General features: G+C 38.8%; 1 protein-coding gene across 1 annotated transcript; it reads right to left on the bottom strand.

The window, feature by feature from the left end:
- Positions 1-10096: 10096 nt before the first annotated feature.
- Pdc (phosducin) lies at positions 10097-16221 on the bottom strand. Its single transcript, XM_051148244.1, has 3 exons — positions 16142-16221; positions 13200-13351; positions 10097-11013 (listed from the first exon to the last, which is right to left on the bottom strand). The coding sequence occupies exons 1-3, from the start codon at positions 16200-16202 to the stop codon at positions 10486-10488; spliced, it is 741 nt and encodes a 246-aa protein (XP_051004201.1). The 5' UTR covers positions 16203-16221; the 3' UTR covers positions 10097-10485.
- Between the last annotated feature and the right edge of the window lie 53591 nt (positions 16222-69812).

Genomic DNA, 69812 nt, shown 5'->3' with positions numbered 1-69812 from the left:
TTATCTCAGTCTATAATATTCCAAAACTTCTTCCACAGTAGCCCATTTGTGCACTGGTTTCTATTGCCTAGTCCACACACCTAGCATCACCTGGAAAAAGAAACATTAACTGAAAAAAAATCACATCCTTCAGATTTTCCTGAATTGTCTTGATTGTGGGAGGGCCCAGCCTGGTGTGGCATCATGCCCAGGCAGGTGGGTGTGAGATGCATAAGAAAGCTTGAAGGGACTCTCTAGCCAGGTCACAAACAGATTACCTTCCTAAAGCAAGCCCCCAAGGTCTATTCCCTTATTGGCCACTTCCTCCTCCTGAAGCTGACTGCCAAAGTCCAGCTATCAAAGTATTGAAGTCCAGCATCAAAAGCCTACTTTGGCTCACCTAATTAACATGCCCAGTTAAATTGAAACAAATCACCGAACGTGTGGTTTCCCATTTTACCTTTATAAACTGTCATTTGCGTATCTCATGGTCCATCTCCTCTCTATCCGGAGGCAGTCACTGTCCTACTCCAGGACAAATAGCCCTTCCCTCTCTCCCTTCCCCCTTTTCTCCCCTCCCTCTCTTCCCAGTCCTTTCTCCCCCTTTCTCTATCTCCTGTCTTTGTCCCTCATCCCTCTCCTCTGTTCTCCTGGGGCAAATAAATCTCCTTTGTGCTGAGAACTTGCTCTTAGGATGTCTTGAGCGGACTTTGAGGTTCCCTACAAAGCTGGCTGAGTGAGAGGCAGAAGGACCAAGCCAGCATAGAATTCCTCTGAGTTCTACTTAGTTCCTACTTGTGCTCCTGCCATGACTTCCCTCAATGGCTTGCCATCTGGAAGTGTCAGCCAAGCGAACCCTTTCCTTCCAACATGCTTTCCATCCTGGTATTTATCACAGCAGCCAGCAAAATGAGACACTCTGCACTGAAGGCCTTTGCTAACCCAAAGTTCCAAACTCTTTTTTAAAGATTTATTTATTTGTTTATTTATTTATTTATTTATTTATTTATTTATTTATTTATTTATTTATTATGTGTACAAATCTCATTATAGATGCTTGTGAGCCAACATGTGGTTGCTGGGAATTGAACTCATGACCTTTGAAAGAGCAGTCAGTGCTCTTAACCTCTGAGCCATCTCTCCAGCCCCCAAACTCTTTCACATTGCTCTTGCTGAAGCAGTTGCAAAGGCCTAAGTGCCAGGAAGTTGAATTTATCACAGCAACAGCACTAACTTATGTCTTATTTCCTTTTCCTATTGCTATGATAAGAGAGCTAACAACAAACACTTTAAGGAAGGAAGCGCTTGCTATGGCTTTTAGTTTGAGGGAAGGCAACGTGGCTGGAACGGGAACCCAGCTGTTCACATTGCATTAGCAGTCAAAAATTAAAGCTCAGTTAACTTTTACTGTGCAAATTTTATAACATTTCATTAAATTCATGCATGAATGAAATTGTAGTCTTAGGTTTCATGTACCATGTAATCATTATCTCTAATAACAATCATATTAATAATCCATTTCATACTTAAGAACACTTTTTCTCTTTAAGCTTGTTTATCTTGGCTTAGTGATAATTGCTTTTAAAATTATTATTTGCTTTATATATATTTTGTCTTATCTTATGTTCTATTTTTCTGTAATTAAGCTTTAAGTTAATTTCTTTTGAATAAAAGCACCTGGGATTTTCTTTTTCCTCAAGGCCAATTAGACATTATGAGCCTTTTAAGTAGTAAATTAAAATTTAAAATCATTTATGTCTATGTCACTGTTAGTAGGATTAGAATTATTTCTACTTAAAGCTTTTACTTTCAAAGTGATAACAACAGTAAAATAACATGTTTCAAATAGATACAAATGTACTGCCCTTCCTTGGGAAGAGCCAAATAGACTTTAAACACTCCCCAGATGTTGTACTACTGCCATCCACCACCACCACAGCAACAGCTAATTAAAACTTTATGAAGCCCCTGTATCTTGAAATACTTGGAGGAAGAAATAAGTTAAAGAAAAACACATGGATAAAAAACGGTATCTGCAATGTGTATGTCTGTATGTGAGTATGAGCCTGTGAGTGAGTACAGGTGCCCAAAGAGACCAGGGGTCCAGTGGATGTGGATGCCTTAGAGCTAGAGTTATAGGTATGGGTCTGGGAACCAGCACTCCTGACATGGGTGCTCAGAACTGAATTCCGCTCCTATGCAAGAGCAGTTAAGTCACATAGCTACTGAGCTGTGCCTCTCCAGCCCTTGTTAAGGGAAGCTAGAGAAACAGTGCTTGAGGATGTGTGTAGTCAAGGAAATGAAACTATGTCCTGTAGAAGAAAAGTTGAGCCTTTAATGGCTGAAATATCTCTGGAGACCAATATTTGCAATTACAAATTATAAAAACATTTAATTAAAAACTTTTATATGTATAAGTGTTTGGCAGCACTCATGTGTATATACATGAATGTATGTTTATGCCTGCAGAGACCAGATAAGGGTACCATTTTAATGGAAATAGAATTAAGAATGGCTATGAGCCATCAGGTGGATGCTGAGAACCAAACCCAAGGCCTTTGCAAGAGCAACAAGTACTCTTAGTTGGTGAACCATCTCTCCAAAACCTGAAGTTGCTGTTTAGTAAAAGTGAAATATAGTGTGGAGCCATAGCTTTGTTCTCTGCAAATTCTGTGGTGACTTGCACAGAAAACTCTGGAATCCAAGTTCCTCAGTGTGCTTAATTTCACTTGTGATTATCATTAGCTACTAATAATGAGGCCAGTTTGCTATGGCAGGAGCCCCATAGGACTGCTAATTATGTGCTGTCAGTGGTAAATAAATAACATTCCAGTGAATTATCACTTTTGAAAAAACTTAAGCTTCTATGTATTCAAGAATTGAGACCAAGAAATAGATGCTGTGTGAAATAATATAGCCTGAATAAATATACCTGATTTTATGACAACTCACTTTTGGAGCATTTTATCACATAGTATAGCAAAACAAACAAATGAACAAACAAAGCCTGAAAGGTAAACAGACTTTTACAATGTGTGCAGCCAAGTCTTAAATATTCATAAAAATTTGTTTCCTTGATACTGTTGCTAGAATAATAAAAATATCTAATTGGAAGCTTGAGTTACCATTTTCTTTTCTGCTTCCTATTTCAGAACTGTACACACTAGTTAGAGTTCTGGCCTGATGCTTTCTCTTAATTCCAGGTAATTTTGCTTCCTCCTATTCACCCACTCCTCATCTTCTATACAGAACTGACACAAAGTACTTTAGGTACTAAGGTACACAAACTGTACCCTAAAACAGATCTCAGAGAAACCTGAATTTTGTTGGTAAGCTATTGTTTGTGTTGCTAATTTTCAGGTAAATTGTATACCTAATGAGAAAAGCATGGGAGCTAAGATTGATAGGCCCAGGGTTAGGATAACGTTTTACGTCTTATTAGCTATATGAATGTGAGGAAGCCAGCTAAGACCTAACTCTTCCATGTCTTCCTGAGCAGGTATAGTATAAAGAACATTCTACCCCATATGTTTTTTCAAGTCGTTAAATACAATGCTGAATGTGAAGCTCTGTAGAATATTTCCGCATACTGATGGTTTGGCATTTATTTTCTATCTTGGGTTGCAATGGTACAGAAATGGCATATATTCACCAGAAATCATGCTTAGAATGCTTAGATTTGATTTTTTTTTCCAACCTTGGCTAACAGTACACAGCATCACACTCTCTTGGAATGTCACAAAACCATTCTACACTATTTTGTGCTCCTATACTGTGGATTTGATTAGGTTAGATGGACTAAGTGCATTTTCAACTTAGGCTATCTGGTGATTTGTATGAGGGTATCCTCCATAGGTGCACATATTTGAGCACTGGGTCTCTCTCTGATTGGTGGTGCTGTTTAGGTAGGTTTGGGAGGTGGGACCTTGGTGGACCTTTGGAGTACTCACTGGGGTTAGGCCTTGATGTTTCAAAGCCTCCTCCACCCCCAGTTTAATCTCCCCACTTCCTGCTTGCAGATGACGATGTAAAGACTTATGGGGAGCCAACACCACAGCCGGCAAGCATCTTGGACTTTGGCATAATACATCGAGTGGACCTGGGGCAGGCTGCCTTGTGACCTCTTTCCCTCTTTGCCTCAGGGTACATTCCAGAAGGCTGCCTTGGAACCTCTTGCCCTCCCTCAGGGTACTCTCCAGCTGTTCTCAGTATTCCCGGAATTACAGAGGCCTTCAGAGGAGGAGCGAAACAAAGCCTACAGGTAACACCTGTGGTTCCAGATGCCTAACAATTCCACCCAGGCCCAGAACCACAGGGGCCCTCGTCCTGCCAAATTTCCTGACTTCCTGATATCTTTCGAAAACTGCCCACCTGGATCACCCCACTCAGCCTCCTGCTTCAACGGTATATAATTGCCTGTGAGACAATAAAATTTGGTCAGCTTGATCAGACTCCTTGACTTGCTGTCCGTTCTTGGCGTCTCTTGTCCCCCATTCTCTCCGTAGGGGTCCGAGGGTCCCAGTTGATTGTCCGGCGGGTCTGGACAAAGACTCAGTTCTTGCCCCAGATGCCATGCCTCTGCTTGGCCACCATGGACTCCTAAACCTCTGGAACTGTACGCTCAAATAAAATCTTTCTTCTATAAGTTGCCTTGGTCTTCGTGTTTTATCACAACAACGGAAAAGTAAGTTGTGATGTGTTTATGTGGAATTATTACGTGGCATGTTCAGGAGCATCTTTCTGACTATGCTGTCTTTGGCCTCCAAAGCTACCACAGGTGCCTTTATACGACTTCCTTATAAATCACGAATTTCATGACAATCATGAATTCATATAGTAGTCAGCTATTATGTTTCAGAAATTTAATATCTTACTTTTCACAAAATGTTTCAGATTCATAACAGAGCAGATGATTGCTTGTGGCAAATGTAACTATTCTTAAGTTCTGATTTTTCTTCTTTAAAGACTCAAGAGTCATTGAAATAGCAGAGGTCTTGAAAACTAAAATGATGGTTGCATTTGAGGGTCTATATAACTGTTTTATATACATTAAAATTTGATTATATAAAGTTTTTTTTTCAAGTCTAGTGCTATAAAAATAACAAATTTTGGGTTTGTTTTGATTTTTAAAACACACTATCGCTACGTAGCTCAGGTTACATGGTGACCTCATGATCCTCCTGCCTCAGCTACCCACTCTGTTATCTGTTACAGTTATTATTTGGGTACCCCTCCACCTCGGCTACCCACTCTGTTAACTGTTACAGTTATTATTTGGGTAACCCCCCACCTCAGCTATCCACTCTGTTAACTGTTACAGTTATTATTTGGGTACCCCCCTACCCCGGCTACCCAAGTTCTGTGCTTATACACACAATCCATCATACCCTTTTGTCATAAAACCTGCATGTCTTTATGTTAATATTATTTCATTTAAAATTTGTTTATTTATTTATTTATGTTTTGGGGTTTTTTTTGTTTTTTGTTTTTGTTTTGTTTTGTTTTGTTTTTGGAGACAGGGTTTCTTTGTGTAGGCCTGGCTGCCATGGACTCACTTTGTAGACCAGGCTGGCCTCAAACTCACAATGATCCACCTGCCTCTGCTTCTTGAGTGCTGGGGCTAAAGGTGTGCACCACCATGCCTAGCATAAATTTTACTCTTTTATTTAATTACTTAGCATGTGTGGTGTGTATGTGTGTGTGTCTCTCTTTCTGTGTGGGGGGTGTGTTTGTATGTGGTATGTAGTGTGTGTGTGTGTGTGTCTCTCTCTCTCTCTGGGGTGTGTGTGTGTGCATGTAGTATGTAGTGTGTGTGTGTGTGTGTGTGTGTGTGTGTGTGTGTGTGTGATGGCATGTAAATGCATGTGAATCAACTTTTAGTACTTAATACTTCGGTACTTGGTTCTCTACTTGAACCTTGTTGAGGCAGATTCTCTCCTGACAACGCTGCAGTAACGTTGCATATCTCAAGCTAGCTGGCCTGCAAGGGACCAGCCCTACTCTTCCACTAATTCTCTTCCCACATGTGTTCTGGGATCACACATGTGCACCACTGTGTTAGGCTTTTTAATGTGGATCTGAGAATCACAATCAGATCACTAGGTGTCAGGCTTTCACGTCAAGAGAGTAAAAGTGCACTGATGTATCTTGATGCTTCTCCAGGCCAAGGGTGCCTCGAATCCTCTTTTCAGCTTTAAAATGTTTAGTTAAAGACCACAGTCATAAAAATTGTCTACAGAAATGTTGCTATTGAATTTACATTAAAAAAAAAAAACTACTTGTTTCATTAATGGAAGGTACACTATTTATACATAGCTTCTTCACTTCCAGAAGTTATAGATGACCAAGAAAGTGTTTATATTCTAATATGTTTCAGAATATAATTTAAGGCACCCCACCAATCTAGCTTTGTTTCCTTTGCGTAATAGATATCCTGTGAAAACTCTCGGCAGCATGGCTTTGGGATTTGCCCTGCCACGTAATCTTTTGTGTAACAGTCAGGTGTAAATTAATAGTTGTAAAGTCCACTTAGGAAACAGTTGCAGTGGTTCTGGTGACAAATTATGGTGAGTTAAATTTCCACCAGTGTGGAAGGCAGGAGGCAGAACTTACGTGTTCTATGTCCTGGTAAGTGATTCTCAATTGGGCCTGTTTTTTTGTCTTCCAGAGAGCACTTGACAATGTCCAAAGACAGCTCTTTCTTGTTGCAATTAAAGGAGGAATGCTGCCAGCACCTAACTGGGAAAGGTTGAGGATGCCGCTGGCCACCGTTTAGTGCACAGGACAAATCTTCACAGAAATGAGTGCCAATCATAGCGTATTTCAGAAATCTTGACATAGGATGCATAGTAGAATCCAAAGAGACAATGGAGGAGTTATCAAGGAAGAAAGGCCACAAGATAAGACTGAGAAACTATAGTCATGAACACCAGGTAAAGAAAAAATTTCAACTTGAGTGTGTTCCAAAGCATGGAAGATTGAGCTACAGAATCTAAGGTTTACAGTGCTTGGGCCATTTTGTTAGAGTCATTTATCTGCCATTCACAACTCTGAGATTTTAAAGGACTTTCCTCTTTTGATTTAAATATCGTATAAACACGTTCAGTAAGTTCATTTATAAAAGGATGTGAGTGCTGTGTTTGCTATTGGTGCGTTGTATCTGATGTCTTCACGAATTAGCTTCTATGTATATATGCATGATTTTATGCTTTTAAATCTGTGTAGTTTACGAGTCATTTTATTTCCTGTATGCCTATTAAAAACAACAAGTAACATTTTCGTAGTATTTGTATGTTAGGCACTCTTCTAACTAATTTACATAGTTTACTCATTTTTATCTCATGGCAACTTTGTGAAGAAATGCAGTCATTATCTGCATTTGATAGATTTTAAAAAGGTGCAGAGAGATTACTTAGTATGTCCAAGTTCACAAAATGAGTGAGTGGATTCGTATCAAGAAGTTTGCTACTGGTGCCCAATAGAGTCACCACTATCACATTATTTGAGTGGGTATGTGACATATTATAATATAATATCATAAGTATTATAATATTATATCTTAGACCTTTTAACTTAAAACTCTTCCTTCGCTGAGACAAAAAAAAAAAAAATGATTTCTGGGGATGAATCTGGGAGAGTTAAGGAGGGAGTTGGGGGTGAATGTGATCAAAACACATTGTTGAAATTCTCAAGGAATTAATAAGTATATTTTTAAAATGATCTCTTCCCCATGGAATTAAAAAGCAGATTAAGTGTTTACATGAAGGTATTTGTGACACAGCATTTTTGCAGCAGCAGACTTCAAGGATTCTAGTCAAATCCTGTCTTTTGTGTGACTCTCCTGATGAGTACTATAGGATCAAAGCTTTGCCCTGGTACCCATTAGTCACCTAGTGCTTATTTTGAGAATGGTTGCTATCATCACTCACTCTCTAAGTTGGGTACCACCTAGTTACTTTTGTTTTGACAATGATGGGTTAAATACATTCCTGGGCTTAGTCCTGCTTAAGCTTGCTACTTGTTTATTCTAAATTGAAACAAGGTGGTTTATTTCTTATAGGAGAGGAATTTTCTTTGGACAGGAATGTTTCAAAGCAGTTATTTTTATTGTTTCTGTTTGTTTGGGGCTTTTTTTTTTGTTTGTTTGTTATTTTTTCTTTTTTAAATATAGGTAGGTGCTTCCCTTCAAGGGTTAACCTTTCTTTCCTGCCTCTGACCTGCAACCCTGCTTCATTCAGCCACTAAATATGAATAGCTAAATAGCTAATAACTGAATAGGAATAGGGGAATAACCGAATCACTAATAACTGAATGTACATCTTGTTTTTAAACTATTGTTGTCTTTTGGGGTATTTGACTGCCCTTTACCATCTTGCCACCATCTTTTAAGTGTTTTTTTTTTAGTCCATGGATTTTATCCCAAACTATAGTTATTCTGTTGAGTTTTTAGATTTATAAATAACTCATGTGAAGACCCTTGTCTTTTTTCCACTTTTTTGTTTTTGCTTTTGTTTACATTGTTTCATAGCTAACACTGTCCTTGAACTGCCAACTCCCTTGCCTCAGCCTTCTGAGTGCTGAGCATGGCACCACATCTGACTTTTTTTCTATATGTGTAAGCTCAGTACCTTCTTAGTCGAGAATTCTATAAGAGATGTATACGTTTTCAGCCGCCACTTGGGAGAAAATATGTTGAACTCCTTCTAAAAGCTCCTTGGTTAAATGTAATCACCACATCTTAGCATTTTTCCTCCACATGAGATCCCTATTGTCTCGAAACCTAAAGGTAGGCCATACGGTGTTTTAAATGCTTTCCCTAATTTATAATGAGGAATCAATATTCAGGATTTAGACTCATGAACAAAACTACTCATTTAAGGACAAAACTATGTTAGAGACTAGTCAGCATAATGTACTTAAATCTCTTGTTGTAGAGTCCCACTGGAATTATGTAAAAATGGAAGTGAAGAACTGGGATTATAGGTAGTTTATATACCTGTTAAGATTTTAAAAACCATTAGATACGAGTGGTAAGTTAAAACTTTAAATTGTAGATGGATATACTTTTAACAATTGTTAGTTTAAAAATATTTCAAAGCCAATAATAATGTACATAGAGAAAAGGAGCAGACAGTGCAGAGGAAATAGGCATAACCACAGAAGAGAATTTCTGGTGCCTGTGGGAAAGAGTGAAGGTACAGCAGCCTGATTGGTTGGCTTGAGACACCTCTGTGGATTCTTTCCCCATTCTGTCCATAGACCCAGTTTGTGTGTAGTTGTCATTTTAGTTCTGGTGGTAGAAAGAAAAGGGATAAAGACCAGATAATGTCTGTTTTCTTAATGAGAAATGAACAAGATGGAATGTCTAGAGTCCCTGACAGATGTGGCAAAAGTTTAAGGGAAAAAGAAAAGCCATGCACTAGTTATTTAAAAGGCTAGAGATCAAAACTTCCAGCATTCTCTGTTAACCCGTGGGCTGCCAGGTGATAACCTGCTCTGGACACACATCTCACAAGGACTCTGTATCTGGATGGATCTGCATCTGCACCATTTCTCCCACTGTTCACCATGTTGCTTCAACCCCTACTCACTCTGATTTAGTTACCTTTCCTTACTCTCCAGCTAACTTACACACTTAGACTTTTAATGTTGTATTTAACTTTTGTACTTTCATGTCTATGTGAGGGAGGACAAACTTCCACAATTTTTTTTTTTGTTTGTTTGTTTTGTTTCGATTTTTTGAGACAGGGTTTCTCAGTGTAGCCCTGGCTATCCTAAAACTTACTCAGTAGACCAGGCTGGCCTCAATCTCACAGAGATCCACCTGCCTCTGGGTGTAGAGTGCAAGGATTAAAGATATGCTCCACCACTGCCAGGTGTTTTGTTTTGTTGTTGTTGTTGTTTTGATAAACTTCCAAATCTTGTCAAGAAAAGTGAAAGTTAAAACTTTACTTTTTGTTGCATTGTTTTCTAAATGAAAAAAATACTTTTTACATGGGGATTTGTGGTTATTAGAGACTAGTAAATTAGACCATTCTTGCATTTGAGCTTTATGAAGGTTTTAGGGACTCAATAAAATAATACTCAACTTACAGTAGACTTTACACAGAGTATTTGCTTCTTCATAGGCTTTTATTCTTATTATACAAGCCAATTCATAAGAATAGTCAGTTTCAAAAGCCCAAATAAAAATGCCAAGGGAAAAATGAGGAGTAAAAAAGCTAACACATAACTTGAAAGGGATTTTTAAAATGATGTAATGTTGACGTTATCCATCTCCTTTGTTCACTAATTATTTGCTAAGAACCCTAATGTTTCTGCAGTAAAATATTATCTCAGTTTATACAGCTAGTACTAAAAATGCTATTTACATGATTTTAGTGTATTTCCACCGCAAATTTGAATAGCCATGGCCACATTTAGTGTTTGCTAAAGGAATATAGATACTACCAAAAGTTAGCATTCACTGTGTAAAGGCTAGCCCTGAGATGCCGACATAGTGTACAATTACTCCATGTCTTCGTCTTCCATGTTGGTCTGCTCTGGGTCAAGCACCTCTCTTTCTGGTAGTAATCCATATTCATTTAGGAAAGACTCCACATCCCCAGCAAAAAATTCTTCAGCAAACTGTTCGGCAACACTAATGAAATTGCTTATGAGTTCCCCACCTTTGTATACAAGCAGGGTAGGGAGTACCTCTGATGAAAAGCGGTCCCCAGCTCCCGTATTAGAAGCTTTTATTTTACAGAATTTAACCATTGGGTACTCTGATGCAAGGCACTCTAAGCTGCTGTTGAGTGCATCGCAGCCCTTGACACCGTCTTCATAAATGTTGACGACGATTGTGGTGACCTTCTGCTCCTTTTCAATGGCCTCCAGGAACTGCTCCCCTGTTTCCAGCTCATACACAAAGCCATATCTAGGCCCGAAGCTCAGCTTCTGATGCATATCCTGCATGCACTGTCTACGGTATTTGCGAAGGCAGTCTTCATCTTCTTTGTCTTGATGAATTAGTTCATATTCCTGAATGCTCATCTGAGAATGCACGAGAAGAAATAACGGAGACAATTCGATCAGAAATGGCTCATCCTTAGATGCACCAAACTCATTCTCAAGTCTAGGAGTTTTTAATCTGTTGTCCTCTCTGTCTGGACTCCATCTTCCCTGCTTCTGACACAGCCTCCTCAAAGGTCGCTTTCAGGACCCCTTGCTCTACACTCCTCTTTTTAAAAATTCTGTTTTTATTTTCATGGCAATAAGTACTGTTGGGGCTTGTATTATATATTTGATGAACTAGCATTAGTTTTCAGGATAATGCTCAGTGTCAGCGATTATTTTTTTTCTGATTATGGGCACTCCTCAGATCTGCTGACTCAGAACCTGTAAGGGTGAGGCTGCGCCATCTGTGTTTTAACAAGCCTTCCAGGTTATTCTTAACTATTGGCTTAGTCAAAAGGGAGCGAACAATGTATCTTCCAAAATAGCCACATTCTGTTGTGGTTAGAACATCAAATTATCTTAATACTCTTTCGTAATATTGACTCCATTATTAATATATTTGATAGGCAATTAATCACCTCTGCCCCCAACTAATTAAAAAAATAATAGTCATAAAGGAGTGATGCAGCCTAGAGTCATACGGCTCACTGAAAGGTGTGGAACGGCTTCGCGCCTTGGAAGCTGGCGGCTGAGGAGGCACCAGGGCATCCTCACCTGTAGCATCATCTTCATTGTGTAAGCCTTGAACTGCAGCTGCTGTCACTTTCTTATTACTTGCTTCTGCCTCTTGTGTGTTTTCCTAACAGTCCCAATTCTTTTCCCCTGCTAATCTACCCTCCCTCCTTCTGTCTTCCTTCGTCTCTCCCCTCTCTTCTGATATAGTCTTGCATTGTAGTTCAGACTAGCCTGGAACTCAAGGTCCCCCTACCTCAACCTCCCAAGTGCTGGTATTACAGACGTGCCACCATGTCCAGGTCCCTTTTCTATTCTAATAGTTTTCCATGTTAACATTATTATCACAATTTAATTTGTTCTAGTCCTAAATTATAAAATGTTTGTGTAGTTCTTAAGTTGTCACCATAGTTCAATAGCAATAGTTGACATCAGAGCTCAATCAACCAAACCTCATGAATGTTGACTTGAAGATTCGTTTGTGCATTCATATCAGAAATTGTTCTGTTCATAGATCGAGACACATATTTAGGCATACAGACACATTTCTGAAGCTGAACCAGCACAAAATGTTTAATAACAACACCTCAGATTTGATTAAAGTATTTTAAAACAGCTTAAAAATTTATTTTTCCCTTCCTAATTTACTTAAAACAAATGAAGACTTTTTTTTTTTTTTTTACTTCCTCAGTTTGGAAAAGGTGATTGCCTCATCCATGTTGCTACTTCTGTCTTCTGGCCCTCCCAATGTTAGTCTAAAGATCACGGCCATGGCCTGAAGCCATGGGCCAAGGCATATTTCTGCTCATAGCCTCTTCACTTAGTGTACCATCAGTGTAAACCGATTTGATGGTAAATAATCCTCCAGAGTGAGTTTCCACAAATGAAAGATATAATTATTTCTTTCATTAGCATCATTATTCTTGTTATATAAACAGTATATGATATTTTTGAAGATTTAAAAATGTCTTGAAAGTATTAAAAAGGAAGTAAAAATACTGATATTCTTCCAAGTTAATATTCGGCTAATGTCCGCTGACGTTTTAGAAGGGGCACCTTTGCCTCTCCCTCTCTGTGACACAGACATGTACGTGTTTAACTAAGGTCCTTGCAACGCTGTCCTTTCACAGGTTGAGCTTCTGCTTATCCCATTCCTTCTCTTCCCCAGCAATCTCACTCTTCTGACCTATGGATATCCTCAACCTAGTGAACACCTCTGCACGTCTCTGCACACAGATGCTTCCTGTGCATATAAACATACAAGGGTGAAGGCACACAGCGGTGTCTGTTGTGGCCCTAGAAAATGGAAGAGCTCGCAGAATTTAAAGGTCCATATTTTGTTTTCTCGTTTTTGCAAATCTTTCTCCACAGCAGTTCATATATTCATAACCCACCCCTTCGGTTGCCACATGTGTTTCCTAGTACAGGAAACCTTTGTCACAGACTCACTCTATACTGCAATGGAGCAGCGCCTAACACTCTGCAGTGAGTGCCTTGAGTGAGTGAGACTAGGACATGCAGAACTCGTGACTGATCTTCGCTTCTCTTACCTTCCTGCTGACTCTGTCTCTGGAGTCTTTGTCATCTCGGCTCTGAGGAGAAGACATTTGTCTGAGGACCTCCTTCTTGCTGGGTGGAATTGAATCACTATCTTCACTTTCTAATTTAAACTTTCTCCAATCATGTATTACTCCTTTGGGTCCTGAAATACAAATTTTAAATGTGTTGTTTACACAATTGAAATTTCTATAAGTGTGGCCATGAGAGAATTTGTCATCTCCGGCATCAGGAACAAACACACTTATTAGGCTAAAAATTTTTTTTCTGACTTGTTGATGAAAATAATCTCTAAGATTAACTTTATTAACTGGCAAAAACTGTGCTACATCTGTAATAGTGAGAATATAAATTATGTGCTTTGAGCTATTTACAAAAGTTTAGAAGCAAAATATTTAAAAATTGGAATGTATAAAAGCAACCAGAATTTTAGAAAAACAGCACTCACTACACGAGAAAGAAGCTTTTGTAGTAACTGAGCATTGGCAGTACACTGTTAAAGGAAATTGGAGTAATTGGAAGAGCAGCAATAACAATGGCACATAAACACAACATGTGGAAAACAGTATCTGACATCAGTTAATGAAACTAAAGTGACGACTACTGGTACCTAACCAGCCAATTTCTTCTAAGAGCCTAATGCTCTCATTGCTGGAATGCAGAAAATAGGGTTTTTAGGTTTAAGAAAATCCAAGTAGAGGACCAGGGATCTCACTCATTTGTAGAGTGCTTTCCTTATATGCATGAGGCATGGCCACACTGCACAGAAAATTCAGTGAAATCACCTATTTGGAACTACAATATTTGGTTCTTGAGAAACAATGGTTTGACAAGGGTCTAAACTTCTTGCAAGCATACAACATTAATAGAGTTATCCATTCTAAGGCAGACTCTTTAAGCTTTAGCATATTCTATATTAGGGTGTATTCTTTCTCCATCACATTGTATCTCATATTGTATACTAATTTATAATCTAGATTATACACATTAATATAAAGTTATTACATCTGCTTTCATTAATTATATTCAGGCAACCACTTTGTTATTTTTCTATGTTCCTTTAGAAGAACAGCAAGTGCTTTTAACCACGGAACCATCTCTCCACCCCACGAGTCGCTACCCCTTCCACCTCCTTTTCTTTTAAATATAGAGCACAGTATATTGTTATGAATACATATACAATTCAGTTGTTACTGATAGGTGGTATTGCTTCCTCACTTTTTCTATTACATGTTATGTTGAATTAAGCATCTTATAATCAATTTTTCCCTATTTGTCAAGTATAAGTGAAATTACTTGGTGGAAGGACATGCCTCTCCGGTCCTGGTTGTGAATGTGCTAACCGCTCTTGCAGAGATTAAACCAGTTTGATTTGTGCTCTTCCCGGTGCTTCATTCAGAAAATGTTTTAAATTTATAGTTTTTCTACTACTGCAGAAAGAAAAATGCATCTCACCAAAGTTATGTTTATGTCATTTTAAGCTTATGCTTCTCTGTGAATCTTTTGCCCATGGTGATGGTTAATATTGGTCATCAGTTTGATACGATCTATAATCACTTGCGAAATAAGCCTCTAAGCATGTCTGTGAGGGTTTATTTAGCTAGGATAATTGAGGTGGGAAGACCAACCTTAACTGTGGGAATCGCTTCTCCATGGTCTGAGGTCCTGGAGAAAGTTAACTAAGCACTAGCACTCATCTGCCTCTGCTTCCTGGCTGTGTATGGATACAATGGTCCAGCTGCCTCAGGCACCCAATGCCTTCCCCACCTGGTCGCACTGTGTCTGGAACAGTGCACAAACACGAAGCCTTCCTTCCTTAAGTTGCTTTTGTCTGCATATTTTATCACAGCAACATAGAAACACACCAACTAATACATCCATTACTCTGTTTGGTTGCTGTTTTATTCCTTATTATTTGTAGAAACTCTTAATATATATTAAAACATTAATTTGTTGTCTATTGGATGCGAATGTTTCTCCCAAGTATGCAAAATTTTTCTCTTAATATTTTCTTCTGATAACTTTTACTAGACAATGAGCATTTTCTTTGTTTCTTCCCTTTTACCTTTCTATGTAACTTATTTTTCTTTCCCTCATCTTTCTTTCTTTACTGCCTTCCCTCCTTTCCTCCTCCCATAGTTTCCTGCTTCTTTCCAGCAAATGTATCTATAATTTCATTGTATAGTGCATACTTACAAAGATACTCTTACCATAGCTATTATTAAGTGGATTTACATATATTTATCCTGGTACTAGTGTGAATTCATTCAAACCTGTGGCTAAATTTAAAGGTTCCAGTCTATGTGTACGGACATGGAAAGTAAAAGTCACAACGATTCTGTAGACTCAAAAGGATTCAGAACTTAAAACCTAAGTCATTGTACTTAACATTAAAGCTTTTGGTTAGTGACATGTAAATAGGCACATACAATTCAAGAAGTTAAGAATAGCCCCTTAATGAAACGATGTTTTGGTTTTTCTGGAGGTGGATTGAAATCCACTTGATTCAACCATCCGTTTTCATCCTTTTTCATTCAAAAAGCTGTAATTGTTACTTACTTTTGATCACACACACACACACACACACACACACACACACACACACACACACACGGAAAATCTGTACCGGGTACAGACAGGAGGATGGAGAAAATAGAAAAGGCCTTGCTTCAATTGTACATAGAGGAGTCTTAGGATAACTGGGTAGCAGGAAATTATCAAGAATTTATGTTTTTTTCTAACTCTTTGATACTGAAATAGCAAATAACTAATCTTAAGTCCTTTCATTTAAGCTCATTTATTTAGTTAAATATTTTAAAATTTACTCTTCCTGATTAGATGAAGATATTGCTTAAATTCAATAATTCTATAAGAACAGCAAATATTCTAGACTTAATCTTACTTTAAGAATTACGTTTCTCTGCACTTTAGTTACCTGTGTGTGTGGCCTGTCCTTCGAAGTCTTCTTCTATGCTTTGGCTTTGGGCTTCTTCCATTTTGAGGGCTTGGACTTGGTGTAATCTGTATGATGAACATAGAAGCAATGAGGCAGATAAGCTCCGGAACACACGTGCAAGCACATACACATCCTTAAGCACGTGCTCATGCATTTATAACCCCATGATGTCACCCTGTGGGTTAAGGGTTATCACTGTGGGAAAGGGCATTTTAAATCGTTCTGTCTGCATTGTTAGACGACATAAATTTAGCAGGCGCTACTAACGATGTTTGTGTAGTTTTGGTTTGTCGTACAGAGGTTCGTGTTACCATTTGGGGTTTATACACTTGGTGTTCACTATTGATGAATAAATTCTTATTTTTATTACTATTCGTTAAAAGATTTTTTTTTATCAAACTCTACAGCAATATCTCATATAACGGAAAATTCTAATTAATTGCATGTTTACTACTGTCTTAGTTGGTGTTCTATTGGTGAGGAGACACCATGACCAAGGCAACACTTATAATGCAAAATCACTTAATTGGGTGGTAGCTTACAGTGCCAGATGTTTAGTCCATTATCATCCAGGCTGAGAGCATGGCAGCATGCAGGCTGAGAACTACATCCTGATCCACAGGCAGAGAGATAAAGAACCTGGGCCTGGCATGGGCTTTTGAAACCTTAAAGCCCACTCATACTGACACATTCCTTCCAACAAAGCCACAGGTACTTCAGCAAAGCCACATCTCCTAATTGCTCTGATCTTTCTTAAATAGTGCCCTTCACTCCCTGCGGACTAAGCCTTCAAATATACGAATGAGCATTGGGGGTCATTCTTATTCAAACCACCACACTTACTATTAGCATTTGGTACAGGGCATTCATTTGTCAAGTACCTCATGTGACAAATTCATTTAATGCTCTCATAACCACATGTGGTATGTCAATTACTAATTACAACTGTGGAAGCTGAGAGATGGAGAACTTCAATTATTTGTCATACAATGTTTGTTTGGCCTTGGAATCTACTGTTATCCATCACACTATTTATTAAAGTAACTAACTTGGGCTTCCCCCCCACCCATGATTTGGAAAATACACTGTATGAATTACTATTGAAAAAAAGATGGCCCAAGGAACATTGGTAATCAGTATTTAACACTGAAACATCTTTCCGTGCTAAAGAGCAAGTTTTGATGAAATGATTGCCCACCAAACAAATGAAAGCAGATAGAAAGTATGAATATATTTTTTCTCCTCTTGTAATTTTGAGAAGGTAAAATTCTATGGGGACCTCATGGTCATTTACTTCTTTACACTTAGTTCACAGTAAAATTCAATTTGCTTATTAAATTATCTTTCAATTATCTGGAAAATTTGGCTACTGTACACACTGGTTTGTCCCTAAGGAATCCATGTAGTTGTGATTTCCCTGAAACTTCCCTTGGGGAGGCGATATACCACTGGATAGACCAAATGTCTTTACCTTTTTTCTTTGCCCCTTTCAAAGTCAGTTTTAAACACTGATATTATCCAGTCTGTACTTTAATTCCTTCCTATTTTTTTGTTGATTCATACTTCGATTTTAGAGTTGGTTTCTTTAGTGCTTGTCTAGACTCCTTTTGTGCCTTGACTTGTGGTGACAATATTTGGGCTGATCCTAGAATTCTGTTTCTTTTATTATAATCCCTTACAGAATCATCTGAGATCAAAATCATTGCCTCCCAGCTTTCTCATTTGAACAGGAAAAGGCTTTTAAGTAAGCTGTTAAGGGAAAACCAACCCATTCTATAATACGTACACAATTATAAGTATAATTAAGAATAGTGAATTTGTAATAATGTACGGAGAAGCTGTTGGTGTACAAGACTCTATAGGCTGTGCAATTTCTGTACATTACAAATACTAAAGATTTATTTAGCTATTTAAAAAATGAACTGTGAAGGTGAATGTATTTATTAAACAAAAAGAGTAACAGGAAAAGAATAAAAATGAAATGGAAATAAGTCAATACTGCTTTCTTAAGAAAAGTAATTTAATGACTCCAATTATTTAAGACCATTTTTATTTCTAAAGGAACATGAATGGTTTTTGCTTCAAAGTAAAAGCAAAGAACAAAGAACTTGAAACATAGTTGATTATTTCAATAGCCGCTTAATCTCTAGAAAAATGGTAACTTAATTAGCCTTTACTTCTGTAAGAGTAGATTATTACTTTGGCTAGCTACAATTCTAAATAAATAGAAATAAAGCTAAGAACATTTAAAATAATTGTGTTTCAAGTGGTGAAGAGACAAAACCATAGCTCCTTTCTCAGTTTATTTTTTTAATAGCTTAGTTGTCAATCTCATAGAGAAAAAATTCTATTCATTTTTAGGCAAGCACATAGGCTGATTTTATCAAATATCTTTGTTAAAAAGATAATCCAATTAATTAGGTCATACTTGCCTCTTGATTGCATCAATGTGTGCCTAGAATAGAATGTGTCAGACACTTCTCCCGGCTCTGGAGTTCATTTTAAAAATATGTCAGTAAGGTTCTCATTAATGCGAATTTGACGGCCTCCCTTTGAGTTAAGGTATAAAAATTAACAAAATTTGGTACGGTTTACTGCCAGGAAAAGGAGTAAACAAATTAAAAGAAAAATATTGAAGGGGCTGGAGAGATGGCTCAGAGGTTAAGAGCACTGAATGCTCTTCCAAAGGTCCTGAGTTCAATTCCCAGCAACCACATGGTGGCTCACAACCATCTATAATGTGATCTGATGCCTGCTTCTGGTGTGCGGGTGTACATGCAAGCAAACAACTGTATAATTAATAAATACATAAATATTTAAAAATAAAAGAAAAATATTGAAATATGAAAATGTTTGTTTCTAATTCATGGTATCTATAGTAGACAGTGTAAACAGAATATTATTTAATATTGATAGGTTTTTATCTACTACAATTTTAGTAATTCCCCCTCTAACCACATTTCTCTGAAACTTGCTGGTTATCCCAAATAATTTATCTTAATACATTTACATTAGTACCATATAAGCAATTGCATTAGTATTAAAAAATAATACAGATCTGGACACACAGAAAATAAATATTTTCTAAACAAGACCTGTGCAGTGGGAAATATCACAAAGCTTTCCCCCTAGATAAGGAGCTACTGGCAATTAATGCCTGCCAAGACAGGGAACAATTAGTCTTCTATAGGGACAAGTCCCTTGATATAGATCACTAAATTGACTCAGTAGGTTCTGTGTATCTATCTCTCTATCAGGTATCTCTATCTATCAATCTATAATCTATCTATCTAATCTTCTATCTATGATCTATCTATGATCTATCTATAATCTATCTATCTATCTATCTATCTATCTATCTATCTATCTATCTATCACAATTATAGAAGAAGAAGTCATGAAGCTGAAAAGGAATGGTGGGGGCATAAGAGGAACTGGAGAGGAGAGAGTGTGGGGTTGAAATGATATAAATGCAGTAATCATGTGTAAAAAGTCTCAAAAATAATAAAAATGATTTTAAAAAGAAAATAAGAAAAGACATGTTTTATGTGCCTGATGTAGAAAATAAAATGTACTTTAAACTATTGTTAATTAAAAAAAAAAATCAACATTTGAGCCAGGCAGTAAAGACACACACCTTCTTTGAAGCCAGCCTGGTTTTCAGAGTGAGTTCCAGGACAACTAGGGCTACATAGAGAAACCGTGTCTTGGAAAAACAAAACAACAACAGCAAAAATCAGCATTTAGGGGTCTGGGAAGATGGCTCAGTGGATAAGAGCACAGTCTGTTCTTCCAGAGGTTCTGAGTTCAATTCCCAGCAACCACGTGGTGGCTCACTAGCATCTATACAGAGATCTGATGCCCTCTTCTGGCCTGCAGGTGTATGTGTACATGCAGATAGACCACTCATACATAAAACAAATTCTTAAAAGCCACTGGGCAAAATGCCCTCCTTTCTACCGCACACAGAATTCTGCCTAAAAATGGGCAAGCTTGGATGCAGGCAGAGTCAACAGCCAAACTCTGCCAAGACAGGGTAAGCAAGTCCTCAGTAGTTCCTGCCTCACAAATATGTCTGTCAGATATATTGGGCCAGAAGGCTGAAGATGATGCTCCAACGTTATAGAGAGTTTTGGGTGACTGTTCAGGTAGCAAACTGTCTCTGCCATCTTCTCATTTGGGAAGCTACTAAACTGTACTCCCTGTCTACTCAGGTAATCAATTTGATTCCTTCTCAAGTCTCTGATGGAGATGAAGACCAGATAGTTTAGTTTTACAGTTAAGCTTAGTTGTTTAGGGGTTAAGATGTTTTTAGGTCTAGATAGATGTTTTAAGTTGATAATGACAAGATATGATAGATATTGATTTACATTCAGAATTTTAGACCAAAGATAGGAAAGATGTTTTCTTCAAGGCTGTCAAATACAAATGGCCAAATCACTAAGAATGTAACATTTATATAATTTCTAATTGTGTCATGGTTCTTCTTGCTATAAGTAGTTTATTGTATATATGTATAATAATATAAATGTATATGTAAAAAAAAATGTTTAATAAAAAATTTCACTGAAAATTCAGCATTTGGAGGCTGGAGAGATGGCTCAGAGGTTAAGAGCACTGTCTGCTCTTCTAAAGGTTATGAGATCAATTCCCAGCAACCACATAGTGGCTCACAACCATCTACAATGAGATCTGGTGCCCTCTTCTGGCATGGAGGTATACTTGCAGGCAGAACACTATACATAATAAATAAGTAAATAAATAAATCTTTTAAAAATATGCATTTGGCTTGAAACGATGTAATGAATATTGGTTAAAAGTTACACACCTACTTTAAATAGAGGATTTTAAATAACAATGATATTATTATAAGCCTTTGGATGACAAGGAGAATGATAAGGAGTTTTGTGACTGGAAATAGATATTAAAATGGAACAAGAAGACAGAAAAGAAAATAACCCACCTTCATCAAGATTTACTGTCTGAGCCGGGCGTGGTGGCTCACGCCTTTAATCCCAGCACTCGGGAGGCAGAGGCAGGCAGATCGCTGTGAGTTCGAGGCCAGCCTGGTCTACAAAGTGAGTCCAGGATGGCCAAGGCTACACAGAGAAACCCTCTCTCGAAAAACCAAAACAAACAAACAAACAAACAAACAAAAAAGATTTACTGTCTGAAAGAATTACTGTGTTTTTCATCTTAGCGAGATATAAAAATCTGTGACCCTGCTTATTTTTAATATTGGGCTGTTATAATACTGTTTGTTTGTTTGTTTGCTTGTTTGTTTTGAGACAGGAACTTACGCATTCCAGAACTTAATACGTAGCTGAGAATTATCTTAAACTTTTCATATGTCTGTTTTATTTCCCTGAATGCCTTAACTACAAGCATGTGCTACTACACCTGGTGTATGAATTGAGAGCAGGGCTTCCTGCACAGTAGGCAAGCACTCTATTGACTTAACTATAGCCCCTATTTTTCAATTAATAAAAAAACCTAAAACGTATTAAATAACTGCTATAGAAGCAAAGAACTACCTCTGTCTGTCCATCTCTTTGTTTGTCTGTTAGTTTAGGTCTTTGTGGTGTATGTGTGCACATCAAAGGGAGTGCACTGGTTTGTATAGGTTACACGTGTGAAGGCACAAGTTGACATTGGACTGTCTTTCTTAATTGTTTCAATTGCTTAATGAACCCTGGGCATTGGTCTGTCTCTGCCCACCCTCGCCCACTGCTCAAATTATAGACACCCATCACCACTGCTAGCTTTTTGATTAACTGTGTGCTAGGGATTTGAACTCATGTCTTTATACTTGTGCAGCAAGTATTTTACCCACGGATCTCTCCAGTCCTTGAGGAGCTGTTATTTTGTAAGATGGCTGAAGCTAGCAAAAGTACTAGGTGAATAAAATCCATAACTTCTCCTTCTTTCCCCTTTCCTGTGTTCTGTAAGAGTCACGCTGCATCCGATCACCCTTGCCGCTCACCCTGCTCCGCCTTTTCCCATCGTCACTCGTATATCTCCTATGTGGCAGCTTTGCTGTTCCAAGGTGACTGTGAGCTAATCTGATCAACTAAGCCAGGCTAATGTTCTCACCGATATTAATGTGTTCATTGAGATATGTAACCCCTGCCACAAACGTCTTTGCCAGTGTCAGACCGGGCTCCCATAGAACACATTTTGTATTTCTTCTTAGTAAAACAAGTTATTTGTTAACTGGATGTGAGATAGGCCTGACAACACCATGTCAGGTCATATAAGAACTGCTAGGTCTATGAAGAACTCTTCTTTCAAAGTGTAAAGATGGAGGCAATTATTCCCCAAAGCCATGTTTTCTTCCTTTTACCACTCCATCCCACTGTATTGACCCTGTATTTGGAGGAGGAGTAGGGATAGCTGAAAGTGTGCCCTTAGGCCAGTGTCATTACAGAGGAAACTTTATGCCTCATCTCTGTGACTTTCTTATAATTACCCTCTGGTTTGTCTGTATCTTTTCCTCAGAAGGAGTCCTTGACTTCCTGTGGACCATGAACTTAAATGCTCTGAATGGCAGTAGACACATCGTGTAGCACTTGGACACTTAGATCTAAGCTCAGCTCTGCCAACCCTTAGCCGTACGACCTTAGGCAATTCCCTAAAACTCGATTTGCTTGAGCTTTTCATTTGTAAAACTGACAGTAATAATTCAAATTCTTAAAATACTTCAAAAAGTCTATGAAATTAAGTACTAGAAATTATGAAACGTGTGTGGTGTTTCGTATCAGCCAGTTTACAAGCTCTGAATAAAAACTCACTTTTAAAATAGTGAATAATCAAAATGAAGCTTAAATATTTAAATTTAATAATTTATATAGCCAAATCAAAATTTTATTTAAGAGACAATACATATATGCTCTGCTAATTCAAAATCATCTCTCACATCAAAGATCCTGTGTGCATGCATACATACATACATCCATCACATATCACACGGCTTATCCCTCAACTATTTTATATGCTCCTATTTCATTACTGACTGGTGCTTTATAATGGTACTTTGATTTATATTTCATAAGGAATATTTGCTGCAAGGCATTTAAGAACATACAAAATAAGGAGATTATTAATCTTGAATTGTGAAATACAGTGTAATAAAACATTCATGAAATCGCACAGAGGAAATAGGAATGTTGATTTAAGTGGGGTGGGACATACTTATTCTCTAGCGAACTGACTTCCTTCCTTACAATTTTGCTAATTTTCAAATGATTGGTTTTCTTTTCTGTGTTTATGTCATGGTGCCACATATAGCTACCGTTTATACTCTCCCCTACATTTCAGTTCACTAAGGAAATATAGGGCTTTTCCTAGAAAGTAAAGACAACCCAGGATTTCTCTTACCATCACTAGTTATCCTAGTTGTTAACTTGGAGATGCATCAGTTTTTACACTTCATAATTATCTTAACAAGAGTTTTCTTTAAAGATAAATTACTAGAAGCGTTAGTGGAATGTATGACAGTCTTTTTTTTTGTTGTTGTTGTTTTGTTTTGTTTTTCGAGACAGGGTTTCTCTGTGTAGCCTTGGCCATCCTGGACTCACTTTGTAGACCAGGCTGGCCTCGAACTCACATCGATCTGCCTGCTTCTGCCTCCCGAGTGCTGGGATTAAAGGCGTGCGCCACCACGCCCGGCTCATGACAGTCTTTAAAACAATGACAATGACTAAAAACACTGAGCTGAGCTACTGGTGGGAATTCAATTACTAATGTGCGCTTCTTTGCATATAACTCACACTCTTAGCTAATTCACTTCCACTCTCCCACAGACTCTGATACAGTTCATGACAACTGATGGGAGACGTGTGATAGAAACCCTGATGTAAGATGCTGCAAAGCTGATGTTCTTAGCTTCTTCCCTACTCTATAAATAGTGCTGTGTGTTTTCAGCACATGAGTCTGGGCAGGTGAACAGAGTAGGGTGTCTTTTAAACACCAGGAAAACTTGGAAAATAGCAACTTTATATTTGTCAGCCTGTATTATCAGCAAAAAAATCTTTAAGAAACATGAGCTTTTAGAATGAAAATATACTTTTTGTGCTTAATGAAAGGATGCCAATGTCAGCTTTGCTTTTACAATCTTTAGCCATTCTCTTGTTCTGGAGAGAAAAGAAGTATTACAGACATCTAAGAAATTCGTGGCAGCTATCTTTTTAACTATACATTTCTTTTTAGTAAACTTATTTTCTTCCAGTATATACTGCTTAATTCTATTATAAATATTATAAATGATACACCAGATGCTCTGATCATAATGGGACATAAAATCCAGTTGATAAACAAAATATTTTTTCAAAAATTGCTATAGTGAATTAGATGATTTATAGAGTAAATTATACATTAATGCGATTTCAAGTATCAAATATAATGGGTATATATGCATCTATATATTTAAAATGAACACTGTAGATAAAAGCTGCTTGTAGTTAATAAAATCACTGCATTTTAAACAATGGGAAAACCACTTTAATCCCACAAACAATAAATTTTATTAGTAATGATAATGTTAGTGGGGGTAAAATAAGAGAAAAATGAAATCATTCAAAATAAAAATTTCACATAACTTAGTAAACCTTGTCAAGTTCTCAATATTTGTCTAAAAAAATCACTTTGATCCTTAAAAGTTTCAGACATTTGAAGTAGATATTTTATCTCCACTTTAATGTTTAAAAAAGAAACAACAGTCTGAAATGTATACTATTATCAGAAAGCCCCAAAATACAGTGTTGACTGTCATATTCAAAGGTCTAGAAAGTGTTAGTATTAAGTGAAAATACTCTAGCATTGAGTGCAATGCTGCTTTCTCTGGGCTGGGAGCCAAATTCTCAAACACAAAGTGAAAGGACTCATTTCTTCCCTCTAGTTCTTCGTGCACTCGAAGGAAAGCCAAATAATTTAATTTTAGAATTAATTGTCTATTTGAGAATTTCTATTAAGCAAATATCAGACGCATATCTGTGTGTTTAATCTGAACTTTGATTAGCAAAGTTGATTAGAAATGGTCCTAAGAAGGAAATAGACCCAGTATGGAATTGTCTTTATAGTATACTTGATGTGAGGTGGAAATCTTTTAAAAGAACACAACAGCATGTAAACACTGAAATCATAATCCTTTTCCTGAAGGCAAATTTAAAAAAATATTATCAAAACATTACTTGTAGACTCACAGTTCGGGGCTCTGTACCTGGTGTCCTAGATTTTGTCCACTGGCTGAGAACCGCTGGCCACTGAACTCCTTTGAACTTGCACCAGTTTTAAGCTCAGATTTAAGATGCCTGGATATTGATGACCCTTGCAGAAATAGCTCTGAACATGTAATAGGATTGCCGTAAGAGAATTAACAAAGCATATTTGTTAATAGCAGGACAAAACAAACTAATAGACAAAGGGCTGCAAGCCCTGTGTTTATTACAATCTTTGTCCACCTCTTTTTCTGTCGTTTGAGAAAATGACTTTCTGGACGTCCTGGTATCTATATTCAGGAATTTCTTGCCTTTTTCTAAAACACACAAAAAATCTTTAAGAACTCCCAATATCATTTGGCATGGTATATTTTTTTTCCTTGAATTTGCCAACCAGCTAATTTTCTTTTTGATCCTTGAAACGTTTTCTACATTGAAATCCTTGAAAGTATTTACCTTTTGCAACAAAATCCCCCAAAAAAATCTTGATTGCTCTTCAGAAACACTAATACTGCCATCTGATTGTGTCTTCCCTACAGGTTATCTATCTTTCTGAGTTCTTTCTTGTTTGCTGTTTTAACCACTCCAGTATTCCTTCATGTACATTTTTTTTTTAAACTGACCATTTATTAAATGGCATCAGTTGTAACAGCGTGCATAAGACATTTATGAGTTCAATCCAGACAAAATCTCAGCATGGTTTCTCTGGCTGAGGCACTGTAAACATTTAAATCGTGCTGGGATCAGAAGAGCCAATTTTCTTTAATGGTGTGACTCCTGGTAGGTTGACCATAGTTCAAGGCAGGCTCCACATCCAACAATGGTAGGGTAACCTCTTCTGGCCTCTGCAGACTGCAGCCACACATGTACCACAGATAGACACACAGGCCAAAATATCCATACTTATAAAATAAGACAAAATTAAAACTAGGCCAAATCATTCTGTTCAAGTGTTATTTAATATGTAAATTACATGACTATACTGGAAATAAAGTAAGTATACACTAACATTTTCTAAAAATGAAAATTTCAATTTAGAGGATTATAAGTTTTTAATGTATATGTTTATGATTTTCTCAATTGTATTGATATCTATTTTACTGACTCTCCTTCATCTCGATGTTTATTAGTGTTTTCTCTTTGTTTTGGTTACTTTGGATATGGACTTGTCAATCTTGTTTCTCTTTCTAAGATCCAACTCATTGATTTCTCTTTAATTAGTTTCTGCCCCAGCTATAATTATTTCTTTATATCATTACTTTTCAGTCCAGCTTGTTGTTTTTCAGAGCCCTAAGGTTTTGATCTGACAAAATAACTTAATCATTAAATTATTTCTTGAGTCTTTTCTCGTGTGTTTAATGTAGGCACTTACAACTATGAACTCCCTCCCTCTTAGGACTGCTTTCATTGTACTCCGAGGTTTCAGCATACTGTGTCCTGCTTATCCACTCTTTTGAGCTGTTAGAGATCCTCAGTTACCCATTTATCATTCAGTAATGGAGTGCTTAATCTCCACGACACTGACATTTCTGTGATTTTTTTCTTGCCATTTATTTCTAGCCTCATTCCGTTTTGGCTAGATTAATTAAATACAAGGAAAAAATTTCAATTTTCCTTTATTTGTTGAAATGCTCTCTTTGTGCTAATAGATAATCAGTTTTAGAGAGTGTTCCATGTACCAGGAAGATTACTGTACACTGTGAATTGCTTGGCTATACTTGTTAAATGTATTTATTTAATCTATGATGCTATCAAATGCTAACGTTTCTGCTTATTTTTGCCAACATGACCTGTGAATTGGTCAGAGGTTATTAAAGTTGCCCACTGATACTGTTTTGGTAATCTGTGTCTTTACATTTAGTACTTATTTGTTGTATGAAATTGTGTGCACCTGTGTTTGATGCACACATATTTAAAATTGTGATGGCCTCTGGATGCATTGTTGCCTCAATCAGCATGAATTGACCTACTTTATCTCCTCCTTCTCTAATTCGGTTCAAAGCCAGTTTTTGTTAGATATTTGAACACCACCATGTGCTTGTCTCCTGGTTCCGTTTGCTTGGTATGGTTCTCTATCCCTTCATTCTAAGCTACTGTCTGTCTTTTCTGATAAGGTGGGTTTCCTTGGGACAACAAATAGTTAGATCTTGTTTCTCAATGCAGTCTGCCAGTCTTTTTTTTTTTTTTAATTGAAAAATAAAACAATTCATATTACATCTCATTTTCTATCCCATCCCATACATCCTCCCATTCCTCCCTCCCTCCCACTTTCACCCCAATCCCCCTTCCCTATGACTGTGACCAAGGGGGACCTCCATCACTAATGTGTGCATTAATACGTGTAGTTTTGTTGACTTTGTAATGTATGCCTTTTTTTCTCTTCTCTTATTGAACTAGTGTTCTAGCATGTTTTAGTTCTTACTGGGACTTCACAGATGGACTTTTTCCCCTCTGCCCAAAGGGTTCTTTCAAATATCTTCTATAGGGCTACCTTAATCATTACATCCTGTAGCTTGTTTTTTCTTTTGTTGTTATTTTATTTTTTTTATCATGGAAAATTTTGTTTCCTTTTCAATTAAGACGAACAGTTTTGCCATGTATTGTAGGTTGATAGTTTTTGTCTTTCAAGATTTGAAATACATCTTTCCAGGCCGTCCTGGCCTTTAAGTCTCAGTTGGCAAATGTGTTGTTATTCTGATTGGCTTGCCTTTGTATGCAGTTTGAAGCTTCTCTTTTCTTCTTCTTTTTTTTTTTCAATGTCTTTGTTGTTGTTGTTCTGGTTATTTAATGGTTTAATTATAATGTAATGATGGGAGTTTGCTTTCTGGCCTTGTCTGTTTGGTTGTTCTCAAAACCCTTCTGTCCCTGTATGGACAACCCTTCCTAGATTTGGGCAATTTTCTGCTATGATATTCTTGAAAATATCACCTTGACCTTTAACTGTGAAATTCTTCTCCTTCAGTAGCAACAATTTGCAAGCTTTGTTATTTCACAGTGTCCCATAGGCTGTGAATGTTCTGTTTGTGCCATCTTATTAACTTATCTCTGTCATTATCTGAATGTTTTCTTCCTCCATCTTTTTATAAAGTCTTGTAATTGTGTTCTCCCCTCAGTCCATTCTTCTGGTAAGGGTTTTTACTGGACCTATTGAAATGTTCATTTCCAGCATTTTAGTTTAGTTTTCTTTGCAGTGTTTGAAAGTCTTTGTTGAATGTCACATTCACATGACATTCTTGTATTGTCTCTATTTCATTTAGCTACGTGCTTATATTCTTTTGGAATCCACTCAAGATTTTACTTGTGTTCTTTATGATTTCTTTGAATATTTTTTAATCATTAATTTTGAATTATTTGGAGATTTATTTAATTTACTCTCATTAGAGGATATTACTGTAAGATCAGCCATTTTTGGAGAATCATGCTGCCTTGAATTTTCATGTCTCTTGTATTTTCACATTAGGATTTGAGGACATGGTGTTGGCTTGACTCCCACCCCCCCACCCCACCCCCATCAACCTTATTCTTTCTGTGATGTTCAAGAGGGACTGCTTTGTAATAAGATTCGTCCTTTCTCTGTTAGGCTGTTGTTTGGAGCACTGGACTCTTTCTTATACTCTCCTGAAGGTAGAATATTGTCTGTAGAACAAGCACCACCACTGGGTAGGCCAATGAACACACAGTAAAAAGCAAGTAACAATCAAAACAAATCACCCCTTAAATACCACTTGCTTTAGAAAACAAAGTAACACCAATAGTGTAGTATGCACTGACACAGTAGTTGCTGTGAGTATGAGAGGAAAGGATAAAAAACAAAGCAAGATTAAGGGTTAGTATTGAGTTGATAGTAAAAACTAGAGATGGGGGAACAATAAGAATAAAGGGGGAATAATGTGCCTTTGGCTATAGATAAGAAAAGAGAGATAAAGAAATTTAATCAGATAACCCAAAGGAGAAGCATAGTGTGAGAAGGAGAGAAGTGGGTGCTTAGAGGCTGGGTACAGTTATTCCCACCTTCTAGTTGTCACTTCGATTCTCTTGGTTCCTCCTCCCAGGCTCCTTCATACCTTTCAGACTTATGATATCAGGGTACAGATGCTGGTCTCCACAGTGGGTCATTCTGTATGGATCAGGGTCATAGATGTGGGTCATGCCTCTAGGTGGCTCTTTGGGGGTTGGGTTGAAAATGCTATTCTTGCATATGGATGCAACTTTGCAAGGTCAAGATTGGGTCAGATATGCAGTCTTGTCAGTGGGTCAATCCTTTCATAGTGTAGGTCACACATGCCGTTCACATCTCTGAGTGTTACTTCTGAAATCTGGCTGTGGATTCTATGTTATCCTTTCTGATGTCTAGCTACTATTTGTAGCCTGAGCTCCTCTGAAGACTACGGCTCTGCCCAAGTCTCTACCTTACCGAACACTCCATGATTCTGACTCAGAGTGACTCCCTCATAGTCTAGATGTATTCTGCCAACCAGTTTTCAGCTTATAAGTTCTCTAACCCTTTCTCTCAGTTTCCCAACACTGTTATGTACCAAGGGTCTGAGCTGCTCCACCGACATAGCGTGGGTTTCTTTAAGGAGCACTGCACCGCTATTTCAGTCTTTTTATGATAATGTCTACCTTGCTTCTCTGGTTCTAGAAGGAGTGTTTTCCCAGCCGCATCTTCTATCTTGTTGCAGAAAATACAAAGGGTATTACATTTTATTATTAAAAGCCTATAATTATTATGGTAGTTATTTTTTAAGTCAATATCATATCAATAAAAGGCACAGACACCCGTTGTATTTAAATAAGGCTGGTTTCACCAGGACGGGGCAGATATTACCCACTAATCTACCTTGTTACTTCTCAGCCCTACATCCCATACCGTTTGCTTTAATCTCCTATCTGGGCTACTTCCTATCCATAACCTATAAATACCTGCTCATGCTTTCCCTCTGGGCTGCTTCGCTCCATGCTGCTTTTCAGAGTTCTTCCTCCTGGCCCACATGGACCTGTCGCATGGCGACTCCCCTTCTTTCTCCTCTACCTGTCTCTCATGATCCTTCTCTCTCCCAAGCCCTGGAACTTTGGCCACATCTACCTCATTTTTGCCCTGCCCAGGTGTGTAAGCATTTATTCAGCCAATCAGGGATAATTTGGAGGCAAGGATTACAAATGTCCTTTTGGGGTACATGAATGTCTGCTCTTAAAAGACAGAAAGCAGACCTCCCTCGGGGAGCACCATAATTAACAATCAAATACAAAGCACCAGACCATGCTGTTACAATCTTTGATGATATTATATGCTGCTTTTAGCTCCTGCTCTCTCTTTCTTTACTGTTTTTCTGTCTTCGGTATGCCTCTTCTCCTCTCTGCCCTCCCCCCATCACCACTTCCTCTTCCTCTTCTCCCTCCCACCTCCCACCCCCTACCCCACCTCCTATAACAGAGAACTTCTCAGAACCACCAATCCTTTAAGTATGTACCTTACTTCCTGTTCTTCTTTTTAAAGTTTCCTGTGGTGTAATTTTGTAGTGTTCTAGTTGAGCGTAATTTAAACGTTTTTGCCCCCAAATACCAAATATTTTAGCATGTGATGTGTGATAAGAACATGTAGAATGATTTACCTAGGACCCTAATGCCTTAGAATAAATAGACTTTTTGGTCAGGCCTGTTAAAAGAACCAGAAACACAGCACTGAAAAAGAAAGAAGGGCAGTGACATACAGCCAGTGCACATCAAGGCACAGAAGAAGACATCTTTGGTGGGCATTCCTGGAGTGTGAAGACACTAATCACGCAGAAATGACATTTGAGATGTTTGGCAAAGCAATGGAAGTAACTGCAAGTTTTTTTTTTTTTTTTTTGTTTTTTTGAATAGTTGAAAGTTAGTTACGAACAAAAGCTTGTTTCAACTTCAAAATACCACATTTGGCATCAAGTCTATAATTATCTATCACCAGATGCTGTGTTCTGTTGTCATGTTTCTGGCTTTTTAAGTGGGAGAGAAAAGGAGTTTCCAAGATAGTTATGGTAAGGCCTAAATGCTTGCCGTGATTGTATACATTCTTCATTCAGTGAGCAGGTCCAACATAAATATTTAAACTGTAAGTTCCCTTACAGAGGAATGAGGTTTTCAAGTGACCCCATGTTTATAGGGATTTATTTTTCTCAACTGAGAACTCAGACTTTAAATGAGGCAGCAATAGCAAATTAGAAAGAGAGAACCGGAAAGTAAAGGGCAATGCAAATATGTAGATGAGGCTAGCGGGCTTGTCTCATCTGAATTCTCAAAAAGATCTCATTTGATGCATTGTTTTTATGACCTTTTCATAAAGCAAGGAAAAGACATATTCAGAACACATCACCATGCAGTCATACGATATGAAGTTAGTCCACCCCTATGATGTCATTGCTGTTTCAGACCATTATAGGAAAAGGCTATGTGGATAGATAAATGACTGTGTCTTCTGGTTTTATGGTATTGAGATCCAGACTACATAAATTGTACTTTGTTTACGTCTGCTGTTTTGTTAAAATAAGTTGGATTTCCTAGACAATGAGGGTTTTGCTTGAATGGAACTTTTAAAGAGAGTATTTGTAATGAATCAAACACACACACACACACACACACACACACACACACACACACACACACTCCTTTTGTAAAAGAAAAATGCAAAGCAACAGTTCAGTGAAGGCAGCTCAAGCGTTTATGAGGTGGGACGCTGGAGCCTGACAGATGAGTACTTAAATTCTGCATGTGTCACTTACAGTTGTATGACTTGGGGCTGTGGGCCTTTGTCTACAGGCGGGAGGTCGCTCCCTCCTGGTAAGCGTTCTGCTCAGGCATAAGTGAGTGGACCCCTTGTTGACAACAGCCTGCCAAACCCAAATGTGTTAAAGGATATTTCCTTGCAGACCCTAATCCACACAAAAGGTGTCAAAAGCTGCCTCTTTGAGCCTGGTCTACAAAGTGAGTCCAGGACAGCCAAGGCTACAGAGAGAAACCCTGTCTCGAAAAACCAAACCAAACCAAACCAAACCAAACCAAACCAAACCAAACCAAAACAAAACCCCACATATCAAAGGTGCCCTGGAGACAAGGCCAGGGAAGTGTCCTGCTATTCAAGTAAGCTTAGTTTAAAAACCCAGGGGCTGGAAGGTTGAGCAGCGCACCCTTGCCCCCATGCCTTCCCCATAGCTCTCTGCCCTTTTTCCTTTTAAGCTTAGTGAATTAAAATCTAGCTCTTTGACTCTTTTGTCTCTATTTTAATAAAGGTGTAGTCCGACCCTGGCTTTTTGCAAGCCAGAGGCTTCCTTCTCTGGAAGGGACGCAGATTTTTCTTGTCTCAACCCGGCTGAGCTCAAGTGCCTGGCGCTTTCTCCCTTCCTAGAAGGTCTCCTTTGCAACCGGTTCTCAGGATGGAACATTCTTCAGCTAGCCTCCAGAAGGCTGAGGAAAACTCTGTGACCAGATTCTCAGCCCAGCCTCACGGAGAAAGGAACCCACATGGGACACATTAGATAACCTCTTCACATGAAAAAATTTTATAACAACAACAACAGCAACGACAATCTGGGCATGGGGGCACACACCTTTAACCCCAGCACTCAGGCGGCAGAATTCAAGGCTCGCTGGGTCTACAAAGTGAGTTACAGGACAGCCAGGACTACACAGAGAAACCTTGTCTTGAAAAACCAAGCCATCATCATCATCAAGCTTAACGAGGATGTGGTGATGCATATGAACGCTTCCGCATCATTCTGTGTCTAGCACATGCTTGCTCAATGAGTAGTAGCTATTGTGGTTACTGTTGCCAGATCAACTTCCTGGTCCACAGAACCTAGTACTCTATTTCCAGCAAAGCATAGGAGAAATGTCTTAAAGGAGGTCTTGCCATCAGTCTTAAAAAAAGAAAAGTAAGAAAATCTCTTGGTCATGTCATTAATGAAGCCATCATTCATAAGTTTTCCCAAATAAGGGTTAATATGCTTATGTTTTCTATGTGCAATTGATATACCAACAAATGCTACATATGTTTTAATTAATCAGTTAATTGTTTTTTCAAAACAAGGTTTTTCTTTGTTTCCCTGGCTGTTCTGGAACTTACTCCCTGGCTGGCCTCAAACTTGGAGATCTGCCTGCCTCTGCCTCCCAAGGGCTAGATTTATTTAAATTTAACTTTTAAACAATACTGTTGTTAAGAATTATCAAGCTACCACAAATTTAAGGGCTATCTACTTGCCCTCAGACTTTATGATTGGAAGCACATCTGATTATAGCTTCTAAACTATTCAGACATTTAAAATACAGATGTTTGTAAGCTCTGCCTCATGCATTGCCATAAGTTTTTCATGTGTTTCATTTTACAGAATCTCCAAAAACAGTTTCATGTGGTATGAGATATTAGTCTTTAAACCTATGCAGTCTAATCATATTACCTTTTAGGCACCAGTATGGAAAGCTTCCCAGGTTTCATGGTCAATAGGCTTATGGTAGCCTTTTGTCAAGTAGTTTTTACCTGTTTGCTCCTTTGTTTTTGTATACATATAGTTGAGTAGCAATATGAACATTAAAGACTATGTAGTCTCAGTTGAGGACAGAGCTATGAATTCTGAAAGACCTTGGCTCTAATCTGACTGCAGACTAGCACTGACTTCAGGGTAAGAGGCTTACCTCCTTAGGGCTTTTGTTACTTCGTTTGTAAACTGTAGCCAGTCTTATCCACATCATAGATTTTTTTTTCTGGCAACTGATTCAACATATTGTAAATTATTCATTGTGGAGCACATAATAACATTGCTTTGGCCATAGCCTTTATTCTTGGTAAGCATGTGCTACAAATTGGTAATACAAACACACACTTCTACAGGCTTGTGGGAATATCAAGCTAAAAATAAAATAGTATCGTGTGTGTGAGAGAGAGAGAGAGAGAGAGAAATGAGAATGTAAGGGTATTGGAGGTGTTGATAAACTTCCTAGTTTGGAGTATAGCTCAAATGAAAAACTGCAGAAAACAGTATGCAAACTGGGTTTTAGGAAACAGCACATTGTCATTCAGAGATCATGGAGAACACAGGGCCTGATTTGGGTTATAAACTACTATATAGAAAAGAGAGAAGGGATGCTCCAACTAGAAGCTGGGGGTCTTAGGCACAGCATTCTGGGAATTCGTGTGCTGGCACACCCGTTGCCCGGCCACTTTGCAGCACATCTATTTAAATATAAGGTTGAAAGGACTGAGAGGTGGCTCAGCAGGTAGAGCCACCTGCTACCAAGCCTAATGATCTGAATTTGGTCCCTCAGAGCCATGTGGTCAGAGGAGAGAACCCACACCCTCAGCATCTAAATTCATGCCGTGGCATGAGTGCACCCCAGTGCATGTGCACACATGCTCACACACAGACACAAACACACAACACACACACACACACACACACACACACACAGAGACACACACATACTTTTAAAAAGATTGAAAGACCTAAATGGTCTAGTTTCTTTCATTATTTAGAAAACACTCATAAAAATGTGGAAACTGCACTTAGAAACCTGGGTTGTTGAGCACAGTTAAAACACTCTTTAGTGGAAGCACAACTCCTCAGCAAGGGCAAAGGAAAGGGGTGGAATAGGAATGGATGAATCCTAGAGACAGAGGCCAAAGGCTCTGGGAGAGTGAGGGCAAGGAAAACTAAGGCGATGACAATTTCTGGCAGGTGGCCAGCATGACAGTGATAGTATTCATCCGGTTTAAACCTTAGTGAGGAAGGTTGGGATAGAGTGTTTCTGTACATAACATAACATGTATGAAGTATAGACCTTCAATCAGATGTCTCAAATATGGATGGAAAGATAGGCTGGAGTTCAAATGAACAATCTGCCATTAGATGTAAAAGCGAGTTGCTACCGTTACAAATGTAACTTACTTTAGACACTTTTGGAAACACCATGTAACTTTGTTAGTATGGTTTCCGGAACCTAGGTGCACCAAACATATCCATTTCCTGGATAATGTACAAAGCAGTTGAAGTGTGATGCATTTATTTAACAGCAGGCTCATATTTTCTGCTCTAACGTGGAGAAAGAGGACACCATTTCCTTCCTTCCTTTTTAGTAAAGCAAAGGGCATGGGAGACTGGGAGACTTTGCCAGTCACTTCTTTAACTGCTTTGCAAGAACCTGTTTTATCAGTTCCCATAAGCCCTTCTTTGCTTGATTGGCAGCTTGGTAATCCTCTTGTAAGAATTAACTGGGCAGCTTTATCTATAAATAACACTCATTTGCAGGTGCAAGGGACAAAGGTGTAGTCACAGGAAGGAGAGATTGTCTTGCCCACCTGCCTGCCTTTTTAATCCAAGGTTAGTCCCTGAAGCATTTGTTAAGCTTTCACATCCTTGTCACATTCCTAACATCTTGAGGAAGAATGAAGAAAACTTTCTTTGAGGAATAATGAAGTTGTCTTGGCATTTAGCTTAGTAATACTATTTTAATGTTTCATTAGGTGACACCTGGGTTATATTTAATGACAATCACAGTTGGAACTGAGGCTTTCTTTCAACTTAAGGAATTTTGTATTTATTATCATTTAAAAAATTTCAATTTTATTGTTTGAAACCTCCATACATGTATATAATTGTTTTAATGAAATCCTCCACTCTCTCCACTCCAACTCCTCTGGTTTCCCCCACATTACTTTCCCCTCACTATCTCCCATGTTCTTTTTAAAGCCACAGAGTACACTTGGTGCTGACAGTGTGACCATAGTTCCATTCACTGGAGCATGAGTAGTCTATTCGGGATCACATCCCTGAGGCAATGCCCACCTCTCCGCGGCCATTGATGGGTATTCTCCACAAAGAAATGAACCAATTCAAGCCAATTAAAGTATATAAAGGCGATTTCCAGATTCTGGCTATTATGAATAAGGAAGCTATGAACATAGTTGAGCAAGTGTCCTTGTTGTATGGTGGAGCATCTTTTGGGTATATACTCAGGAGTGTCATAGCTGGGTTTTGAGGTAGCACTATTCCCAATATTCTGAGAAAGCACCAGATTGATTTCCAAAATGGTGGGGCGGTCTTGTGGGTGAGGAAGGGGATGCAGGATATCCTGATAAGACCTGATTGACTGTGGAGTAGGAGCCCCGCCCCTCCCACTCCTCCAAAACCAGAAGTCTAGCGGAGGGGAATAGGGCAGATGAGGGAGGGAAAGTGGGAAGTGGAAGATAAGAGTGAGGGGATAATAATCAATTGGGATGTAATATGAATAAATTATAATAAATAAATAAATTTTTAAAAAGAATGTACAAGAAAAAAATATTTACAGGAAGGTTTGTTGGGGACAGCTCTTGGGAGGGTTCACTGATCTCATAGAAGGTCAGGGAAGTCACTGTACAGATTGGAAGAGAGAAAAGGGAGGTGCATGCAGACAGAAAAGGTGTGTGTGGGTGGGTGGAGCAAGAGAGAAAGAATGTACACAAAGAGAGAGGAGAAATGTAGAGACAGAGGAAGGAGAAAGAATCAAAATGTCTGTATTATATAGTGAAGAGCCTCTGGGGAGAGGAAGGCCAGGTCTTGGGCTGGAAAACTCAGGTACGGACTGAGGGATGCTGGGAGAACCTGGAGGCCAAGTCTGCTTATCCCGGGTCTTTTTTTTTTTTCTTATTAATTCATTCCTTTTACATCTCAATAGTTATCTCATCCCTTGTATCCTCCCATTCCCCCCTCCCTCCCGCTTTCCCCCTACTCCCCTCCCCTATGACTGTTCCTGAGGGCGACCTCCTCCCCCTGTATATGCTCATAGGCTATCAAGTCTCTTCTTGGTAACCTGCTATCCTTCCTCTGAGTGCCACCAGGCCTCCCCATCCAGGGGACGTGGTCAAATATGGGGCACCAGGGTTTGTGTGAAAGACAGTCTCCACTCTCTGCTCAACTGTGGAGAATGTCCTGACCATTGGCTATACTTGGGTCGGGGTTCAATGTTTCCTGCATGTATTGTCCTTGGCTGGTGCCATAGTTTGAGCAGGTCCCCTGGGCCCAGATCCGCCCATCATAATGTTCTTCTTGTAGGTTTCTAGGACCCTCTGGATCCTTCTATTTCCCCATTCTCCTATACTTCTCTCACCTAAAGTCCCAACAGGATGTCTTCCCCTCTGTCCCACTTTCCTGCTAAGTGAATACTTTCATGGGACATGCCCCTTGGGCTAGTGTCCAGATATAAGTGAATATAAACCATTTGACTCTTTCTGCTTCTGGGTTAACTCACTCATTATGATCATTTCTAGTTCAATCCATTTGTCCACAAATTTCAGAAATTCCTTGTTTTTAATAGCTGAGTAATATTCCATAGTGTATATGTAACACAGTTTCTTTATCTATTCTTCTACTGAGGGACACTTAGGCTGTTTCCATGTTCTGGCTATTATGAATAAGGCCGCTATGAACATGGTAGAGCATATGTCCCTGTTGTGTGCTAGAGCTTCTTCTGGCTTATCTTGTGTCTTAATCTCAATAGCCATCAGTTTCCAATAGCTCCTCAGTCTGGAGTGGGACTTCATAAGACCCTTCCCCATCCAAGCTGATTATTTGGCTGGCTTGTTCTTATGTAGGTCTTGTGTATATAGTTCATGTATATAACATCTTTGCCATGTTTTATGTATTAGCTGTTTCTGTTAGCACACTGAATTCATAGTGTTTGATGCTTGGTTTTAGTATCAACTTGACATAAATTAGAATGATGAGAGTAGGGAGCATCACTTAAACAACTATCCTGATTGTCTTTAAAAAAAATTTTTTTATTAATTTATTCTTGTTACATCTCAATGGTTATCCCATCCCTTGCCCCATCCTTCCCTCCCTCCCATTGTCCCCTTACTCCCCTCCCCTATGACTGTGACTGAGGGGGACCTCCTCCCCCTTTATATGCTCATAGGGTATCAAGTCTCTTCTTGGTAACCTGCTATCCTTCCTCTGAGTGCCACCAGGTCTCCCCCTCCAGGGGACATGGTCAAATGTGAGGCACCAGAGTACGTGTGAAAGTCAGTCTCCACTCTCCACTCAACTGTGGAGAATGTCCTGTCCATTGGCTAGATCTGGGTAGGGGTTTGAAGTTTATGGCCTGTATTGTCCTTGGCTGGTGTCATAGTTTGAGTGGGACCCCTGGGCCCAAATCTGCCTATCATAGTGTTCTTCTTGTAGGTTTCTAGGACCCTCTGGATCCTTCTACTTTGCTATTCTCCCATGCTTCTCTCATCTAGAGTCCCAATAGGATGTCCTCCCTCTGTCCCAGTTTCCTGGTAAGTGAAGAGTTTCATGGGACATGCCCCTTAGGCTTATCCTGATTGTCTTAATTATTGTAGGAAGAGCCACCTCCAACTGTGGGTGACACTTAGTAAAATCCAAGATGAAAGGGCCCAGATTGTTCTATTGGCCTTCCTTCTTAGTGCTGAGTTGACTTACCCTGCTGTTGCTATTGCTGATTCCCTTGCTGATACCAGAACCAGCATTTCCAGGCTTCCAATATTTATGAAGGACCAGTAGCTCTCCAGAAAATTTGCAAGTTTTTAGTGCCTGATTGTGACTTCTGAGACTCCTAGCTCAAGGCCTTTCAGGAATGAGATGGCTGTTATTACTGTTTTAAGTCAAGCTGGTTTAATAGATTAACTATTCTGCATTATTTATTTATTTATTTTTGCTGCTATAATAAAACATTGCAATAAAGACAATTTGTGCAAGGAAGGATTTGTTTGGGGTAACAGTTCCAGAGGACTATACACCCCTCAGGGCAGAGAACCATAGTAGAAAGTAGCGATAGCAGCATCTATAGGAAGATCTGAGAGCTCACCTCATAACAAGGGAGCCAAGAGAACATACTAGAAATAGTGCAAGGCTTTGAAAGCTCCAAGACTCTCCTCATGACAGAGCTCCCCCAGCAAAGCTACACTTTCTGGACGTACTCAAACAGCGCCACCAATTGGGGACCAAGTATTCAAACATCTGAGCCTTTTTCATTCAAGCCATCACATTCCAGCCCCCATCCCCCATAGACTTACAGCCATAGCATGATGCAATTGTATTTAGCACAACCTCAGCAGAGTTCTTCAGTCTCAACGCTGTTTGAAAGTCCTATGTCTCTTCTGAGATCCAAGACAGTCTCTTAATTATAACCCCTGTAAGGCAGAAGACTCTTGTCCAAAATGGTAATATTGCTATTTAAATTCCATAGGCACCTTGGGAGGGACAGCAGTCTAACAGATCAGGTTGGTAGTCTCATAGTTGTGCATTGTTTGATTTTCTTATAAAAATATTTTATGTAGCTACATGATGAAGTGAACTTTAAGCTCAATAAAAATGAACTCTCAGTCCTGTCATGCTGAGGCATGCCTACAGTTCAGGAAGTGTTCCGGAAGCTGAGGTATGAAGGTAGTGAATTCGAGATTAGTGTGGGTGATCTAGCAAGACTCTAATATTGGGAAACAAAAAGAAACACATGGAAGTAGATAATTGGTTCTAATGGTAAAGAACAAGTATCCTGGATTTCTTTGCAAAACAAAGATACTTCTAAGATGAGTGAAAACTGAAATGGAGATGGGGCAAGACTGAGGCAACTGTACTATTGTGCACAGCCGGAGTTGACTTTACTGACGTAAGTCCCATCTATATATACAAAGCCCATTTAGCATAGATTCAAGGCTTAATATTGAAGCTGTCACAGTTTTTTTAAAAAAAGTACCAACAGTAGGCTAACTAAGAAAATTATATGTGCATATATTCACTTCACTGGTTCTCTCCTCGAGAGGACCCCGAGTAATACACAGTAGAAAGAGCTTTTCTGATGTTATTAAGTTGTAAGCTCTTTTACTATTCATAAGTATGTAAGTGTGTGTGTGTGTGTGTGTGTGTGTGTGTGTGTGTGTGTTGAGCTAGGGTTTCTCTGTGTATTCTTGGCTGTCTGGAACTCACTTTGTAGACCAGGCTGGCTTCAGACTCACAGAGATCTGCCTGCTTCTGCCTGCCAAGTGCTGGGATTATAGGTGTGTGTCACTGCACCCAGCTAAGTATATAGTTCTGTAAACACCTGTATTAACTGAATATTTTCCTACTTTGTATATTTCCTCAGTGAAATTAGGAAGACATGAAAAATACATTGATATTTGAAAACAATATATTTTTATTTGAATTTATGTATATATCTGTATTTTCACCAATCCAAAAAGGAGCTTGAATATAGTTGGAGAGGGTAGCTATCTATCTTTAGCTTCTAAATTGGATTTGCTGGGTTTTACCAGGATGCCACCATACATGCTGTTCAGAGTACCTGCCAGATGAGGGCAGTATAACCACACAAAGACCTGATGTCTGCCTTGCCCTTAGCCAAAGAACTGATTTCAAAGCATGTTGCTCTGAATTGTAACACAAGATGAAAATAGTTTAACATATACACTAATAGAATACCTTATTAAAAGGATATGTGATTTACATTATATAAAGATCTCACAATTAGGAATTAGGGAATATGGGTGGGCAAGATGGTTCAGTGGGTAGAGGTGCTTGCTGTCAAGACTGATGACCTAAATTCAATCCCTGGAACCCATATGATGGAAGGATAGAACTGATTCCCACTGTGATGTGTGTGTGTGTGTGTGTGTGTGTGTGTGTGTACATATACACATTAAATAATAGGCATTTCTTAAATTAAGGGTTAACAAAAAGAACAAAAGACTTCAAAATTAGAGAGATTATTGCTGTTGATGGATAGGACCTTATGTAGCCTTTGACTACTAGTGTCAGGTGATTTGCATTTGCGGCTAGTTTCTTAGCAGTACTATGCCTCACCTGTAAGATATGAGTAAATCATGCTTTATAAGATTGTCAGGTGATTTGCATTTGCGGCTAGTTTCTTAGCATTACTATGCCTTACCTGTAAGATACGAGTAATCATGCATTATAAGATTGGTAAAGATAAAATCAAATAACGTCGGCAGATGAATGTGCTAGGCTCTTCATATTAATCCTTAATTTGCTTTATATTCATTAAATGCTAACCCTTTTGTCCTCTTGTTCATTTTGAGAAGAGACTCAGGTAGCCCAGCTTGGCCTTAAACTCCCCAGGTAGCCGAGGCTGGCCTTGAACATCTGATCTTGCTTCCACTTTCCAATGGCTGAGCATTTTCAGACACAGATGAAGTATCCGAGCTCAACACACACAAAAGAATTTGAAAGAGAGACTTAGTCTGCATATTACTTTATTTGATCATAATGATTCTGAAATAATACATTGGAGGGAACTGTTTCCGAGGAGGAGAAGAGCGTGAAGACTAAGATCTAGTTTGGGTAACAAGGGTTCTACTTGTGCTGATGGAGAAGAACGTTGCTTCTCAAAGATGTGCATGGCTGCATTTTGATTATTTGGTAATAGGGTGAGGGTTTCCTGTGAACTAATCTATTTTCTACAAAAACAATATCATATTGAATGAGACTCTGAAAAGTATTTAAGAAAACAGAGGGATGCTACTCAGACTCAGGAAACACAATACTTGCTCAGTTTGCTCAGCCTTTCTGCTATTAGTGTAGAGACCGTCTTCAAGCATCTTATTTGATGGAACTGAAAATGGTATGTGTGACCAAGGAAATTGAATCGTGTTGAATTTTCAATCCAAACATAGTGATCACTTAGTAAAAGCCTAGGGAACTTAAAAGGGGCCTGGACTTTCTGGAGATAAATCTGAACCAGGAAAGGGAAATTATATAATTGATTGATACACTAATAAAATAGAGCCCAGGAAAAAGGGATAAAGCCAAGCTAGAATAATTAGGAAGGACTGAGTAGATAGAGGTTTTCAATGTGGTCTTAAATGTTGGCCAGGAATTGGAGAGAAAGAGAAGGAATTAAAAATCAATAAATGTAAGTATGTGTTATGGGCATCATTATAAAAGTCATGTGTGCTGAAGTCCTAAGTATAGACACAGACCAAGGAAAGACTACATGAAGACGGAGCCATAAGAAAGCCATCTGCAGGCCAGCAAAGGAGACCTGAAAACAATCCAATGGTGCCAACACACATATCTCAGCCTCTTGGCCTCCAGCTCTGTGGGAGGATAAATTTCTACTGCTCAAGTTGTAGAATTTGTGGTGCTTGATTATGACAGCTTATTCAAACAGAAGGAAGTTGCAAGGATAGTTGTGCTACAGCCATACTCTTATCCTTCATGGGGGGGCTAGTAAGAAACAACCATTTAGAGCTGGAGAGGCACTCAGCTCTTAAGGGTACTGATGGTCTTGCAGAGGATCCAGGTCAGGTTTCTAGCACTCATACAACAGTTAGCATCTCACACCTTCTTCTGAATTGTCTAGGTACCTGGTACACATACATATATGCAGGCAAATACTCATACATGCAATTGAATGAAATAGACAATTTAAAAATAAAAAACAAAACAATACTTGTTTGGCATGAAAGAATGTCTCGCTTCTCCAGCAGGCCAGCTTATGTGAGCTTCTGGAAAAGCTGCGACCTGCTCCAGTAGGGTCTAGTTGTAAGTTTTGTAACGACAGAGACGGAACTACACATGTCCTTTCTAGAACTGAGTCTGGATTCTGGTGTGAAGGATTCTGCCAGAGACTGAAAACAAAAGCTGGATCTGAGCCTGTAGCTCAGTTGGCAGAGTGTTTGTTCAACATATAAGAGGCCATAGGTTTTAACCCTATTACCACAGGCAAGGGTGGCACGTGCTTGTAACCCTAGCACTCAGGAGGTGGAGGCAGGAGGATCAGTAATTCAAAGCCTTCCTTACCTTGCTATAGCAAAGGCCAGCCTGGATTTACATGAAATCCAGTTTTAAAGAGGGAAGGGAAGAGAAAGAGAACAAAAGCCATATCTGTCGTAAAAGAAATCTGGCCTTATAGAAGGAGTAGGGCAATGTGCTAGTTGTTTAAAGTAAGAAGAGAACATGTTTGCCAGCAAAGAAGGGAATTCTTGATGCATTGAAGGGATTTCAATGCAATAGTGGTACCAGTGAAAAAACAAGTGTCTGAAACCAAAGCTTGTCAACAAAGGAGGTAAGGAAATAGGCTGCGTTCATGGCTAAGAAAGCCATGATGGTACTAGAACTAAGATGATATGTGAAATCTATAGAAACGCGGTTAAGGAGGCAGAGGACCAAACTGTACGCACAGAGGACTTTAGGAACAAGAATGTCTACTACACAATTTTACAATGATGGTTGCTGGGTAATTGAAGTTGAATGTGTTCTTTCAGTGTAGTCACCTTCTGTTATTCTGAAGCTTTAGTAGACTCTGACAGAAGCCCAGTGCTTGTACAATTAGCCTTATGAATGTCTAGAACAGGAGTTATGTTTCATAGTTGGGTTAGTATTAAAGACGTGAAAAAATTAATATCCACAGAGTGAGAATCAATTAAGATTAATAATTCACTGAAAACAGGCTTCAAGCTACAACCAAGAGAAGACTGAGCTTGTGACTGGCTTTCATTTTCTGTTGCTAATAAACACAATACCAGAGATATAAAGAAAAGAGATTTATTTACTTTTTCTCATGGTTCTGTTCCAAGATCTGGTAAGGGCTTTCTTCCTGCCAGGGCTATGATGTGGCACAGGAGACAGGAAAATGTGTGTGTGTGTGTGTGTGTGTGTGTGTGTCTGTGTTCATTCTGGTTTTATTCCTTCATATAAAGCCAATAGTGTTCAATCATGGGAACTCTAGCCTATGACTTTTTTAAATCCTAGTCACCTTCCAGAGGCCTCACTTAGTAATACCATGGTAGGATAAGGTTTCCACCCTCTTAATACTTTATGGTGGGGATTACATTTCAACATGAGTTTCCAGGTGGAAGTTTTGGAGGAGACAACTCTCTTTGAGCCATAGCAGCAAGTCACATGGGAATATTTACTCTAGGCAGTAATACTGCTTCACGCAATTAATGTCCTTGATGGACTCTTCCATGTGTATTTGGAGAATCTTTACACTTGACAAATATATTAAAAAATTTGTCTAGGGATGGAGAAAGGAAGGTCAACCAATAAGGTGATGACTTACGAAAGGCCCTCCCTCTCTCCCAGGATAACCACTTGAGTGAGAATATTGCTAATGAACTCGACTTTACCTAGCTCAGTAACTTCTCTTGGTTTCCAGTTTTGTTTTTCACAGCTGTCATTGCTAGGATGCCTGGCTTACAAGTGTATGAAAAAATATACCAAAGTTTCCAATTCTATTTAAAGGTAGAGTATTAACTGATGCATCAGAGGTAAAAAAAAATATAGCATTTTAATTTGTTTTTACTCTTACTAAATGACTCAGGAATTGACAGTGGCAATGGGACTTACTTGAAATATCATTCCAACATTTTAGCTAGGAAAACAATAAAATGCTCAGCTGCTCCCACTTTGCAGCACATTTATCTGCGACACCACTATTACCGAAGATGAAATTTGGAGAAGTTTAAAAAGGCAAGGTAAAAAGAAAAAGTGTTGTATAGTAAATTTCTTGAAATGTAAATATATCAAACAGTTTTAGAAGAGAACTGAAATTACAAACAAGAAAAAACAAGAGTCAACAGAGAGTACGAACTTTTGATTTCTCAATAGTTTGGTGAGATGACTCACATCAACTCAAATCTAAATTATACGTAGGAAATCTAGTCTGTGAAGATAACATTGTAAGTGGATTTAGGAAAAACTTCACACAAGGGTCATAGATTTAGCTGGGCCTCAAAAGATGCTGAGGCTCATTTGAAAGCTGAGAACCTATGTCTGTCACCCAAGTTTTCAACTTTGATGCTACTGATGCTTTTGGACTGAGTGGTTCCTTATTGTGGGGACTGTTTTGGTCATGAGAGACATTTTTCAACATTTCTGAACCTTATCCACCAGATATCTATAGGAACTCTGTTACCAACTCAGTTATAACAACCAAAAATGTCTCTAAATATTATTGTCATTAATGTAAGACTTGCCAACTGCCCCCAATTGAGCACCACTGATTTAGTGCAAGAAGGGTAATACAATATTATTAGAGAAATTGTTTTAGTTTTGTTTTCACTAGGCAAGCCAAGCCATAGTGTTGCAACCTGGGTGTAAAGTTGCCAAGTTCTTTCAAGGAGATGGTTTGATTCATTCTCTAAGTGATGCTGACTAGCCCTGGAGAATTAAGCCCAGATAATGCTTTGACTTCGGAAGGACTGGTATCATAAAACCCCATACCTGCTTTTCTGAGTGCTCAGTGGTGACTGTACATCTTTTTTTCTGAGATTCCCTGAATAACACAGACACAATAATTTCTGATGAGTCACTAAAATTACAGTTTAGGAAATACAAAGCATATTAAAAATACAGTTTAAAGTCGACTCATGTTTTACTTTTCCACTTCAAATACCAAGTGAATTTATACTTTTTCCACTGAATTCATTTCTGTAAACTTGCTAGACTTGGTTTTAGTCATCTGCTGGGCTGAATGGCAGGGGGTATGACTGTCTACGATTGACTAGACAGCTCTGAGTACTTCTAAAATTTATATTCAAAGAATGATAGAAACTTGAACCCCTGGGCACATTCACCTTATGAAAACTAAAAACAAAAGAAAAATATAAGAGTCAAACCATCATAAGCCTATAGAATGTATATGCATATTGTGCTTAATATACGTACTTACTGTTATATTGGACTCATGAACATGATCTTAATTTCATAAAGAAAGCAGTTCTTACGGCTTAATATGTTTGGGTTGTAGATGGATATAGGATGAATTTAGCCAATTTTAGTTAGAGAAAGTCTAGTCCTTATGAATTTACTTAACAGATGTATGTCTTCAGAATGACCAGGTGATGTGGCTGAAGGTAGACTAATGAGAAGCAACCAGTCAGTCTGAGTTCCTCTGCAACACTATCAGCCAAATGAGCTGAGAGGGATAACGAAACATTTGAGTGCTGGTAAATGCTACAGACACCAGAATGGAAAGGAAGACCAGTTCGGTCAGGTAGAGAATAGACATGGTGAACTACATTGTATTCCTGTTGATAGTGTGTACTCTCACTGCACCACAGCCCCCACTGAGGGTTACAAGTTAACATAGTCCGTAAGTTTGGCAATTAGTTTCAGTTAGCAACTAGGTAATTCCTGAGAATATGTATCGCACTTAAGTATATAGTATATACTTACTATATACTATATACTATATAATATTATATATAAATATAGGTACATAGTATATATACATATACATGTATTTGTGTGTATTATGCTAAGATACCAGCTGGGGGCTAGAGAGATGCTCAGCAGACAAGAGCCCTGGCTACTCTTCTAGAGGTCTTGAATTCAATTCCCAGAAACCATATGGAGGCTTACAACCATCGATAGTAAGATCCAGTGCCCTCTTCTGGTGTGCAGACATACACAAAGAGCACTCATATACATAAAATCCATAAATATTTAAAAATAAAAATAGAAACACCTTGATGAAAAATAAGAGAAATTGAGCTGATGAATCTAGACTTATGATGAAAACTGACTGCTTTCTTTATGCCTCTGCATTACTTTAATTTGTTTATCAGGGGGGTACTAACCCACTTCACCTCTTGTTGGCATTTTTCTGCGTCCTTCATTATATTATCTTTCTGTGTTCTTAATGGTTGGCACAGAAGAAATTCTCAATAAATCCTCAGTAAGTATGTGTATCTTTGGTCACAAAAAGGACATTCAGATCATGGTATGCAACCATCTTAATATTTTAGAATCCTTGCACAATCCTCTGTTCACCTAGGGGCCCTGAACAAGAGCTCCTTTCTCTTTCCTTTGTTCAGTCGTTTAAAAGCAAGAGTGTCATGCTACAGCCCAGGCCACACACTGCAGCACCTCCTGGCTTAGACTCCAAAGTGTTGGGAGACTGTGTGCTCACACTCCTGGCACCTCTGTGGTTTTACAAGGATGTGAATAGCAGGTGCATAGAGTGAGTATGGCAGTTGAAGTCAGATTACGGTTCTTCAACACCATCTGCAGGATTCCACACAGAAGCGCTGCTATATGAATTGAATTGGGAGGGCTTTCTCTTTAGCACTCTTTTCTCTACATATCTTGTCACAGAATCTATGTTTTACACAATTATTTATGTAGAGATGTATATATTTGTCTGTCTGTATGTGAACCACATATGTGCAGGTGCCCAAAGAGTCCAGAAGAGGACATTGGATTTCTTGGAACTAGAGTTACAAGTGGTTGTTTTCCATTGAGTTGTGAGCTTCCTAATGTGAGTGCTAGGAATTAAATATGGGTTCTCTGCAAAAACAGTAAATGCTCTTAACAGCTGAGCTATCTTTTTAGCCCCAGAATGTATGCCTTTATGCTCTCCTTTTACTTAATGTTATATCGTTACTATTTCCACTTCACTGTTTTCTAATGATTTCTGAGAACAACTTAACACTCTGCTACATAGCTTAGAACCATTTATTAAGCTTTTAAGATTTAAAATGTATCAAGCTTTCAAAATTAGTAATTTATCGTGTATATTTTATATTGTATAGACTATTTTTTCTTGAATTTTCATGTGTAGTAACAGCGATACTACACACACATATCTACATATATGTGTATATATGAATATATATATGTATGTATGTTGGCTTAGTTACCTTTCTATTGCTATGATAAAACACCATGACAGAAAGCAAAACGAGGGGAACAGATTTATTTTATGTTATAGCCTATAGTCCTTTGTGAGGAAAAGTCAGAGCAGGAACTCAAGGGGAGAACCGCTGCAGAGACAATAGTGGAGTGATACTTACTGGCTTTCTCTTCACGGCTTGCTCAGCCTGTTTTCATATAGCACCCACTGTCATCAGCCTAGGGGTGGCACCTCCCGCATTGAGCTGAGCCCTTTGGCATCAACCATCAATCAAAAACTTGTGTTGCTTACTGACTTTGCCATCAGCCAATCTGATTGGGGCATTTCTCAACTGGGGGTTCTTTCTCCTAAAGTGACTCTAGCTTGTGTCAAGTTGACATACAACTAGCCAGCGCATCCGTTAAAGGGTAACATACATGGAAAACTTCATGCCTTTATGTGCAGAGCTATATTGCTAAATGCACTGCAGCTGTTAATTCATTAAGCCTCTACAATAAATCTAGAAAGTAGATAGCAGTCATTTTCAATTGCAAAGTTGGACTCGGGGCTCCAAAATGTTACGCAACTTGTTCAAGGAGATACAGTTGTCAGAGTAACATTACAAACAAGAGCTGTCTGCCTCCTCGGGTTGTGTATCTTGCCCTTAGTGCCTGGCTCCACCGCCTCCTGACTCTGCTACTTTACTCGTGCTGTAGTTATCAGGGCAGCTGGATCATTTTGTTCTCTCTTGCTTTTGTGTTTGGTGCCCAGGGCCTAGGCTCAGGCCTTACATACACTAAGTGAGCATTCTGCCTACATCCCCAGCTGAATCAGGTTCTATAACTAAGGAAACACTAGCTACTCACTCAGGAGAACCCATGCTACTATTCACGCACTTATCAGAATGCTCTGTTCCTGTGCGCTCTTTAGAAGGGGGTTCCTTACTGTGTGTTTTTAAGGTGGTGTCTATGTTACCTCGGCTCTTTTCAAACTTAGGAGCCAAGTGAGTCTCCTGGCTCAGCCTCCCTTGTAATTGGAGCTACAGGCATGCACTACGGTACCCAGCCTGATAGAAAGGGGGCACTAATAAGATACTTTCCCCAAATAAAGAGTTTCTGTTCTGATTTTGTTTGGTCTCACAAACCCAAACTTCCTTTTTAGATTTAGGGACACATGCCAAGCAATTAAAAATTTGGAATTTATAACTTTTAAGAGAATCAAATACAAGATTTTGGCCAAAAGTGCTTTTATGAATGGAAGGGAGCCTTTTCTGATCTTCTAAGATTAACTGAAAGTATTTGTTGTGGTGGTTTTGAGACAGGATCATGCTATGTAGCCTAGGATGGCCTTACACTCATTCTGTATTCCATGTGTGTCTTGAACCTACAGTCCTTCTGCTTCAACCTCTTGAATCCTGCGACGACATTGGGAATAAATTTATATTTTACTTATATTTAGTTGGCATTTTATGGACATTACTTTAAGAATGGAAGTACTGGGGTGTGTGTGCACATATGCACATATGTGTGCTTTTGGATACATACATGTTTGTATGTAAGCACACATACATATATGTGCTTAGGTGTGGTGCACATATATATAAATGTGTATAGAGTTCAGAGGTCATCTTTGGCTGTTTTCTCAAATTCTCTTCACCTCATATTTTGAGACAGTATGTCTCCCTGAACCTCGAGCTTACTCCCTCTTTCATGGCTACCAATCCCCTGCCTCAGCACCGAGGGTTATACATTCCCACCACAGCACCTGGCTTTTATGTGGACTCTGGGGATTCAAATTCAGATCCTCATGTTTGCACAGCAGGAACTTTGCAGACTGAGCGAAGCTGCATGGTTTTTTGCTTGGAGAGTATCTTATCTAAATAAAATTGTCTTTTGAAGATAAAGGAAGACATAAAACATCTGTTTGTATTTTTTTGCTGTGAAGCCAGGAGAGGCTGTCAGAGGCTCTGGAGCTGGCATCATAGGCAGCTATAGGCTCCCTGATGCGGGCGGGAGGGAGGGGAGCTGTAGTTTTCTGCAAGAAATCAGGCACTCTTAATCACCAAGCAATCTCTCCAGACCCTGAAAAACTTAATAGATCAATCTTTATAGCAACTGAAACTATCTATTCCTCCAATAGCTTCATTTGGCCTGACTTTAACTATTAAATTTACATTTTTAATGTGTTCTGACCCCATGCTTTCAGGTACGTTTGAAAAAAAACTGTGATGGAAAAAAATGTGAGCTGAAATTTTCATATCTTCATTTTATTTATGTCAGTGAGAACCCTAGGACAAAGGGGACAGAAGCTGTGGTTAAGGTTTGATAGTACTATTGGATAGCTCTAATTTGTATAGCCAAATGGAGATAATTGAATGATGCTCTTGGATTTCTTAATCTGTGCCCTGGTGGTTTTGTTACAAAAACGATCTGAATACGATGTTCTTTTCATCAGATAAAGATGAAAGCAGCTAAGATATTTGGGGACGTGCATCTTGGCCACACACTGCTGCTAACCTAGGCTGTGCTCACTTGACGTTCCTTGAGACACCGATGTCACGGAAGAACTGTTCGTAATTGTAATGCTCATGAAATACGAATGTGTCTCTTGTAAGGAAAAGATCAAGGAAAGGTTTACATGCCAAAATGTTTACTCTTCAAAGGTGGGCAGAGGGTGGCTTAGGAGTGTTTGAGATGCCTGTGAGCTGAACTCATTTCTCAAATGACTCTCATAGACTCAGATGACTATGTAATGGCCGTCATAACTCCATGTAGTGCTGCTGCTGGTTTGCCTGTTAGTAGGCTTGCCTTCAAGGGATCGGAGCAGCGGTTCACAGGCTTCTGTGTGTGCATCTGTCACTTGGAAAGCTTGTTGTACATATAGGTTCCTGTAGAACTTCTCTGTTAGCAGGTCTGACGTAGGACCCAGGCATCTATCTGTTTAGAGATTTTTCAAGACAGGGGCATAGATAGCCAGGAAAGTCATCTTTTGTGAAAGTTTTGCAAGTGATAAGTACTGATAGAGACCTGGGGGAGGTCACAGTTTATACCTCTTCCGGGAGAAAGTGGAATTTCAGTTTTACTTGGTGATTTTCATACAGTATCTGAAGTACCTTGCTCATAGGCCCCGCGGCACTATCCACCTTCTTTCCTTCCTCTGAGGACCACATAAGCACAGGAGCTTCTCATGCAGAAAACCCATGGCACATTGTGGAGTCACAAAATCAAAGGTACAAGAGACCCTAGAAAGCGAACTCCTCCCCTTTCTCAATTGAGTTGATTTTTTTCCCCCCTGAGACAGGGTTTCTCTGTCTCACCTTGGCTGTCCTAGACTCACTTTGTAGACTAGGCTGGCCTCGAAGTCACAGCGATCCTCCTGCCTCTGCCTCCCAAGTGCTGGGATTAAAGGTGTGCGCCGCCACGCCGGGCAAGTCGATCATTTTTAATGTTTTCACAACGGGTGTTCATGGAGCCCTGTGCTTATCTAGTTTGGTTTGCCTTGGTCATTACAGAGCTTGCCTGTATACTAAGAAGAAATGTGCATATCACATCATTTAGTTTTTACTTCCATGTATACATATTTTCTAGATTTTTGTATTCGATCTTAGCTAAAAGCCCAGAGGCAGTATGTCACAGAAATATTTTTAAGGTAACAGTTTAAAAAGGAGGGGAATAAAAAAAGGAAGATTCCAAGCATTCCTCCAAAGTAAAGGTGGTCCTGATGCTGTCTGCTTTAGTCACATTAATGTGAGTCCAGAACTGCACACTACAAAAGATCTCACTTACAATCTAGACTTCATAACCACAACCACCATCAATAAGCAAAGATCTTGTCTGTATGTGTACTCTTCCTAACTTCCTTCATCACATCACAGTGAGTGTAAAGAAATGTCCTTCAACACGATTTACTCTGCTCTAAGCCGGCTACATATTTAAACGTGTAAAAACTAACATTGCCTAAAAGCATCTTCTTCTGTGTCCCAACGCACTTCCCTTCTCACACTCACAGCATTTGGCTGCTCTTTCTTCTTCTTTTGCACAGGGCATTTTATTCAACAAAATGATCTCTTTTTTGTCCTTCTAGTCACCTCTGAGTTATTTTAACATGTGCATTTCTTCTTTGTTATACACAAAGAACTCAAGACAAGTGTTTCATTTCATTTGCTCTATTTATTCAGGGAGAACTTTTTTTTTTTTTTTTTTTTTTTTTGATTGTTGTTTCTTTGATTGCTTTGTTTTTATGTGTGCTTGTGCACAAGACTGGATCTCTATGTAGGTTGGGCTATCCTCAGACTTGGAATCCTTCTGTTCCAGTCCCCCAAAGGCTAAAACTGTCTGCAAATGCTAACAGGCCTGCTTTATGGAAAACTATTGGGGGAGGAAGAGGCTACTTCCATTTCTATGCCTCTAGAGTCAAGTGTCTAACACCATGCTGTCACCTGAATAGAAACAGTAAGTGCTGTGAAGTCACAGTGGAGAGATATATTGGATGACTCACCATTTTCTGAAACTCCAAAGTAGCAGAGTCGATGCCTGTTAGCTTCATTATGGCAGAGAGGACTGAGTTCTGGGAGGCAGCGTTGGTGGGTGACTTAGGATCCAGAGTCAGGATGCCCACAGGAAGTGAGAGCTGTGATAGCAGGTCGGGATGCCTGCTTGTTGACCTACACTCATTTCTGTCCTCCCTGAACCAAAGATGAGGGTTTATTTTTTTCTTCCAGGCTTTACAGGACTTGCAGGGGTCCACAAGGTTTCTTTGATGACTACTTCTGTTGTTACTTTTGGGGGTGTGTTCATATTCTCGGCATAGGTATTTTTAAAGCAGCCTCAAAAGCCATGATTTAAGTGTGCTGGAATGTCTGGCTTTGGTAGAGCGTTGTGAACCAAGGCTTTGTAGACTTGCTACCAAAATTGGAATTTCCACTTCCCAGAAAGCATTTTGGACTACTTAAAGCTTTATTCTCTTATAAAAAACTATTTTTCCAAAGCAAGATTTAATTGCTAAGTACTAACAACTACTTAGTTGTTTAAAGATTAATAAAAGTAATCTGATTAAGTAAAATTTGCATCTTTTAAATTTGTTAGCCCTTGAACGAGTTAAAATTCGTTTCTGTAGCCCACTACTACTTGTGTGAATTGAAAAGGACCCGTGTGGCTGTAACAGAGTGGTGGCCTAACATTCCACTCCACATGGAACATTTGTTATTTTTCTTTGAACCTTTTAGAATACTGCCGTGTTATCGAGACTGAGAATATTTTCTCAGATTTTAGGTACCCGGTTGTTTCCCAATCCTGAACTTCTGAGCTTTGAGAGATACTTGCACAACTGAAAAGATATTTGTGCAGTGATGGCCCTAGCCAATAAATGCTTTGGGGAAATACAATGACATTATAAACAATTCCTAAGAGTCAAGCCCTTAGACCAGTGGTTCTCAACCTGTGGGTCATGACCCCCTGGGAGCATCGACTGATCCTTTCACAGGGTCCCCTAAGACCATCTCTGTATATCAGGTATAACAGTAGGAAAATTACAGTTATGAAGGAACAATGAAAGTAATTTTATGGTTGGGAGTCACTACAACATGAGGAAATGTGTTAAAGGCTGAGAACCACTGCTTTAGACTTTGGAGAAGTAATTATTCTTTTCTCTAATTGGTTAAGTAAAATTACACATCAAGTCTCCTTATTTAAAAGGAATATATAACACTAGGGAAAACTGAAAGCTGCTTGACAAAGCCGTCACACCAGCTCCAGGAATCAAGTGGGGATAGGACCCCCACTTTCAGAGAGGGAAGTCACTAAGGGAGGGCTTGTGAAAGTCACTAGTGACTGAAACCTCAGAGGGCAGGATGGCGCAGACAGAGATGTGCCTACTCCCTGACTTCTGGAAAGGAGAATGGGGAGTGAGTAACTGGCAACTGGCTTGAAGGTAGAAGGAGGAAAATGTGTTTGGCTCATGTGAGTCAGTTCCCATCTCTAAGAGGGAAAGTTAGCTCTGAAATGCCTTCCTATCCTTGTGAGAGCTTCAGGCATATTGAGTCTTGTGGCAGTGAGGCGACGGGGCAGAAGCCTTCTTTTCTTTGGAACTTATTTATAGGACAATTGGAAAACTGACCACACGTACACGCAGTTAGGTTAGCACCCAGACAGCTAGTAATTAAGTGGTGAGGCATAAGCCTTCTCTTTGTAATCTGTTCACATCATGACTGGAAAATATTACTCCAATACACATGTTCATAAACCACACACCACACACACACACACACACACACACACGCACGCGCGCGCGCTCCTATAACCCCCACATACAACACACACACACACACACACACACACGCGCACGCTCCTATAACCCCCACATACAACACACACACACACACACACACGCGCGCGCACGCTCCTATAACCCCCACATACAACACACACACACACACACACACACACACACACTACACACACATATATATATACTCCTATATCCCCCAATACCACACACACACATATATACTCCTATACACCCACATACCGCACAGACACACACACCATATACCACACACACCACACACATATATACTTCTATGTTCCCCATATACCCCCCACCACATACCACACGGACACAAACACACACACTACATACCGCACACCACACACACACACCACACGCACATACACACACACTACACATACTTACTCACACTTCACACATTCCACACGTACACGACACATGCATACACATACATAGCACAATACACTCCCTACTGCACAACCTAACATTCTGTTTGCACAGAGCACTAACACACATACACACACACACACACACACACATGCCAAAAGGAAAGTACCTAAAATATTTAAGAATGGATTAATCTATTAATTTTAAAAGCTCCATTAATTTAAAAAGCAAGCAACCCCCCCACCCCAACACATACACACACATTTCTTTCACATAAAGGCTTAGCTTTGGGATAGGTTCCTCTATAATTGATGAGTAATTAAATATAGATCAAAGAACAGGGGATTTGTTTTATTTGGGAATATGCAGGGATCCTCAAAGTACTGGTATCATCAACATAGACATGCTATAATAAGCTGCAACTGGGGTCTGTTCATCGGACTCTTGTTTGTGAGCACTTTGGCATCTCTCATTCTTGCATTCAATATGGTTTTGAAAAGTCCTTGGAGAGTTCTTATATTCCTTTCATGCCTTTGAACATCAGCTGACATCATTCTGCTTATCAATGTCATACGGGACTAGTCCAGTATCTTTTAAGAATGGACCATTTTAAGCTTGAAGAAGACCAGCTCATGTTTGGCCAGAATTAGATTCATTGATAAGAGCAGATATTGTTGGTAGCATTACCAATTTCTTTGGAGTCCTTGCTGTGGGAGAGAACTCCTAGGCAGTGAGCCTTTCTAAAACTTAAGACCTCTGGCACCTGTTGTTTTATGTCTCACACTTGTCACTTTGTCTCCCGAGGAAGCCCAGTCTCAGATACCTTTCCCCAACTGGCTTTAATAGACATAAAAAAGTGCTTTACCAAAGTGGGACAAAAGAGTTATTTTCCTGAATGATAACAGCTGTTAAGGTGAGATGTTCAATTACATAAATTCAAGCCTCTGAACCCAGTGCTTAGATGTGTTATGAATGTTTGGCATGATATTTACATTTAAGTTGGTAAACTCTGATTAAGGAGATTGGCCCATGATATTGGTGGGTCTCATCCAACCAGTTAAAAGCTTGAAAAGAATAAAAATCTGACCTTGTTGTCTTTGCATTTACGCTACAAGATTTTTTTCCTCCCTAGTTCTTCAGGCTGACGACCTTGAACTTAAACTACAACCTTGGCTCTTCTGTGGTTTTCTAGCCTGATTATCCACCCTGAAGATTTGGGACTTCCTAGCCTCCATTGCCATGTGAAGTAATTCCTTTAAAACATATCAGTTTTGAGGCAAATGTGCTGACACACTCCCTGTAATCTCAGTACTCAGCTGGCTGAGTTGCCAGGAGTCAGCCTGGGCTTTAAAGTAAGACCCTATCTTCTAAACCACAGGCATAGAAAACACTTTCTCTCTCTGTACACACCCTATTTATCAGTTCTGTCTCTCTGGAGAGCCATGACTAATACACAGGGCATCAGTACCAATGTTTATTTAGTGCAGGATGTGTGTCAGGCATTCTATACATATTAACTCAGAATCTGAAGACAAATTAGAAGTATGGGAGCTCCAAAGAGGTTAAGGAAGATGTCCTTAACTAACTGGTTATTTTTCCTGTTGCTCTGTCTCCCTGTCCTCATCTTACAAGGAAAGTAACTGAAATCATGGATCCATTTTGTTGTTGTTGTTGTTGTTACTGTTGTTTCTACTTTATTCAAACTCTTAAAGTTGATGCCCTTTAATTAGAACATCAAAATGCTTTCTAGGCCCGGGTATAGCTCTGTGGTAGAACATTTATCCACTGTGTGTAAGGCCTGAGTTCAGTCCCCAGCACAGAAAGCAATTCTATTTTTATGGACTGAAATGTTGCCCAATTCTAGAATAGTAAATAAAGCCAATTGTGTTCTTTAAGCTAAGTTTCAATTTCATCCTTTGATGCCCTAACTCCATTGCTAAAATTCTTCTGCATTTACTTTTTGGCTCCAGTCGACTCATTCCTATTCCTGTACAGTATTTTACTGAGTGAGCATATCATAGTTCACTTATCTGTACCTCTAGCACCAGAGAGCTGAGATGCTTCTGGTACAGAAACTGAAGGATGTTGCCAAGAACATCCTTGCATCTAGACATTAATGTACTGTTTGTTTCCATTTTGTCAAAGAATGAGATTAGTGTGCTGAAAGGCAGGTGCACTTCAGTCATAATGGATAATGCCCGAAAGAAGTTCAAATTACTTGATTCAATTTATGCTCGCTTAACTTGTATGAGTTCTTGTGACCCTACATGTTCAGAGGATTATTAGTACTTTGTAACTTTGCCAACCTGGGCATTTTGTCGTAGAATTTCATTGTAGTTTTAGAATACTTTCTCTTGAGTGCTACTGAAAGCACATTTTTAGATACTTGTTTGCCTCTATAATTTTGTTTTTAGTTTTGTGATTGGCCTATTTTTCATTTCATTACTGAGCTTTTAATTTTTCTCATTAATCAGTAGTAGTTGGTTTACATACATTTTAAATTTTAATTTTTTGATGCAAAAATGCTTTATGGTGGCATATCTTTTTAAAACTTATGTATTCTAGTAGTTGGCTTATGCTATGTAATACGCAACAGGTTTTTTAAATAGATTTTTTTCATTCAGTAACACTGCTAGATTCTATTCATAGGTCTCATATGTTGTCCGTGGATTCTTTCACATTTTCTATGTGAGAACCATATTATATATGAGTAATAGTACTTAGTTTATCCTTTCCAGTCATTATATTTCATTTCATTTTCATGCTTATTATGACTTGTAGTAGTTTTTTTTGGAATAAATATGGTATAAGTTGTTATCATTGTTTTGGATCACAAGAATAAATCTATCTATCATCTATCTATGTATCTATCTATCTATTATCTATGTATCTATCTATCTATAATCTATTTATCTATTATATGTATGTATATATATATATACACATACATATATCTGCCTATCTAAACTGCTGATGAATATGGAATAGCTGTGTATTTGTGTGATTGGCATAAGGAGATTGGTTCACAGAATGTGGTAAAGATTTTGAAAAGAAAATTAAACCCTCCATTTATTTTGTTTAACTATTTATTTTGTCATTCTCAGGATCAAACTCAGGGTTTCACACATGCTAGGTAAGTGCTGAATCGCCGAGCTACATATCCATCTCAATAATAGCCTTTAAAACCTGGTTACAAATCATTGTCATGATTCCTTGGTCTGTAATAACAGTACTTGGTAAAGTTGTAGATAATTAAGTTCCAAGGTAGCAGAATGAAGGAAAATAGATGTCAAGAAAAAAAAAAAAACAAAAACCTCGAAAACATGTGCAATTATTATTAATCAAACAATAGTTTGTTTCTTGAAAGTCCAATGAAGTTAGCAAATGCTTCTCAGGATGTATTTTTTAAAATATATAAAAGCATGAAAAGAATTGCCAGAAATGAGAAAGATGGCAGAGCTGAGACATTGCCCTGCAGAGAATCCGTGGCATTATGAAGAATGGAATCCTCAGTCAAAGCCCCTGGCACAACAATTCCACTTCCAGCTGTGTTATTTGATTTCTACTACTAAATATTTGAAAAAGGAATAGCACCACTCTCACACAAATTTTTCAGAAGCCAGAAAAATAAATAGATTGACTTTCTAATTCTGTTGCACCAGGCTGTTTAAACAGACAACGAAGACTACTACAAGTTTTGGGTTTATTTTTAAAACAGGAAATGTTTTAGTGCCATAGTTCTATATTTACAATGTTTACTACCACGCTATGACTATTCTTCATGCATATTTTAGAATTTTTGTCATTTATGAAGGAACGGTAAAGCATAGTAAATGGGAGGGCAGAAATCTATTAACGAGGAGAGGGCTTATAAAGCTCACTGAGGAACTTCTCTTTGTAGCACATGAAGAGCAGTTCAGAAAGCCACCGGTAGAGGAGAATCCATCTACCACATAAGCTCTATACTGAGGCAGGGAACATTCCAGAAGACAAGGCAGGGAGGATCACAATGTCTGCGGCAAGATAATGGCTTCTATAGAAAGCAAGAAAGCTGCTCCTGTGAAACTTCATAAACATGGTTACTAAAGCAAGACCCGAAAAGCGACACTACCAATCGAAATGCCGATGTGAGGGAGGGATTCCCCCAAAGCCTTACTACCAGAAGAAGAGACACAGGCCATTAACAGTTGCTGAGAAAAGAGCAGTCTTATTCAGGAGTGAGTCCTCTGATAAGCTAGGCAGTCCTAAGAGGTAAGTCCTAAACACAAATGAGCAACATCAAGTGATGTCTGCAGATTGTGCTTATAAAAATTATATATACATACATACGGGCGTAACAATTATAATTAACGAACAAGAGGGCATGAATTTGAGGAGGTGTGGGAAGGACATGGGAGGAAGTGGAAAGAGGAGAGAATGATACACATACAGTACTCACATATTAAATTCACAAAGAATAACAATTTTAAAAGCTGAGGTAGGAAAATGGAAAAGTACTGAAGAACATTAGCGGCGTCGGCGGGGGGGGGGAGGTGTGATGGTGGTCCATGTGAATGGGTCATCTATGTTTGCTAATTGTTGCTGTAAGAATTAGGCTCCTATCTCCATACTAGGAGACAGGGATGCTATTTTTCTTGGTTGTTAAGTTTCAAAGGCATGACTCCCAGGTCCTTAACAAAAATAAATAAGGGATGTTCTTGGGTAGTAGATTTGTATCTCAAAGGCACAGAGAAATAATTCACAATTGTGATTTTTAAAAAAAAACCCACGAAAATGAAACGGCACAATGATCTATGAAAAGAAGGTCAGAGGCCTGGCTATAGTTTTGCTAAACTGAGAGGAACAGAATGTTAAGGCCGTCTGGATCAGAGGCTCATGTAACGCTAAGTTTAAACGCTGCCAGAAACATATGAGAGTGGAAGGGAAAATTACAGGCTAATTCTGCTCATAAATATGGAGATAAGGATTTTATACAAAACATTAGAAAGAAAAAACAAGTGACACATGAAAAAGATCATATGTCACGACCAAATATCAGAAAGGCGGTGGTGGGGAGTAAGTTCCTCTAGTTTATAGCAGTAACAGATTAACAGAAAAATACAACCCCCCCAGTGTGAGCAGGTAAAGGGTTTTTGTCAGAATTCAGAAGCCAGTGGGGATTAAAATAACATTAAAACTGGAAATAGCTGAGAACTGCTCTAACTTGATAAAGGGCCTCTATTAAGGCATGTAATTTAACTTCACAATTTGTTCTTTTACAGAACATACGTGTTTTAGTGAGCTTCATATTGCAATGAAGACATGGGATACTTCAAAACTATTACATAATGGAGTACCAAGGTTTCTGTGGTGAAAATAATATATTTTGAATAATGCATTAGGAAAAAACAGCCATAATAACACAAGGAAAGAAATTCCACAGAGCATTTGTAATGTTCATGCTCTTCCTTCTAAAGAAAGTTGTTTTCACAGATGTACGGAAAAAGTCACTAACAGAGTCTGTAGGTTCCAAACCACTCACAGAGCTTTTGACTACAGGCACTGGTATTCAGGGTTGAGGAAAAGTCTGTTGTTTTGTCTGATAACAAATAGCAGAAAATCTGTATCAACAGCTTATTTTAGTTATCATTCACTTTCCTGCCAAAGAAACACCGGAGACGTCAGCCCACGTTAGTGTTCCTATGGCCAAGCTCTCTTTTTAATGAGACCTCAAGTGGCTGATAGCATCACTTACTCTTAACCACATGCATAGAAGCCTGCACACATTCATGTGCATGGATGCTCTGTCCCAAGTAATAAAACCAAAGATAAGGATGTTGTGGCCACCGCAGCAGTGGGATGAGATCATCCTGGATGCCCGCTAAGTCACTTTCTGCTCCTAAGAACCTACAAGCACTGTTAGGCCTTTTGCCCTGAAGATGAGTAAAGAGCCTCATTTCTGGTGTCAAGGACCAGTCCCTCTGTTCGTGAGGAGTGAGCAGCCTCTTGGCAGTGAATAACTGCCATCACTAAGATTTTTAAAAGCTTACATCTTTTTTTTTTGGAGCGGGGGTGGCAAAAATCTGGTTCTAATGTTTGATTTAGCTATTTATATACAATTTCAATATTTTTATAATTCCAAGAAATTAAACTGCCAAATTAAAATACTAGAAATGTAAGTACATGATTTATGTGGCTTGTCATTGGAACTCTTGTGCGCTAGCAGCAGTGCATACGCAGCTAAGGAAGGGGGGATATGCCAACTATCTTCTGCTGTAAGATAAAGTTAGTACGCAAGAATGATACACTGATCCACTGTCATCGTGGCGACATTCCAAAGCTTGTTTTTGACTAGACTAAGTCAAACACAAGACTTATGGTTACCTCTTTCATAAAACACTCTACTGGATATTGTAGTATACATAAGACATGAAACCAAACCAAAGGTCATAACAATTATTTTTTATTTATAGATCAGCTATTTTGAAACCAAAATATTATTTACTTGCAAAATCAGGCAACAAAACTTTCCCAGTTTGGCTTTTTTTCTTTGTTTGGCAAATCTTTTCAAACTTGTAACTTACAACCTGTACACACATACATACACACACACACGCATATACATATATGTATACTAATATACATATGTATATTAAAATAACTAGAATATAAAGTATATACATGTGTGTCTGTGTGTGTTAATCAACTAGGAAATTTTGTTTATGGTCATTGCATGTGATTGGCATTCCTTATTTTTGCCATTGTATGTTGTACTTTTTATTTGTACCAATTGTTTGTATTCCCTTTTCTTATATATTTTTTAATTTTCCAAATTAATTTTTATAATTATATGCTTTCTAGTTTAGAGTAGAAATTATTAATATAGAAGTTGAGACTTAGTTAGTACTTAACACGGCATTTAGCATCTGTGCCCTCCTCTTTGTGGATTTCTATCTGGTATTTTAATGTATTTCGTTTCAACAGTAAGGCACCAATGAGCATTTAAACTAACTCATACATTTGCCAGTTTTTCTTGTTGTTTCTCATGAATTCCATTTAGGAAAATGTGCTCTCTGGCCAAACTGCATCCCTGACAACTTCCTCTCATGTAAACCATTGGTGAGGACTCTCCACTTTTCCTCTAAACATCCTGTTGATGACTTCCTGTATCACGGTGATGGGAAGATACGTCTCCCCGCTGCTGCTACGGAAGAGACATCCGCCTTAGGGTCATCATTGCTCCTTGAACAACAGGTGCTTGCTTTTTAGTATTTCACTATGAAGAAACTGAATGACATGAACACCTCATACACACACACACACACACACACACACACACACACACACACACACACACACACTCTATCAGTGCCTTCTCTGACCATTTTCTTTTATAGATGGCCTGCTTGATTTTTCTTCACATCTGTGCTCTGCTTCCAGGGGTTTCTGTTTCCACACACACACTTGCCAGTCTTTTCCTTAAACAAGGTGAGTAGAGTTTTAAGGCCCATGATTGGTTGATTGTTGTAATGTTGGCTCGGCTTCCTTAATGACTCTACTTTATTAGTAATTTATTAAAGGAATGTACCTCCCTTACAACCTTATTACCCTAAATAGGAAGGAAAGGAGATTAAAAAGAACAAGAATGAAACCTTCTGGGTATCAGTTCCTCGGGGCAAATCCTCTGGTGTAATTCTCAGGAGGTTTCATTCTTGTTCTCCTTAATCTCCTTTCCCTCCTCTGTAGGGTAGTCAGGTTGTAAGGGAGGTCCATTCCTTTAATAAATTACTAATAAAGTAGAATCATTAAGGAAGCAGAGCCAACACTGTAATGTCTGTTTTGCTCCTGCAACTCTTATTAAATAGTGCAGCACTTCTAAAGCGGTGTCTCTTCATAGTGGTTTTATAGTAAACACTTATTGCACAAGTAAACACAATTCCATTTCTTGCTGCCTCCAGGGACTTTCTCGTCTTTGTTTCTTAGCTCATTTTTACTTCCTGCTTCTTCCAGTGCCTGCAGATGTCGTGCTATGCTTTCCTCATCTCTCCGGCTTGAAACTTTCTTCTAAAAAAATTTTTTTTTTGTGAATTCCAAACCATTTAAAAACACATTTGGGATTTAAAAAGTAGTTTTACTAGAGACAGCTCAGTGGGTATGAGGGCTTTCTTTCAAATCTTGAAGGCCTGAAGACACGAGTTCAATTCCCATAGCACTCATGGAAAAAAAGTGCACATGGCTGCAAATCTCTGAAACTGCAGCAGTGGTGGGCAAAGACAGGCAGATCTGAGGGCTTACTGGCTAGAAGGTCTGTTCAAAACAAAGACCTTCCAATTCAGTGAGAGACTCTGCCTCAAGGTAGTAAAGTATAGTAGAAGACACCCAAGGTCTCTTTCTGGGTTCTACACATGCACCCATGGGCATGCACCACACTCACATGCATGTAGCACACACACACACACACACACACACACACACACACACACACACACACACACATCATATACATCCAGACACACCTATACAGATAATTTTATTCATAATTTGTGCTACACATTTTCTTTCTTTCTAGTAGAAAGTTATCTGCATAACATATCAAACCATTACCAGAAATTAGGATTATTACTTTTATCCTTTCTTAGAAAAAGATAGAAATTCTATAATACTTTATTTATACTACTCGATAAAGTTATATTCTACTTTGGTCCGGTTTTTAATCATATTCATTCTTTAGCCCAAATGTCAACATTATACCTGCTAGCTTTACTTGTTCATCATGCTTCTTGTATCTCAGGTTCTTTCTGGGCTATTTGTCTGTCTGTCTGCCTGCCTGTCTGTCTGTCTGCCTGCCTGTCTGTCTGTCTGCCTGTCTGTTGCTATAGTGTAGATTCCTTGGTAATAAAGCATCTCAGTTTGGCTTGTCAAAACAGCTTCACTCTGCACTTCTTTTTCTCTTTCAACCATTTCAGGAGATTATACCATTCTCCCTCAACTTATCCTGCATCTGTTACGTTGCTCTGGTTGTCTTTTGGTTGTAACTTAGCGTTTCCAGGGCTGGTCTATGTCTCTAATTTAGCATACTTGGAATATGTCTTCATTTCTAAATCTGTGTACTTTTACGCTTTTTGAGTTTCAAAAATTGTAGTGTTTGGTCTGGGGAGATGGATTTGCAGGTAATGTACTCACTGTGCAAACCTGAGGATCAGAGCTTGGGTCTGTGGCACACGTGTGAAACTGGGCTCAGCAGCACTTGCCTGTAATCCTTGTCCTAGGAGAGCAGATAGGTGGACCTGCTGCCCAGCCGGCCTTTCCGAAACAGTACACTCTAGGTTCAGTGAGAGACCTTGTCTAAACTAATACAGTGGAGAGAGACAGAGGAAGACACCCAAGTCAGTCTCTGGCCTCCTTGTGACGGTGCTGGGGTGCATGCATCTACATATTATTCATACAAATTATTACAGCCATTTAAAAATAATCTAATTAAATCCTTTTTTATTTATTCTATCATTCTGGAACTATGGCTAAGTCTGTTCATTGTTGGCCTTTTCCTCTAAACTTTTCATAATTTTTTTTACATCGTTGATTCTTTGCTATATAGTCTACATAATCCTTTAAATCTCAAGACAAATAGCCATTAATTTTCTCTTTAGTTGTGTTTACTGCTTAGCTTATGAGTTTGACTACTTAGCTTAACTAATGAGTTTTAAGTTATATATTAATTTTTCAACGTTTTGTACTACATCACCTCAGCTGAGAGTTAAGGCACAACATGAGAATTCAGTACTAGCCTCAACCTCAATATCCCCAAGAGAGTGTCATGAAAATGTTTGCCTTGTGTTTACGCAACTTTGCTAGTTTGTCTACTGCTTCTAGCTTCCAACTTTGGGTAGGTACCTCTACCCAGAGTCTGCTCAGAAGAAACTAGTGCAATTTTCAAACCATTTGTAAGATAAACAGTGCTTCATACACTGCTATGTGTGTAAAATCCATTAGTGAAAGACTGTACAAAAATTTATTCTACCAGCATACTAGAAATTGTCAAATTAAAGCAAATGTTAAGCTCAATTCTGCAGACACAAGTATCTACACTACTATTAATATCTTCTATCAGGGACATTGACCTCAGCTACTTTGAAGAACCTTTTCATTCATAAGGAAAATGAATCCAGATTTTAGGAGTCCAGCAAAATTTGAGGCACTGTGGTATTTAAGCATTCAATAAACACAGAGTCTTTTGCCAACACTATATAAAGGAACATTTTATCTTCCTATCCCACCTCTCTTTCTTTGGTAATTTTTCAATGACATTTCTTGCTTCTCTACCTGATACCATAGTTTTACTATTTACTCCTGCTTGATTGAATATGAAGTAGAAGAAACCATTATTGTAATGGAAAGGAAGAAGATTATTGTTTTAAACATGCATTTCATATCTGAATAAATAAATAATCAAATTATACAAAATTCTTAAATTATTAACAAACTATTCAAGAACTTAATTTGAAAGTTTTTTTTTTCACATAGGTCCATGGGAACTTATTCAACTCTTTTTTTTCTTTTTATTTTTTTTTTATTTTTTATTAATTTATTCTTGTTGCATCTCAATGTTTATCCCATCCCTTGTATCCTCCCATTCCTCCCCCCCCCCATTTTCCCATTATTCCCCTCCCCTATGACTGTTCCTGAGGGGGATATTATTCAACTCTTCATGTGTCAAATTTAATGTGCTCATTCATTCAGCAAATGATTACTCAGTGCCTCTTATTTTTCCAGGCACTATAATGGGTGCTAGGGATACAACAGTAATCAAAATAAAGTAGTTCCTGTTCCCAAGCAGTTTACAGTTTAGCCAGAGATACAAACTACAGAAGGGATAGTCATTGCAACCCAACCATCTGTGAAAACAATGGAGAAGCCCTGGGTTAAATGCGAGCACACAAAATACAGAGGGATCACACTGCAAAATGAGAAGGGGCTGTTAGGTGGATGAGAGAAAAGAGGTAAAAACACCAACAACAAAGGAAAAAAATATTACCTCAGTGAAACAAAGAGTTTCTGAGTGGTTGGATGAAAGAAAGTAAAGGGCTGTGTCTTAGTTACTTTTTATTGCTGTGAAGAGACACCATAACAACAAGGAAATATTTAACTGGGGGCTTGCTTATAGTTCAGAGATGAGTTCATGGCCTTTATAGCAGGGAATATGGAAGCAGGCAGGCAGGCATGGTGCTTGAGCAATAGCTGAGAGTGTAAATATTGAGCCAACAACCATGAGGCAGAGAGAGAAAACTCAAAGCCAGTCCCTAGTGACATACCTTCTGCAAACAAGGTCACACCTCCTAAACCTTCTCAAACAGTTTCATCAACCAGTCTTAAAATATCTGAGCCTGTAGGGGTTAATTTCATTTAAACCACCACAGGCCACTTTTGGGAAAGATTGTAAAAGATAAATTTTGAAAATTCTAGGTCTCAAGAACTGGTAGGATATTGAAATGTACTTAAGATTAGTAGAGAGTCATTGAAGGATTTTATATATATATATATATATATATATATATATATATATATATATATATATATATATATAGAGAGAGAGAGAGAGAGAGAGAGAGAGAGAGAGAGAGAGAGAGAGATTTAGCTGGGCTAGATCTGCATTTTTCAGATTGTTTGGGATAGACTGTAAAGACTGAAACGTGAATGGTGGAAGTTGGGTATCTGGGAAACCAGTGGGATATGGTTTCCTGAGATGATGGTGCCTCTTACAAGATTGCAGAGGATGACTGTGGAGCCAAATGGACATGTTTGATACTTTCCAGAAGATGTGTAGCCTGTATGGAGGTGAGAACACCACAGAGGACAATTCAAGGGACAACCCTGTGATGCTGGCCTAGTATATTGTCCCCAGAGGAAAACAGATCTTGAATTGTGGTTGGAAAATTTCTATCTTATTACTGGGTGATCCCAACTTTCAGCCTAGCGCCCATTTATATAATCTGTATAGAAAAGAGGACTTCCTTCTATTATTGTTACCAACTCAATGGAGAGTCATACTTCCTTATTTGTTATGTGTTGTCACATATTCTCAGTTGGAGAAAATATTATCTACGATATAAGAATTAGGGAAAAGCAGAGTCAAGTAGTCAGTCTGACACCATAAAAATGAAGCAAAACCAAGGAAGAACTTTGGAGTTGATTTTGCCAGGAGTTTGGAGATGTAGAGGTTAGCTTTAGCTTAAGTTGGGGTTTCTGGTCCTATGCCGGGATAGACATTGTCCATCGGGTACTGATTTTCATGGCAGATGAGAATCTAGAAAAAGGTCCATCTAGGAAAGCCTTAAATTGCACAAAAAGTATGAACCCAGAAATGCTTGTAGCACAATGGTTTTAAGTATGGGCCTTAGAACTATTGTGTGATGGGGAGTGAAAAAGATTCAGATTTGAATTTCACCATTGACTACCTACAGTTGTTGCTCATAACTTCATCATGAAGTTACTTTACCTGTACAAATAATAACTTCCTTACTTACCTAATTGAGTTCTTGTGAGGACTATATAATTCATAATGACCAGTAACGACCAGCTGTTAGCGTTGCCTTAGCTCATCATAGGCTTCATACCTGAGCTGTGAGAAGATGAGCAAGGCATGGGGGTAAGGCAAGAGTGTAACAGTGAAATAAAGATCTTGACTAAAACCTTGCTGATATGTTAAAGCTCAAGAGCCACAAAACAAGAGCGTGTTGCGCTGTCAGCTATGGCGCAGGTACCTACTGAAGCTTGCTGGGACTGTGACTCACCCTGCATACTAGAGGCAGGCCTATACAGATCCCAGGCAGGGGGCCTCATCAAAGGAGCCCAAGTCCCCCAGATACAGGTCAAGGTAATCCCTCAATAATGTGCCTTTGATGTTTGCAATTAACTTTCACTCTTGGTCATGGTATTTAGTCGTTTGGCCTCTTACTGATTTTAAGAGGAAGTGTGACATTTTTGAGAAGCGAGCAAGATAATTGGGGGGCCAGACTGAGCAGAGTTTCCAATTGTGTTCCAGCGGCAGTACGTGAAGTTCAGGCCACTTTCTCAATAGGAAAAGGCTACTGGCAGGCTCTCAGGATGAGTCACTGCAGAGATGTATTCAAATAGAATTACAGAGCAGAACAAAGACAAGGGGGATCTAGCAGGAAATAAACCCTGTGGGTCATTCTGAGGTGTGACCTCTTGGGATGTCTGTTTAAGTTTATTTGAATAATACTAGGATGTTAAACAGGGCTTTTTTGAAACCCCGCAGGGAATTTTTTTTATCACTTAGGTTTTTGTCACATGACTTTCCACTTTTTACAAAAGGTTATTTTCCCTTTTGTGTTAGAATACTCTTTTCAAGATGTGACTAAATTATTATTATTTTTTAAAGCTAAAGTCACTGGGTTTGGTGGTACACAACTTTAATCCAGTACTTAAGAGGCAGAGGCAGATGGACTTCTATGAGTTGAAGGCCAGCCTGTTCTACATAGCAAGTTCTAGGTCAACCAGATCTACATAGTGAGACCCAGTGTCAAAAATAAATTACATAAATAAAAAGAAAAAATGTTATAGTCGTAATGCATTATTTTAATCATTGGAACCAACTCTGGACAGAATTTAAATCATTATTGATTTTTTTTCTAATACCTGATAATCAGAGTTAAATTGATATTTATATTCAGTTTTCCAAATACTTTCTGCAACCTACTTTTCATGATGTATGCCGAAGAGTATTTTTTAAATTTCCAATATACATATTTTCCTGTTTGAGTTTCCTTTCATGTACCGCTGACCTAAGGCTTCTGAGGCCTCCTGCTATATTTAATACCAGGGTATTGCTAAATACATATTTGGTTTGTATCTTCATTTCCTATTTACAATTCTGAAACCCCTCTCACCTCTTAAGCAGTAAGTGTGTTTAATCTACTGATGAGCTGCTGTATCCAGGATTCCCTGGAGGTGTGTGTATGGAGCAGTGTATTTTCCAGGGGAAACAGTTTTAATTGAACTCTCAGTTCATCTTTTGACTTCTAGTGAAGGAAGAGGACTGAAAGTCTGGGTGATCTCCAGTGGCGGATCAGTTATAATTACCCAGTGAAGAACCACAAGATTGGGTTTGGGCCACGTCTGGACAGCTAAACAAAGAGGGGCCTGGGAGCCTGCGTATCATATTGACAAAGAGGGTATAGAAGCTCCTTGTACTTTGTGTCCTACTTATCTGGATATCCATCTGCATTCTTTGAAAAGTCTAAAAGAAGTCCATGAGCTGTTCAAGCAAATTAACTGAGCCCAAGGAAGAGGTTTTGTGAACCTCAGTTGGCAGAAAGTAAAGGCACAGCCCAGGACCTGCTATTGGCATCTAAAGTGAGGTACTGAGCAGGGCAAATGATCTTTGATGTGTGGCATCTGATCGTGTCTCTAGATGATGTCAGAATCGAATTGAATTTGGAGCACTCGCCTGTGGGCTGGGGCAGGGGCAAGGGAAAACACCAGCATCCAGTCACAGAAGGGCCAACTGCTGCCCCGCGGCTCCTTCTCACCCCTCCAGTGTCAGCTCCGGCTTTGTGTCCTCTGTCCCTGTGCTCCGGTCACACAGGATCTCCATTCTTCTTCGGTGTACAGCTTTCTTCCTGCATTGGTCATGGCAGACACAAATACAGACAAAGGCAGAGCAGATCCAAATGTGCCTGGCTGGGTGAAAGCAGTGGAATCTGTGGCAAGAGAGAGAACACGGCCAGAGTGGTGCTTTCTCTGAGTCTCAGGCTATTAAATACCTTCATCATCATCATCATTTGTGATATTCCCTTGTCATGACACAATTTGGAAAGCCATTTCCCTATTTTGGATATATGTACTTCTCCAGGAAAGATTACTAAGGACAGAATTGTTGAGTTAACGAGTAAGCATTTTTCACGGCCTTAAACCATAACAACAAATGGCCATTTTGACAACTTTAGCACCTTTTTGAACCTAGAAATAACCAATGATTACTAATATTGTCTTCATAACCCATTCACATCAGCGTCCCTCTACTTGATTTTGTTTCCTGCTTTTGCTCTGTTTGATTTTTCTTCTTCCCTTCTTTCATCTTGCTAGCTTACAGACAGGTCTCAATATACAACTAGCATATTGTTTTAAAAATACTTCCCTAAGTATTTATTTTACAACTTTTTCTCTCA

The sequence above is a fragment of the Acomys russatus genome, chromosome 6 (genome assembly GCF_903995435.1).
Source record: "Acomys russatus chromosome 6, mAcoRus1.1, whole genome shotgun sequence".
NCBI classification, from domain to species: Eukaryota; Metazoa; Chordata; class Mammalia; order Rodentia; family Muridae; genus Acomys; species Acomys russatus.
The sequence above is the reverse complement of the archived record's forward strand: the minus strand, read 5'-3'. Positions and strand labels throughout refer to the sequence as shown.

What these genes read in the sequence shown, in the direction of transcription:
- Pdc (XM_051148244.1), bottom strand. Translation starts at nt 16,202, where the DNA reads ATGGAAGAAGCCCAAAGCCAAAGCATAGAAGAAGACTTCGAAGGACAG. An exon ending in AGGACAGGCCACACACACAG is followed by an intron (nt 13,352 to 16,141) that starts GTAACTAAAGTG and finishes TTTGTATTTCAG; the next exon opens with GACCCAAAGGAGTAATACAT. An exon ending in GAGACAGAGTCAGCAGGAAG is followed by an intron (nt 11,014 to 13,199) that starts GTAAGAGAAGCG and finishes GTGCATTCTCAG; the next exon opens with ATGAGCATTCAGGAATATGA.